At 47.4% G+C, this 70,900-nt stretch overlaps 4 protein-coding genes, 1 long non-coding RNA gene and 1 other non-coding gene across 7 annotated transcripts; 4 read left to right on the forward strand and 2 right to left on the reverse strand.

Annotated features, from left to right (window-relative positions):
* The first annotated feature begins 13,937 nt into the window (after positions 1-13,937).
* On the forward strand, positions 13,938-22,476 carry LOC120968410 (uncharacterized). Of its 2 annotated transcripts, XR_005762878.3 has the most exons (4): positions 13,938-14,368; positions 19,285-19,390; positions 21,941-22,045; positions 22,140-22,476. It is a non-coding gene; the product is annotated as an uncharacterized lncRNA (long non-coding RNA). The 2 variants fall into 2 exon arrangements; XR_005762879.3 differs by lacking the exons at positions 13,938-14,368; positions 19,285-19,390 and adding an exon at positions 19,401-20,386.
* Positions 14,670-17,510, reverse strand: LOC109735242 (E3 ubiquitin-protein ligase RGLG5). Its single transcript, XM_040395813.2, has 11 exons — positions 17,314-17,510; positions 16,777-16,861; positions 16,530-16,670; positions 16,338-16,451; positions 16,160-16,257; positions 15,948-16,027; positions 15,730-15,835; positions 15,515-15,642; positions 15,244-15,415; positions 15,092-15,148; positions 14,670-14,986 (listed from the first exon to the last, which is right to left on the reverse strand). Exons 5-11 carry the CDS (start codon positions 16,235-16,237, stop codon positions 14,906-14,908), a joined length of 702 nt encoding a protein of 233 aa, XP_040251747.2. The 5' UTR covers positions 16,238-16,257; positions 16,338-16,451; positions 16,530-16,670; positions 16,777-16,861; positions 17,314-17,510; the 3' UTR covers positions 14,670-14,905.
* A 340-nt stretch (positions 22,477-22,816) lies between the features above and the next one.
* LOC109735241 (serine/threonine-protein phosphatase 7 long form homolog) lies at positions 22,817-25,046 on the forward strand. The gene is made up of 3 exons (XM_040396972.3): positions 22,817-23,302; positions 23,791-23,877; positions 23,958-25,046. The coding sequence occupies exons 2-3, from the start codon at positions 23,836-23,838 to the stop codon at positions 24,840-24,842; spliced, it is 927 nt and encodes a 308-aa protein (XP_040252906.1). The 5' UTR covers positions 22,817-23,302; positions 23,791-23,835; the 3' UTR covers positions 24,843-25,046.
* Positions 25,047-46,394: 21,348 nt separating this feature from the next.
* On the reverse strand, positions 46,395-55,814 carry LOC109735239 (uncharacterized). The gene is made up of 4 exons (XM_073503958.1): positions 55,698-55,814; positions 47,213-48,182; positions 46,959-47,059; positions 46,395-46,517 (listed from the first exon to the last, which is right to left on the reverse strand). Exons 1-4 carry the CDS (start codon positions 55,812-55,814, stop codon positions 46,395-46,397), a joined length of 1,311 nt encoding a protein of 436 aa, XP_073360059.1.
* On the forward strand, positions 55,329-58,616 carry LOC109735232 (BTB/POZ domain-containing protein At1g55760). Its single transcript, XM_020294438.4, has 4 exons — positions 55,329-55,931; positions 56,624-56,781; positions 57,132-57,247; positions 57,819-58,616. The coding sequence occupies exons 1-4, from the start codon at positions 55,813-55,815 to the stop codon at positions 58,419-58,421; spliced, it is 996 nt and encodes a 331-aa protein (XP_020150027.1). The 5' UTR covers positions 55,329-55,812; the 3' UTR covers positions 58,422-58,616.
* Positions 58,617-58,952: 336 nt separating this feature from the next.
* TRNAI-AAU (transfer RNA isoleucine (anticodon AAU)) lies at positions 58,953-59,026 on the forward strand. The gene has a single exon. It is a non-coding gene; the product is annotated as a tRNA-Ile (tRNA).
* The last annotated feature ends 11,874 nt before the right edge of the window (positions 59,027-70,900 follow it).

Raw genomic sequence — 70,900 nt, forward strand, 5'->3', positions numbered from 1 at the left:
CTTCTTCTCTCTTTTTGGATCTCAATACAATCTTCTCCCCCTCTCTTGTGGAGATCTATTCAATGTAATCTTCTTTTGCGGTGTGTTTGTCGAGACCGATGAATTGTGGGTTTATGATCAAGTTTATCTATGAACAATATTTGAATCTTCTGAATTCTTTTATGTATGATTGGTTATCTTTGCAAGTCTCTTCGAATTATCAGTTTGGTTTGGCCTACTAGATTGATCTTTCTTGCAATGGGAGAAGTGCTTAGCTTTGGGTTCAATCTTGCGGTGTCCTTTCCCAGTGACAGTAGGGGCAGCAAGGCACGTATTGTATTGTTGCCATCGAGGATAACAAGATGGGGTTTATATCATATTGCATGAATTTATCCCTCTACATCATGTCATCTTGCTTAAAGCGTTACTCTGTTCTTGTGAACTTAGTACTCTAGATGCATGCTGGATAGCGGTCGATGTGTGGAGTAATAGTAGTAGATGCAGACAGGAGTCGGTCTACTTGTCTCGGACGTGATGCCTATATACATGATCATACCTAGATATTCTCATAACTATGCTCAATTCTGTCAATTGCTCAACAGTAATTTGTTCACCCACCGTAAAACTTATGCTCTTGAGAGAAGCCACTAGTGAAACCTATGGCCCCCGGGTCTATTTTCCATCATATTAATCTTCCAACAACAAGCTATTTCCATTGCTTTTTATTTTGCTTTTATTTTACTTTGCATCTTTATCATAAAAATACCAAAAATATTATCCTATCATATCTATCAGATCTCACTCTCGTAAGTGACCGTGAAGGGATTGGCAACCCCTTTATTGCGTTGGTTGCGAGGATTTATTTGTTTGTGTAGGTGCGAGGGACTCGTGCGTGGCCTCCTACTGGATTGATACCTTGGTTCTCAAAAACTGAGGGAAATACTTACGCTACTTTGCTGCATCACCCTTTCCTCTTCAAGGGAAAACCAACGCAGTGCTCAAGAGGTAGCAAGCAACAAAGTGCTTCTTGGACTTACCCTTGAGCTTACTCATAAAGGAATCAAACTCGTTTTCTTCCTCATTAGGCCCCACATTTTCATCAATGCAATCCGTCAAGGAAGGATTAGTAATGATTGTAGTTTTGATGTTGGGGGTTACCTTGTTGGTTGCTTTAGCCATGAGGCACTTGGCGATGATGTTCTCATTGGGTGAGTCGAAGAGGGATACCCGAGGAGTTGTTGCAATGGCCATGGAGGCCATAGCAACCGATTCACCGCCTTCATCGTCATCATCATCCTCATTGTACTCTTCTTGTGCAACCAACCCCTTGGGAGGAGTCCTCTTGGTGAAGTTGCTCTGGTTGGGGAAAGACTTGGCTTTGTCCTTTCGAATGAGCTTGCCACCATTGTCTTCTCTCTTCTCATAAGGGCATTCCGCAACGAAATGGCTCACATTGCCACAATTATAGCAAGTCCTCACGCGTTGCTTGACCTTGTTGCCACTTGAGTTGTTCTTGTTGAAGTTGGGCCTTGAGTTCTTCTTACTCCAAAATTGCCGTGAAGCGAGAGCCATATGCTCATGATAATCATACTTTGTATCTTCGGGGTTGCTCTCCTCTTCTTCTTCTTCTTCCACACTAACCTTGGCCTTTAATGCAAGGTTGGGCTTCTTTGCCCTTTGAGAACGTAGCACTGCATTGTCGGCGGTCTTGTCCAGGATGCTCATAGCCACAAACTCATCCAACACTTCACTTGAGGACAAAGTGTGGAAGTCCGGCCTTTGACGAATGACGGAGGACATGGCCTTGTGGTAAGGCATCATTGCCTTGAGGAATTTGCGCTTGATCCAATTGTCATCTGTGTCCTTGCTCCCATGATCTCGGAGTGAGACCGCGAGTTTGGTTACTCTCCGATAAAGCTCACGAGGTTCTTCATCTTGTTTCATTGCAAACTCATCGGGTTCATCTTGCACCACTTCATAGTTGGAGCGTTGAATGCTTGCGCTACCCCGGTAGAGGGAGACAACACAAAGCCATGCATCTTTGGCCAAGGCGAAGGGCCGAAGATGAGGGAGATATTCGGGTGGAATTGCATCTTGGATGATGAAGAGAGCATTGATTATCCGCGGCGGGGTGAAGTTGCTTGGGTCATGCGGATAGAAACCTTCTTCAATGATTCTCCAAAGATTAGTATTCACATGATTTAAATGACGCTTAAAGCGATAAACCCAAGAATCAAAGTCCTCATTTTTTACAATCTTAGGGGGAGGACCGGCATGATTCAAATGAGTAGAAGGAATCGGTCCACCATAAACAAGTGGAGGTTCCACATGGGCAAAGATGCCGGTGCCATTCTTACCACTAGAAGAAGGACCTTTTTCACTAGTAGCTTCCCCCTTATCGGAGTTAGCATCCGACATCTTGTTAGTGGGATCACCCACTTTCAACGGTGTGGTGGATAGTTTAAGCCCTTCAATGAATTTATTAAACATGCTTTCAACCTCGGTCGTCACGGAGGTCTTCAATGTGTCCAAAGCCACATTGAATTCCTCACGAGAGACCGCGGTTCCCCCATCGGCCGTAGACGAGATTGGATTCACACCGGAGTGCTCCTCCGCACCGTCTACGGTGTCAACCATACTCTTCGGATGGCAAAGTCCTTAATAAAGAGACGAGGCTCTGATACCAATTGAAAGGATCGATATAGTTGACAGGAGGGGGGTGAATAGGCAACTAACAATTTTTAGCTTATCTTTGCCAAATTAAACTTTGCATCAAAGTAGGTTGTCTAGATATGCAACTAGGTGAGCAACCTATATGATGCAACAACAACAAGCACACAAGCAAGCAAGGAATAAATCACAAATAAGCTTGCACAAGTAAAGGCACGAGATAACCAAGAGTGGAGCCGGTGAACACGAGGATGTGTTACCGAAGTTCCTTCCTTTTGAGGGGAAGTACGTCTCCGTTGGAGCGGTGTGGAGGCACAATGCTCCCCAAGAAGCCACTAGGGCCACCGTATTCTCCTCACGCCCTCACACAATGCGAGATGTCGTGATTCCACTATTGGTGCCCTTGAAGGCGGCAACCAGACCTTTACAAACAAGGTTGAGGCTCTCTCCACAACTTAATTGGAGGCTCCCAACGAAACCTCGGAGCTTCACCACAATGGAATGTGGCTCCGAAGTGACCCCTTCCGTCTAGGGTGCCCAAGCTGAAGGAAATATGCCCTAGAGGCAATAATAAAGTTATTATTTATTTCCTTATATCATGATAAATGTTTATTATTCATGCTAGAATTGTATTAACCGGAAACATAATACATGTGTGAATACATAGACAAACTGAGTGTCACTAGTATGCGTCTACTTGACTAGCTCATTGATCAAAGATGGTTATGTTTCCTAGCCATGGACAAAGAGTTGTCATTTGATTAACGGGATCACATCATTAGGAGAATGATGTGATTGACTTGGCCCATTCCGTTAGCTTAGCACTTGATCGTTTAGTATGTTGCTATTGCTTTCTTCATGACTTATACATGTTCCTATCACTATGAGATTATGCAACTCCCGTTTACCGGAGGAACACTTTGTGTGCTACCAAACGTCACAACGTAAATGGGTGATTATAAAGGTGCTCTACAGGTGTCTCCAAAGGTACTTGTTGGGTTGGCGTATTTCGAGATTAGGATTTGTCACTCCGATTGTCGGAGAGGTATCTCTGGGCCCACTCGGTAATGCACATCACTATAAGCCTTGCAAGCATTGCAACTCATGAGTTAGTTGCGGGATGATGTATTACAGAACGAGTAAAGAGACTTGCCGGTAACGAGATTGAACTAGGTATTGAGATACCGACGATCGAATCTCGGGCAAGTAACATACCGATGACAAAGGGAACAACGTATGTTGTTATGCGGTTTGACCGATAAAGATCTTCATAGAATATGTGGGAGCCAATATGAGCATCCAGGTTCCGCTATTGGTTATTGACCGGGGACGTGTCTCGGTCATGTCTACATAGTTCTCGAACCCGTAGGGTCCGCACGCTTAAAGTTCAATGACGGTTATATTATGAGTTTATGTATTTTGATGTACCAAAGGTAGTTCGGAGTCCCGGTTGTGATCACGGACATGACGAGGAGTCTCGAAATGGTCGAGACATGAAGATTGATATATTGGACGACTATATTCGGACACCGGAATGCTTCCGGGGGTTATCGGATATATACCGGAGTACCGGGGGGTTACCGGAACCCCCTCCCCCCCCCCCCCCCCCGAGGTTATTGGGCCTCATGGGCCCAATTGGTGGAAGAGGAGAGGCGACCAAGGGGCAGCCGCGCGCCCCTCCCCCCCCCCCAAGTCCGAATTGGACAAGGAGGGGGGCGGCGCCCCCCTTTCCTTCCCCCCTCTCTCTCCTTCCCTCTCCTCTCCTAATCCAACAAGGAAAGGGAGGGAATCCTACTCCCGGTGGGAGTAGGACTCCTCCTGGCGCGCCCCTCCTGGCTGGCCGCCTCTCCCCCCTTGCTCCTTCATAAACGGGGGCAGGGGGCACCCTAGAGACACAACAATTGATCATTGATCTCTTAGCCGTGTGCGGTGCCCCCCTCCACCATAGTCCACCTCGATAATATCGTAGCGGTGCATAGGCGAAGCCCTGCATCGGTAGAACATCATCATCGTCACCACGCCGTCGTGCTGACGAAACTCTCCCTCAACACTCGGCTGGATCGAAGTTCAAGGGACGTCATCGGGCTGAACGTGTGCTGAACTCGTAGGTGCCGTGCGTTCGGTACTTGATCGGTCGGATCGTGAAGACGTATGACTACATCAACCGCGTTGTGCTAATGCTTCCACTTTCGGTCTACGAGGGTACGTGGACAACACTCTCGCCTCTCGTTTCTATGCATCACCATGATCTTGCGTGTGCGTAGGAATTTTTTTGAAATTACTACGTTCCCCAACAGTGGCATCCGAGCCAGGTTTTATGAGTTGATGTTATATGAACGAGTAGAACACAAGTGAGTTGTGGGTGATACAAGTCATACTGCTTACCAGCATGTCACACTTTGGTTCGGCGGTATTGTTGGATGAAGCGGCCCCGACCGACATTACGCGTACGCTTAGGCGAGACTGGTTTTACCGCCGTGCTATGCACACAGGTGACTAGCGGGTGTTAGTTTCTCCAACTTTAGTTGAACTGAGTGTGGCTACGCCCGGTCCTTGAGAAGGTTAAAACAGCACTAACTTGACGAACTATCATTGTGGTTTCGATGCGTAGGTAAGAACGGTTCTTGCTCAGCCCGTAGCAGCCACGTAAAACTTGCAACAACAAAGTAGAGGACGTCTAACTTGTTTTTGCAGGGCATGTTGTGATGTGATATGGTCAAGGCATGATGCTATATTTTATTGTATGAGATGATCATGTTTTGTAACCGAGTTATCGACAACTGGCAGGAGCCATATGGTTGTCGCTTTATTGTATGCAATGCAATCGCCCTGTAATTGCTTTACTTTATCACTAAGCGGTAGCGATAGTCGTAGAAGCAATAGTTGGCGAGACGACAACGATGCTATGATGGAGATCAAGGTGTCGCGCCGGTGACGATGGTGATCATGACGGTGCTTCGGAGATGGAGATCACAAGCACAAGATGATATTGGCCATATCATATCACTTATATTGATTGCATGTGATGTTTATCTTTTATGCATCTTATCTTGCTTTGATTGACGGTAGCATTATAAGATGATCTCTCACTAAATTTCAAGATAAAAGTCCCTGAGTATGCACCGTTGCCAAAGTTCGTCGTGCCCAGACACCACGTGATGATCGGGTGTGATAAGCTCTATGTCCATCTACAACGGGTGCAAGCCAGTTTTGCACACGCAGAATACTCAGGTTAAACTTGACGAGCCTAGCATATGTAGATATGGCCTCGGAACACTGAGACCGAAAGGTCGAGCGTGAATCATATAGTAGATATGATCAACATAGTGATGTTCACCATTGAAAACTACTCCATTTCACGTGATGATCGGTTATGGTTTAGTTGATTTGGATCACGTGATCACTTAGATGATTAGAGGGATGTCTATCTAAGTGGGAGTTCTTAAGTAATATGATTAACTGAACTTAAATTTATCATGAACTTAGTACCTGATAGTTTTTTGCATGTCTATGTTTGTTGTAGATAGATGGCTCGTGCTGTTGTTCCGTTGAATTTTAATGCGTTCCTTGAGAAAGCAAAGTTGAAAGATGATGGTAGCAATTACACGGACTGGGTCTGTAACTTGAGGATTATCCTCATTGCTGCACAGAAGAATTACGTCCTAGAAGCACCGCTAGGTGCCAAACCTGCTGCAGGAGCAACACCAGATGTTATGAACGTCTGGCAGAGCAAAGCTGATGACTACTCGATAGTTCAGTGTGCCATGCTTTACGGCTTAGAACCGGGACTTCAACGACATTTTGAACGTCATGGAGCATAGGAGAGGTTCCAGGAGTTGAAGTTAATATTTCAAGCAAATGCCCGGATTGAGAGATATGAAGTCTCCAATAAGTTCTACAGCTGCAAGATGGAGGAGAATAGTTCTGTCAGTGAGCATATACTCAGAATGTCTGGGTATAACAATCACTTGATTCAACTGGGAGTTAATCTTCCGGATGATAGCGTCATTGACAGAATTCTTCAATCACTGCCACCAAGCTACAAGAGCTTCGTGATGAACTATAACGTGCAAGGGATGGATAAGACGGTTCCCGAGCTCTTCACAATGCTAAAGGGTGCGGAGGTAGAAATCAAGAAGGAGCATCAAGTGTTGATGGTTAATAAGACCACTAGTTTCAAGAAAAAGGGCAAAGGGAAGAAGGGGAACTTCAAGAAGAACAGCAAACAAGTTGCTGCTCAAGAGAAGAAACCCAAGTCTGGACCTAAGCCTGAGACTGAGTGCTTCTACTGCAAGCAGACTGGTCACTGGAAGCGGAACTGCCCCAAGTATTTGGCGGATAAGAAGGATGGCAAGGTGAACAAAGGTATATGTGATATACATGTTATTGATGTGTACCTTACCAGAGCTTGCAGTAGCACCTGGGTATTTGATACTGGTTCTGTTGCTAATATTTGCAACTCGAAATAGGGACTACGGATTAAGCGGACACTGGCTAAGGACGAGGTGACGATGCGCGTGGGAAATGGTTCCAAAGTTGATGTGATCGCCGTTGGCACGCTACCTCTACATCTACCTTCGGGATTAGTATTAGACCTAAATAATTGTTATTTGGTGCCAGCGTTGAGCATGAACATTATATCTGGATCTTGTTTGATGCGAGACGGTTATTCAATTAAATCTGAGAATAATGGTTGTTCTATTTATATGAGTAGTATCTTTTATGGTCATGCACCCTTGAAAAGTGGTCTATTTTTGATGAATCTCGATATTAGTGATAGAGATATTCATAATGTTGAAACCAAAAGATGCAGAGTTGATAATGATAGTGCAACTTATTTATGGCACTGCCGTTTGGGTCATATTGGTGTAAAGCGCATGAAGAAACTCCATACTGATGGACTTTTGGAATCACTTTATTATGAATCACTTGGTACTTGCGAACCATGGCTCATGGGCAAGATGACTAAAACACCGTTCTCCGGAACTATGGAGCGAGCAACTGATTTGTTGGAGATCATACATACTGATGTATGTGGTCCAATGAATGTTGAGGCTCGCGGCGGGTATCGTTATCTTCTCACCTTCACAGATGATTTAAGCAGATATGGGTATATCTACTTAATGAAACATAAGTCTGAAACATTTGAAAAGTTCAAAGAATTTCAGAGTGAAGTTGAAAATCATCGTATCAAGAAAATAAAGTTTCTACGATCTGATCGTGGAGGAGAATATTTGAGTTACGAGTTTGGTCTACATTTGAAGCAATGCGGAATAGTTTCTCAACTCACGCCACCCGGAACACCACAGCGTAATGGTGTGTCTGAACGTCGTAATCGTACTTTACTAGATATGGTGCGATCTATGATGTCTCTTACTGATTTACCGCTATCGTTTTGGGGTTATGCTTTAGAGACGGCCGCATTCACGTTAAATAGGGCACCATCAAAATCCGTTGAGACGACGCCTTATGAACTGTGGTTTGGCAAGAAACCAAAGTTGTCGTTTCTTAAAGTGTGGGGCTGCGATGCTTATGTGAAAAAGCTTCAACCTGATAAGCTCGAACCCAAATCGGAGAAATGTGTCTTCATAGGATACCCAAAGGAAACTGTTGAGTACACCTTCTATCACAGATCCGAAGGCGAGACATTCGTTGCCAAGAATGGATCCTTTCTAGAGAAGGAATTTCTCTCGAAAGAAGTGAGTGGGAGGAAAGTAGAACTTGATGAGGTAACTGTACCTGCTCCCTTATTGGAAAGTAGTTCATCACAGAAACCGGTTCCTGTGACACCTACACCAATTAGTGAGGAAGTTAATGATGATGATCATGAAACTTCAGATCAAGTTGTTACTGAACCTCGTAGGTCAACCAGAGTAAGATCCGCACGAGAGTGGTACGGTAATCCTGTTCTGGAGGTTATGTTACTAGACCATGACGAACCTACGAACTATGAAGAAGCGATGGTGAGCCCAGATTCCGCAAAATGGCTTGAAGCCAAGAAATCTGAGATGGGATCCATGTATGAGAACAAAGTATGGACTTTGGTTGACTTGCCCGATGATCGGCAGGCCATCGAGAATAAATGGATTTTCAAGAAGAAGACTGACGCTGACGGTAATGTTACTGTCTATAAAGCTCGACTTGTTGCAAAAGGTTTTTGACAAGTTCAAGGGGTTGACTACGATGAGACTTTCTCACCCGTAGCGATGCTTAAGTCTGTCCGAATCATGTTAGCAATTGCCGCATTTTATGATTATGAAATTTGGCAAATGGATGTCAAAACTGCATTCCTGAATGGATTTCTGGAAGAAGAGTTGTATATGATGCAACCGGAAGGTTTTGTCGATCCAAAGGGAGCTAACAAAGTGTGCAAGCTCCAGCGATCCATTTATGGACTGGTGCAAGCCTCTCGGAGTTGGAATAAACGTTTTGATAGTGTGATCAAAGCATATGGTTTTATACAGACTTTTGGAGAAGCCTGTATTTACAAGAAAGTGAGTGGGAGCTCTGTAGCATTTCTGATATTATATGTGGATGACATATTGTTGATCGGAAATGATATAGAATTTTTGGATAGCATAAAGGGATATTTGAACAAGAGTTTTTCAATGAAAGACCTCGGTGAAGCTGCTTATATATTGGGCAGTAAGATCTATAGAGATAGATCAAGACGCTTAATTGGACTTTCACAAAGCACATACCTTGACAAAGTTTTGAAGAAGTTCAAAATGGATCAAGCAAAGAAAGGGTTCTTGCCTGTGTTACAAGGTGTGAAGTTGAGTAAGACTCAATGCCCGACCACTGCAGAAGATAGAGAGAAAATGAAAGATGTTCCCTATGCTTCAGCCATAGGCTCTATCATGTATGCAATGTTGTGTACCAGACCTGATGTGTGCCTTGCTATTAGCTTAGCAGGGAGGTACCAAAGTAATCCAGGAGTGGATCACTGGACAGCGGTCAAGAACATCCTGAAATACTTAAGAAGGACTAAGGATATGTTTCTCGTTTATGGCGGTGACAAAGAGCTTGTCGTAAATGGTTACGTCGATGCAAGCTTTGACACTGATCCGGACGATTCTAAATCGCAAACCGGATACGTGTTTATATTGAACGGTGGAGCTGTCAGTTGGTGCGGTTCTAAACAAAGTATCGTAGCAGGATTTACATGTGAAGCGGAGTACATAGCTACTTCGGAAGCAGCAAATGAAGGAGTCTGGATGAAGGAGTTCATATCCGATCTAGGTGTCATACCTAGTGCATCGGTCCAATGAAAATCTTTTGTGACAATACTGGTGCAATTGCTTTAGCAAAGGAATCAAGATTTCACAAGAGAACCAAGCACATCAAGAGACGCTTCAACTCCATCCGGGATCAAGTCCAGGTGGGAGACATAGAGATTTGCAAAATACATACGGATCTGAATGTTGCAGACCCGTTGACTAAGCCTCTTCCACGAGCACAACATGATCAGCACCAAGGCTCCATGGGTGTTAGAATCATTACTGTGTAATCTAGATTATTGACTCTAGTGCAAGTGGGAGAGTGAAGGAAATATGCCCTAGAGGCAATAATAAAGTTATTATTTATTTCCTTATATCATGATAAATGTTTATTATTCATGCTAGAATTGTATTAACCGGAAACATAATACATGTGTGAATACATAGACAAACTGAGTGTCACTAGTATGCCTCTACTTGACTAGCTCATTGATCAAAGATGGTTATGTTTCCTAGCCATGGACAAAGAGTTGTCATTTGATTAACGGGATCACATCATTAGGAGAATGATGTGATTGACTTGACCCATTCCGTTAGCTTAGCACTTGATCGTTTAGTATGTTGCTATTGCTTTCTTCATGACTTATACATGTTCCTATGACTATGAGATTATGCAACTCCCGTTTACCAGAGGAACACTTTGTGTGCTACCAAACGTCACAACGTAAATGGGTGATTATAAAGGTGCTCTACAGGTGTCTCCAAAGGTACTTGTTGGGTTGGCGTATTTCGAGATTAGGGTTTGTCACTTCGACTGTCGGAGAGGTATCTCTGGGCCCACTCGGTAATGCACATCACTATAAGCCTTGCAAGCATTGCAACTAATGAGTTAGTTGCGGGATGATTTATTATGGAACGAGTAAAGAGACTTGCCGGTAACGAGATTGAACTAGGTATTGAGATACCGACGATCGAATCTCGGGAAAGTAACATACCGATGACAAAGGGAACAACGTATGTTGTTATGCGGTTTGACCGATAAAGATCTTCATAGAATATGTGGGAGCCAATATGAGCATCCAGGTTCCGCTATTGGTTATTGACCGGAGACGTGTCTCGGTCATGTCTACATAGTTCTCGAACCCTAGGGTCCGCACGCTTAAAGTTCGATGACGGTTATATTATGAGTTTATGTATTTTGATGTACCGAAGGTAGTTCGGAGTCCCGAATGTGATCACGGACATGACGTGGAGTCTCGAAATGGTCGAGACATGAAGATTGATATATTGGACGACTATATTCGGACACTGGAATGGTTCCGGGGATTATCGGATATATACCGGAGTACCGGGGGGTTACCGGAACCCCCCCGGAGGTTATTGGGCCTCATGGGCCCAATTGGTGGAAGAGGAGAGGCGGCCAAGGGGCAGCCGTGCGCCCCTCCCCCCCCCCAAGTCCGAATTGGACAAGGAGGGGGGGCGGCGCCCCCCCCCCTTTCCTTTCCCCCTCTCTCTCCTTCCCTCTCCTCTCCTAATCCAACAAGGAAAGGAAGGGAGTCCTACTCCCGGTGGGAGTAGGACCCCTCCTGGCCGGTCGCCTCTCCCCCCCTTGCTCCTTTATATACGGGGGCAGGGGGCATCCTAGAGACACAACAATTGATCATTGATCTCTTAGCCATGTGCGGTGCCCCCCTCCACCATAGTCCACCTCGATAATATCGTATCGGTGCTTAGGCGAAGCCCTGCGTCGGTAGAACATCATCATCGTCACCACGCCGTCGTGCTGACGAAACTCTCCCTCAATACTCGGATGGATCGGAGTTCGAGGGACGTCATCGGGCTGAACGTGTGCTGAACTCGGAGGTGTCGTGCGTTCGGTACTTGATCGGTCGGATCGTGAAGACGTACGACTACATCAACCGCGTTGTGCTAACGCTTCCACTTTCGGTCTACGAGGGTACGTGGACAACACTCTCCCCTCTCGTTGCTATGCATCACCATGATCTTGCGTGTGCGAAGGAAATTTTTGAAATTACTACGTTCCCCAACACAAGCACCCAAGAGTAACAAAATCCACACTAGAAAGTATGGGGGAATCAAATATCCTTTGGTGGAAGTGTAGATCTAGGTCTCCTCCTTCAATCCCTAGCAAATCAACAAGTTTGGGTGGCTAGGGAGAGAGATCGGGCAAGAAAGCTATAATGGCAATAATGGAGGAGAGAGAGGCAAGAGGTAGGTGGGAGGTAGGAGAAGCACCTCCTTAAATAGGCCCCCCAAGATCCAACCGTTAAGTGCAGAAATGCATGGGACCGGTACTTCCGCACAAGACACCGGTACAACCGGTGAATGCGGGGAACCCCTCCTAGGGCACCAGGGCGGTACTTCCGATGGCGCACCCGGTAGTACCGGTTTGTCGGAACAAACTGGAACTACCGCACAGCCACCGCTCAACTACCAGGCCACAACAGAAAGAAAAACCCTCAGGCCGGTAGTTGGAGCGGAGGTTGGACCGGAACTACCGCCCTGAACACCGGTAGTACCGGTTTATTGAGAAAAACCGGAACTACCGTTCCACCACCGGTCTACTACCGCACCCGGTACAGAAGGGAGTCACCCCTGACCGGTACTAGGGGCGGTGGTAGGACCGGAACTATCGGCCAGCGGTACAACCGCTCAATGAAGCGGTACAACCGCCAAGAGCAGGACTGCACAGAACAGATGATGGGAAACCTCTCTCTCCTGAACGGAGGGTATATCGTGGGTGCAGAGAATGTGTACGTGAATGATTCACCCAATACCTTCCGATGGATTCCCTCTTAATAGTATGGATGCCCTACGACCAAAGGAAATAAAACGTCGGAAACTCCATCTTCGATCTTTTCTGCATAGAGGGAAAACCTAACCGTCTTGCCCCACACCATGAGTACCTGAGAAAACTATGGCGCACGATTAGTCCACGTGTGTTGTCATCATCACCAAAACCCTAAGGCAAAGGATGCCCTTACAATGTGCATGTCGTAGAGTGCAATGTGCTTCGTGCGTGAAACGATTCCTACACTTGCTGCCAGAAGGCCCCTCCTCTGCTCGTGCCTATGAAATCCGCTAATATGGCCAATCGCACATCGCACAACAGCTCATCCTCCATGGTCGAGTACCCCGCCATCCTTCGTACTCTGAAAAACTACATGACGTCCGAAATTAAGCTAAATGGCATTTGACCGAACACCTGCCGGGCGTGGTGTCCGCCATGGAGGGCGTCGACGAGGGGGGGGAGTGTACCTGGTTACATACGGCTCCATGGTGGACATCGCCATCATAAAAGGCGAGTGGGCGCGTCAATGCTGGCGGCGGACGTCTGGCAATGCCTCTGTGGCGGCCGGAGAGGTACAACGACGGTGACGGAGGTGGAGGGTGCTGATGCAAAGTAAGAGGGGGAGGGGCGGGTGGGAGGAAATGGGACCGGGAAGGGGATTTAGTGGGCCTTGGGTGTCGGAGTCCTACAGGGCTACTGTCCGGACTTCCACCCCTCCCCCGATCTTCACTTTACGGGAGAAAATGCGTACGGACCGCCGAGCAAAACGATACAGGCCTGCCTTGGATGACACAACACGTTTGGATCGCGCTATTCGGACGATTGCGGGCGGTTTGACGGTCCGCATTAGAGATGACCTTAGCCCTAACAGAAAAGGGGAAGCTTCATGTACTGTTCTAAGCCTCTTTGACATGATTTTGAAAATCTTTCTCAAGAAGCCGCAAATTTTCAAACTTAAACGAGTGCTTGGGCCTACGAAATTGGCCATCGGTAGAGATGAGTATGGACACATGATCACTCAAAACAGTGGGCAGATTAATCACTTTGGTATTGGGGTAAAAACAGCACACCACCAATCCGGATTTCCTAGCCTCTCTCACCTTGTGATTTGTGAATGGCGATAAGAAATCCGTGGCATGCACCAACCAGTAACCGCAGGGATCTGGCAGCGCGCGCGAGACGAGACAAGCACTGAGCTGTCGAGCTCCCCACCCTCAGCGCCTAGCGCATTTGTCTTGCTCCACCGCCACCGGGCCAGCGAGCGACAGTGCCACCGGCCGCCACTCTGGAGCGTCAGGGGTGACTGGCAGGCGAGCTAGCCTCTAGCGATTAGACAGGCAAGCCAAGCTTTCCCTGACTGCTACAGCGCACTGCGCTCCCGCTCTGGCCCTCCCGACTTGGCCTTCTCTAGCAATGGGGTAGCATGGACGGACGTATATGCACCGATGGCACAGTGCACCCAAATCCTTCCTCGTGTCCGTGGTGCAGCCTCTGCCTCTCCTTCCTCCTTCCATCCTTTCCTTCCTAGGAGTGCTATATATGGCGTGTGTCGCCGTGCCTTCCTCATCCTCACACCTCACTCTCAGTTTTCTTGAATTGTGGAGCTGTTTCGTCGGCATTGTATTGCCGGGGTGCAGCTTAGCCGTGTATGGATGAATCGACGGTGCAGTCCAGCCTGATGCAAAAGGTTAGTTAGTGCATGTATGGCTGGCTGGTGCCGCTTGCCTGGCTCCCTGAATGCCATCCGAGAAGCGCGCCACTGTGTGAGGCGTCCCTCCTGGTTGGCATTGAGGGAGTCATGCAGGCCTCGGCTCCTCCTTCCTTCCTTCCTTCCTTCCTTTACTATGCCTTTCTTCAGGTCTTGCTGCCACTTTGTTAACTGTCTGCGACGGCTTATCCTTATCCGTGTGTTTTTCATAAATCAATACAAGTCGTTCTACCATGCATTGTGGGATGCCCATTTGTATTCATTCATTTACTAGGAAGTATACCAAAATGCACGGCGTTTTCGGGTTTTGCGTAGGGCATAAAAGGTCACATAGGTTGACAGCCAAATGCATTCGGTACCAGCCAAGTAACACTAGCATTAGGTTTGAACGATGAACTACATCAATACTAAGGCCATGTATATATTTACACTTTCCTTCGTAGCAAGATCGACGTTCTTTTCCCGATATCCTAAGTGCGCACAAAGTATATATAGCTTGCTTCTCGCTCAAGAGCTTCAGTAGAGCCTAATCCTTGTGGAGATCGCCCTCTGGCAAAGGGGGCAAACCTTCAGATCTTTCCCGCAGTCGGCGCATGTCTGCATTATTCCGACACATCATCGCTTTATCAGTTCAAAAACTTGGTGATTTAACATCAGAACCCAAAAAACATTTTAAGATGCATTTTCAGGACGTTTGAATACCTGGTGCCCACATCCAAAAGCCAGGTTCTTTGCTTCAGACCAGCAGATTGGACAAGTCTGCACAACACAAGTTCAGCATTGGACACAAGTGTCAAGCACAGCCACATCACTGAGCATACAAAAATCGCTGCTTACAAGACACTGAAACGTACCTGCTGATCACCCACATCACTGTCCTGTCGAGGTGCTGATGCATTCTTCTGTGGCGACACATAGCCGGTGCCAGTCGATTGAGTCTGCTTGACTGCTGAGTATCCAGAGGGTTGTTGATATACCCTCACAGGTGGAGGTAACACTGATCGGTGCGGAAATCCTCTTCGTTTGCTACCCAAGAAAAATACAAAGAAGTTGGGATTACTGCTGCAGAAGACCAGGGCTGTGGATTTTCAGCAACTATTTGAGTTTGGTTAGATAGTAAAATACCCAAGAAGCTGGAGGTTCATTGTTGCCTTGAACTGGGCTGGGATCTCCATAAGTGCTGAAAGAGCAAATTCTGCCTCCTTTTTGCTAGTAGGAATAGGCCTTGACATGATCTCTGTGAAGTTCACAAACTGCAGTGAACCAACATTATTATTTCTCATGATTAGTCCAGTCCAAATATAGAGGGTCGATCAACAAATATTAACAAAAGGATTTACCTGAAAATTATCAAATGCACGAGAAGGAATGTTGTTATCAAATTGCCTCATCATATCCCAGGGCCCATCACCAACTCCAACAAGCACAATTGACAAAGGGTAGTCACTGGACAAAGAAATCGCAATTGTGTTGAAATGTAAGAGTTCAGTAAGACAATTTGTAAGTAAATACAATTTAAAAATTATCTTAATTGTGGAAACATCAGGCCTATTATTACCTTGCTTTCACAATGGCATCTATAGTTTCTCTTTCCTGTGGGCTCAACTGGCCATTACCAGTGTCAACACTGCGTGTAACCTGTGCACATTTTCAAGGAAAGCATAACAAGAATAATAAATTATAAACTCATTAACTCAGGTAATATTTTACAAAAGAATCAGCACAGTACTAGGCTACTAGCAGAGTTACAGTACTGGTACGAGATTAAACCTGTCCATCTGCTATTATGAGCAGAACATGGTACTGGCCACCACTACTATCAACAATACCAATAGCAGTCTCAATCATAGGTGCAAATGAAGTGGGACCTGTTGGTAACAATAAATATAAGAGAAATTATTATTGGCATGCTTTATTGAAGAAGGCTACAAAATATTGATACACTAACCAGCCAAACGAAGCTGTGGAACAATTTCTCTGTATCGCCCAAGTGCTTGTTCAAAGCCATCACACGGTTCGTTCTCAGGATAGAAGCTAAATACCTTTTGATCATGAGTAGTAGCTGTAGTTTGAAAACAGGATTGTCATGTATTCATTTTTTTACAAGAAAAAAGAGCCTCGAGGCATGCTATGTACTGACCATCAACGAATCCAAAGCATGGTATCAGATTGTCCTCATCAAATCGTGCGAGGGTTCTCCCGATAATGGATATAGCCTGCTCATAAGGGTTTGGAGTATTCCCTATTGCATGCAAGCTCCGGTTGTTGAAGGACAATTTACCTAATTATAGCAATCATAACTCACCAGTTATTTTTTAGAAGAAAGTACAAAAAGGAAAATAAGGAGTGAAATTATCGCGATGTGATGTTTTCATCATTGAACAAACCTGTCCATTCGTTGCTCTTGGTGAAATCAATCCCAACGATTAGATTTGAGGACTCCAGTCCATTATGTGAAAGAGCATCAGTCACCTAGATTAAGAAGGGAAATAAGTTGCTGCCATACTTTCTGACAGACTAAATTGAACTAGCGTGGTATGTGAAAGATGTGCTATGTCACATGTACTGCTAGACTACAGTCAGTGGTTAGCAACTAAGAACATCAAGAGTTCCACAGTTTACTTCAAGAATCAGTGCACGATGCAAAATACTGTATCGCATTGGGGAATTTTATGGTATCCAAAAAAACAGAGAAGAACAGAACAACCTACAGAGGATGAATATTAGTCTGTTAATTCGTAAGACATTAGCACACCATCAGATGCACTTCTCTCCAAGACGGCTAGAAGGGATCACAGCACACAATTCACGCACCGCGGAACAATTTCCAGCCGATCGAAACGGCCCACGAGGCCCGCGTGTACCACCGTACTAGGAAACAATGAACCTCGGAGCAAGCATTAACAGGAAGAAATCTGGCTGACCTGCTCCAGGGTGTGGTAATCGTCGCCGAACTTGGCGAAGGGGTCTTTCCCTCCCGGCGCGGCGTTCTTGCTGTGGTGTGGCGTTGCAGGCAAGCAGAGCCAGCCCCCAAATCGAGCGGCGGGCGGAGACGAAACGGGCAACCGGAACGAGATAGGCACGGAGAGAGCTTGGAGGAGTCCGTTCGTTCTACTCTACTTCGGGAATCCGTGGGCTCGATCTGGGCCGCAGTAAGTTGCGGGGACGGGCCCTCGCGCCCTCAAGTTCACTGGGACGGACCCAGCTGCCAGGGACCCTTGTCTAAAAAAAAAGCTGCCAGGGACCCATGTGCTCAAAAAGGTAGGATGGTCTGATGATGCGTCACGGAACAGACGATGATGCTCGAACGGAAATGCGGCCGAAATTTTTATTAATAGTAAGTAAAATGCCCGTGCGTTGCCACGGGCAATAATACATGTACAAATTTTAGACGTGTCCATAATTGAATGACAAAGTTTAGTTGAGGATTATCTAACTCAATGTTGAGATGAAGTAGCGTACATCTGTACTGAGTTGAATTTAAGAAGAGCACACACATTTCTTTTCATTTAGCATATAACTATCCACTTCACATGAAATATTTGAAGTAAGCTTGCAAAAAATAGCATTGTTCATATTTAGATTAAAAGAATAAAAACTGTAATAACGTATTGATATAGAGTAAACAAAGCTATTTCACAATGTTGTAATAAAATTACACATATGCTTCTCCGATTAAAAAAAGTTTATCCCAATTCTTTTCACCAAATCACGCACGACTTGTGGAATATTTTCTATGCATTCATTGTCCTTGTACGACAGCAAGTGTACCAACACCTGATTCTGTAGGTCATAATCGTCCTGCACGTGCATTATGCTGTCATGCAAGGCTCACATCTAAAAGGACACATGAATGATGAATGTAGAGTACTCACCAGGACAACTGGTAATCCATGTTCATGATCATGCCACGCGCGCATAAACTTTAAAACTAAAAACCCAGACAGATTGCTGGATAGGAGTAAATGTTTTTAGCAATATGATAGATGAAAATGGGGTAGTGCGAGCAGCCTAGCTTTATTATTTCCTTCCCTTCCGCTGAATTTGGGATTTTCTTGCTGCATGTGACGCGCCGCCTTAACTGCCCTGCAATCTCGGCGATTATCTTCCCTACATAGGGCAATCTCCGCGATTATCTTCCCTACATAAACGTGATTGCTTCCCTCTGATTTATTTACCGATTGGCTAGCGCCATTATCGCATGCAAAAATATCGGGAGCAAGAAAATGGCCAGAGATGTCGCTCCGTTTTATTGTATCGTATACTTTTACTCTGAGTGGAAACATCCCATCCAGCGACAAATTTGGCGGGTCTACGGCGGATAAGACGGAATCACCAAGCAGTCCACTTTTTGAGTCTTTTGATATTCGTTTTGCTAGAAGGACAGCAAATGTTGATACTCATGACTGTGCGTGAGTGGCGCAGAAGCACGTTGGCTGGACCATAGCCCTCATTATCTTCAAGAGGAACCATATTTTCCTTGTTGCAAGAAGTGTCTTCTTGTTCTAACCATGGTACGTGAGGTATAGTTGCTTAGAAACATGGAACAACGAAATTGCTATATTTGCAAGTAATAATATGCCTACCATTAAGCACCTTTAACAACTTACGTATCTTGACTTGATTCTGTCTCTTGGGAATGAACCAATAGTCGAGCTTTCTTTTGTTGATAGGCTTCACGACGCTTTTTAAGTAGCTCATCTTTTTTATCTGCATCCATCTGCGCATATCGTTCCCTAGCACGTTGCCGCTTGCGCTCTTTCACATCTATAGGTTCCCCTCCATTATTAATATCGATGACACCTAAAAAATAGAATAATAATTTAGTTATTTCTTGTGCATCAGATTGTACAAATTCACAGCATTAAATCATTAAATATTACTTTGGTTCGTAGAGTTCGACATGTCTTTGAAGGGAGTACGATCACTCGATCGCGTCGGAGACTTCATCTGCAAGGAAGATAGTATCAAAAAAAAAGTTTCTGTTACGTGGCCACCGTGGTAAGATTGTAGAGTGCACACTTATTCTACCTCATTCCAATTCATATTCGACTTATGCACTCATGTTTATTATACCACGAATTAAAATCACTAATGATGATGATTTAAAAATTATTCATGCAAGTATGCTAGTTGTCCAATGTCTACAGTGAAATTCAGTTGACATTACCTCAAGAGCATAAATGATCGTGTTGTTGATGCAAATTAAAATGATATATATTTTATATCCATAAAATTAATAGCACGTGGTACCACAAGTATCTTGCATTCTCTTGAGTCACAACATTTCATCAGACTATTTTTTTAGGACCGTTTACCATACATTAGATATTGTCCACATGAGAAAATATAAGAAATGAAGGCATCGTTGTACAAGAGAAAAACACAGCGTAGTATAACATTTGGCCCACCCACGAGAACTAATCTGGTCAACGGCCTATTACATCAAGTGCCACCATCCATCCATTCTAAATTGGCCCAACTTGGGCCTGCCAGCACCGCTGTGCCACTATGCGCACCGTCCGATCCCCTAGACGGCACAGATCAACAACACGATCGCAAAATCAGCACCGGTGGAAACCCTACCCAAAATATCCTCCAATTTTCGCCGTCATTCACGGAAAGGAAGGAGATAGCGGCTGCGTCGGCGCCGAATTCCTTGCCGGCGTAACCGCGCCGGCAATTCGCGATGCTCAACGGCGATGTCGCGTCCGGCGTCGATCTATCCCGCTGTGCTCGTTGAGGATGTGGTGCCGCCGTCCTTGAAGGCGGACGTCCTGGCCATGGTGATGGGGGCTGCGTGGGCCGTCGCCATTGATGGCAGGCTGCGCGCGCTACGGTGACGGCGGGCCGGGAGACGACGTTCGCGCGGAAGACGGAGGCTGAGCGGTTTCTGTGTGCTGGAGTTTGCTCCGGCGGCGTGGAGAGGAGCTGCAGCCGGCGCATCGCAAAGGGATGGAGGCCCCCTTCTCCCAGCCAGTCACCGATTATATGTGGGTACGTGTATTTCTGCAACCTCATCTGAAACATACTATTCTATTATGCTCGAAGCCCAAATAGTAAACAGGATGCGCTTTGCATAGAGTCGATGCTCACAAACATGGGGCTAATTATACATGGTAAACATGAATAAACTATAGGTCTTACCGAACCAAATTAGATAGGAGTCTGCGTGCGTTTATCTTAGCGGCGTGGCACCCGGGTTGATAGTCGAGCTGATTGAATTGGAGGCGGGGACAGATCAGCAGGAAACCAATGCCACGAAGAGTGCGTGAGGTTCGTATGCCAAGCAGACTTATATGCAACCATGGATAGGAAAGTGATCCCGTATTAATTAATTAGAGTTAATGCGCATTATTACACAAGGAATTAGTGGGGAAACAAAAAAAATGGAAAGAACATAGATATAGCAGTTGATCCCGGACAGAATCTCATCTGTCATTGATTTCTTCATCTAGCTGGATTTATAATGATGACAACACGTACTATAAAAATAGATCCTTGTGAAGCTGTTTTAGAGGCGATGAACACTAAGTGGCTGTGCGAACATAATAACATTTGAACATCATTATAGAGCATCGAAGTGAATTTTGCATCAGACTTGAACCCTCCTCATTCATTGAACGTGAACATGGCTCGTTCGTTGAACAATCAAGCTGGCCCGGTTGAGCATCTCCTAGTGCCGCACGGCAGGCTGCCAGCTCGTAGGACTGCTGGTTGTCTGGTTGGAAGACAAGCTGGCTCATGTATGTCGTTTTCAAGAACCGTACAAAATAGGTTTAATAAAACAACATACAATCCATATTTTTATATAAGATGGTCATGTTAAACATTCTTCGATTACACAAGCACTCACGTTGTGCTCTGTTGACCTCAAGCAGTGTGGCACCTAAAGTCCAGAGCCCCTTCTTTGCTAGTCCCCACCGCATCAAGTGGCGTGACACATGCTGGTCCCAGACACGTAGGTAGATAAACTCCCTCCTGGTTGAGCAATAAAATGTTAGCCCACTGCCATGCATCACATGTCGGTATGGTGTGGTACGGTCGTCTGACCTGTGTAACATTATTTTGCTGACATGCATCACTATGCCAATGACATCTGGGAAAAATGATGTGAATTTGTTAAGAAAGTCTGGCTCAACTACATGTCAGCAAAATTCATTGTGAGATGATACAATGCACCTGCAAGCATCCTGTTTCTGAGGCTGTAGGCATCTATAAAATCAATGAATCGTGGCGGCAACGAAGGGATGTTAATGCTGGCCCTGGCAAGAAGTACTTCAGTGCGCGAGTGGAGGACGATGTAAAAGTCACATGGCACCGGCAATGCAACTGGCAGATGCATAGCTGTTGGTTCAAAACCAACTTTTTTGAATAAGTGTACTGAGCCGGCACGTAGGTTTTCACTGAAGCGGTATGCGATCGGTTGAAATGGATCAAATGCAATTGCATCCATTTTGACCCGCTGGAAATCTATTGCATACATTAGCAGCATGTTGAATATATTATCAGCAGATCACTTGATAGCATATCTTCTTTGAATACTTACAGTTTGGTCGATGAGGATGGCGTGAAAGATGGCTGCTCCACTCCGGGTATGTTTGATGCGAGCATACAAAACCTTTGCCATTGCGTCCCAACCTCTACTGTATATATGTAGGTTTTCTATTTCGCTGAACCTTACATGTCTGCAATTGGTTGACAAAGAGCACAATTCTGTATATTTCCTAATGCAAATAACTAAAAGCAGGAATGGATAAAATGTTGCCTAGCGATCGGCGGTGGAGGGCCAACGGGAGCGGGAACGAAGTTCACAGGCGGTGGTGCCATGACCCTCTTCGAGCCAGGACGGCCCATCCTGGGTCCCATCGGCATGAGTGCTAAGACCCGATTTCTCTTCTAACACGACTCATGGTTCAGAACGCAAGGACGTATATTGACTGATCTGACTATTTTCATTTTCATTGGCGCCAAGTAAACCATGGTGATAGGAAAAAGGAAGTGATTGAAAGAAGGAGATTGATCAACGTTTGATTGAAAGAAGGAAGGAGATTTATCACCGTCATGAATGAATTGATTGCCATGCATGAATTGATTGCGTTTCGATTGATTGTTGATTGATTCCGCTTGGTTGCCTTATGTGAATTATTTCTTTACCAAAGATAGAGTCGATTGGAGGGAGAAAAGAAAATCGGCATAGGGAGAAAATCGGTGGGGAGAAAACCGGTGTCGGGAGAAAAAAAATCGCTGGAGGGGAGGGGGGATCGTACGAAGGGGTTGGACGAAGAGGGGGAACGTAAGAGGGGAAACGGAACCTTACGTTTCTTTTAGGTAGTAGAGATTAATAATCCAGTAATTAGGAAAGTAATAAAGTATGAATGGAAATTTTAATTATAGTAAGGACGCGGTCAACAACAGCGTCCCTGTATGGACGCACATGCTAATGACGTCCATCCCTGGACGCTATTTTGGATAGCATCCATCCACCATCTGGTTGGGTCGAGCCTGCTCGCGGTCGCTGCATCCATCTCGTGCCTGTTGCCCACCTTCATCTCCTCTCCTACCACGGCCGCCCTTTGACCTCCGGCAAATCCCCGCCGCCCACCTTGCTCAGACCGCCTCCGCCTCGTCCCCCACCTCCTCACGACCGCCTCGGCCTCCGCCTTGTCCCCCACCTCGTCACGACCGCCCCGACCTCTGGCTCATCCCTGAGGCCCACATCCTCACGGCTGGCCCCGACCTCCTCTGGGCCAAAGGGGGTGGGCGGAGGACGCCGTTGTGGCGGCATCAGCAAGTTGGCCAGAGGTGTTCGTCCCTCGCCCTTATCTCCATTGCTTCTTTGTACCCGTCCCTACCATTGGTAGCAGTGTGGATCTTCCCAGGGTGCTACACTGTAATTTGTCGCCATAGAAGGTACGCATTGTGCTATTCCCCAGTTAAACAACAGTACTCCGACCATGCATTCTACTAGCCCCTAATTAGTGATTACAGTGTCGATGCTTTCAAATTAATCTGTACAAGGAGCAGATGCTTTCAAATTACTTCTGACTAAGGATTTACTATTTGTCTCTTATTCTGTCTAATAGATTCATATGAAAGTAACATTTTTGAAATAATATAAATTAGTTCCTTGTCTTTCATAAAAGGTATTGCGCATCGAACCAAAATATTATAAATTTCGGAACTTTTATGAAATAACATAGTACTTGAGCAGCTGAGCATAATTGATTCCTATGTTGTTTTCTTGTACCTTTATTGATTACGCTAACTGTGTAGGCATAGCTGAAAACATTGGATTGTTTGAGTTTTATTTATCAGTGTAGTATTGTGAAGAATAAATTCAATTGATTGCTTTGATCTTTCACGTCAACATCTTACTCATTCCTTTTATGCCGTAACAGGGTCTTGAAATGGATACAAATGGATGTTTCAGTGATTTGTTATAGATGCCTCACAGCCAACACAAAATATCCAAAACTTGGGAAAATGTGAGTATCCTTTAAATTTGCATGTCATCTGTTAGACTTAGCGATTAACTAAAGAGTAATTGTTGTGTGTATTGATGCAGCCTAACATTTGCTTGAATGTACGGTGTCACCATGTTGGCATCCCATTTGACCCCCTATGTACATCAGCTTTAGAGAACCTTGGTTTTTATCAGATTGCTAAGATGAGGAAAATCAATGTCGACAAATATTTGATACCGGCATTGGTGGAGCGTTGGCGGCCCGAGACAAACAGTTTTCACCTACCTGTAGGAGAAATGACTATTACGTTGCAAGATGTCAGTTGTTTGCGGGGGTTACCTATCCATGGTAAACCACTTGTTGGAAAAGTTGATACACATTGGTCAGAAATAGTTGAGAGGTTGCTTGGGATTCCTGTGGATGAACAACACATGAAACAAAAGAAAAGGCGAAAAGGTGATGATAATACTGTTGTGAGGAATTCACAATACTCTCTAAATCTGGGTAAACCGCGGGAACGCTTTCATGTGTTGCCGGATAATCCAATGGACCGGGAGATTAATTGGCATGCTCGAGCACTTGTTCTAGAAATCCTTGGCTCCGTAGTCTTTACTGATACATCTGAAGATGGAGTGCCAGCTACGTATCTCCAATTTATGCAGGATTTAGGACAACCAACAGAGTATAATTGGGGAGCAGCTGCTCTTGCTCTATTGTATAGAGAATTGAGCATAGGTGCTGAGAAAGAGAGACTAGAAATTTCAGGTCCTTTATTGCTGCTACAGTTATGGTCTTGGTCCCGTTTGCACTTGGTCGCCCTAAAGTTATTTTTGAGAAGCCCAAAGAAGGAGAGGAGCTTGATGAAGACGAAGAAGAACAAGAAGTACACTTGGATTATAACCTTGTTTTTGGAGCAAAGTGGTGTGCTGCACATGCGTTTGATGTCCCTCATAATGCTGGCATTGTATTCTCCTCGCCAAACTTAGTCCGATCTAAGGGGTAGGCCAACCTCTTAATTGGACGTTGCTTGCCTTAGCGTCCAGGCCTGGACGCTGTCTACAATAGCATATCACGTGAAAATGGGCACCAAACTGACGGTTTGGCATTAATTATTTTCCTAGCCGTACGTCGTCGTGTGCCGACGGCCATTTCGAGCCACCATCACCAAAAGGACCCTTTGTAGCTATGGCCTGACACATTCTAGATGGGTAGAGATTAAGCAATGGATCGTTCTAACAAAAAAAAGTTTTTTTTAACATAGTACAGACGCAAGCGCTCATGTACACGCGCATACACTCACCTCTATGAACGCACACACGCACACTCTACCCCTATGAGCACCTCCGAAAGACTGAGCCGGCATATCATCTTGAAATTTACGAAGTCACCGTAGGCACCTCGTCGTCGACGGGAACGTCTGCTCTCATAGAATGTGCATCGCTAAAAATCCTGAAATAAATCCAGAAAAAATTCAAGCACCAGGAGTTGAACTATGGTGGGTTGGGGATAGCACAGTCTCTTTGACCATCCAACCACAGGTTAAGCAATGGATCTTGAAGAATAGGTGTTGGCACGGGAGTGTTGGATTCTTTTTTTGCAAAATCTCTTTTTAACCCATCCACAAAAAAATATATCTTTTTAACCCAAGTCTAAAAACCCACCCCCATTAATAAAGAAGAGCGGTCTTTTTGATAAAATAACTAGGTAAAACCCAAGAAACTACTACGTGGGCGCATAAAAATCTCTGCTTAAACATGAATATGCGTGATATCATCGGCCGACCTAGCTACTAACCCACATTCCAACAAGCAGCGGCGACACCACAACTCCAAGCATGTGGGGTCAGCCTTTGAAATGTGTGGGGTCAGAGGAGCTACTAATAACCAGGGGTCGAAGGATGACCAAAATGGGATCGGCTGACCCCACAGCCATAACGTGGCTTCACCACTGCCAACAAGCAACCCAGATGATGGCCACCATCAAGGATGCATGCACATGTCATTTCCAGCGGGCCTCTTGTCGGGGTACACAAATAGGGGTGTATGTTTCCCCTAACTTGTGCACGGACAGCGGGCCTCCGGCACGACAGCAAAAGAAGCAAACTTCACCATGTATCCAAGACGAAACCAGGCAAGAGAGATACAACTCTTTGAGAGATCAAGGGGCGGATCAAGAAGATCAAGGCTAGCCAAGACAACAAGATATCACTGGGGAAAGGCCTCCCTTGCCGGGCAGGCGAGCTCGGTCAGGTCGTGGCCATCCCGAAGACAAGTCCAAGATCTCCATGGCAGGCCTTGCCGGGACCGCTGGCGGTCCACTTCCCCGCCAAGGCTCCACCGCTCCATCTCACCACACGCAAGTCATCCATCAGTGCGGTGTCGAGCCCTCAGATGCCTAAGTGGCTGCCATTTGGCATGTGGCAGCCGTTTAGGAGGGAAATTACCTCCATGTGACACCCGTCCAGAGACGTGTTAAGCAGACAGATGAAAGATGCATACGCGGCGCGGCAGGCCTACTGGGCCACATCCATAGCTTGACACTTAGCAGTGCATTTAATGCACTTGTCCTATCTGCCAGAGTTAGGTATGATAGCACTGTTAGCTATCCAAATCATTGGATAATGACTGTTTTGCCATTGTGGTAACCCCTTAACCTATAAAAGGAGGGCCATGACAACCTTAGAAAGGATTCAGACCCTCGTGTACCATACGCGCGTAGCTGCTCCCCTGAAGCAACCCTGCCGGGCTAGAGCGCCGCGTCTCCACCACGGTCTTTCGATCAATCCATCAAAGCAGGAGTAGGGTTTTACGCCTCGCGCCCTCGCGGCGGCCCGAACCTGGATAAAAACCGCCTGTGTCACCATTGTCGTGCTGCTACACAACCTCTGCTCTTTGTGCAACGTGACCTCCCCTGCCGAACCACGAAGGGGCCAGTGGCCTCATAGGTGATCGTGTTACACCACGACATCTTTAACGCGCCAGATAGGGAGAGCGGAACCTGAGACCGAGGACCGCGTCCTCAACGGCGTCGACGCTCATATCCTCGACGGCTTTTAAGAAGGAAGGCGACGTCGCTCCTTCGCTCCTGGTGGAGGCTAGGGTCATACCAACATTCACCTTTTTTTCAGTTATAAAAAGGAAAAACATTGACCTTTTCGCCGTTCGGATCAGATCCACCGGCAGGAAACAACATGCGTATATGATTCACGACTCCACTGTTTGGATTTACGCACGACACGTTCCCATGATCCGTAGTGCCCATCTTCTAATCAATCTCGCGTGAAGAACAATATCTTCAAGCCTATCCGGCGATCGATCGATCGATCGATGCCCCCCTCGTGTCAGCATGCCGCGCCCATACGCTCGCGTCATGGCGTCGGAAACACCTCTCTATGCATACAGCTACAGTATGCACCAATTAACATGAACGTGTTCCGTACCCGAACTAAACGTCTCCGACCACCGATATTATCACCTTCATTCAGGCAAGCAGCACAGGCGTTTCCGCGACCGATCCCCATCCCCATCACGGCATCAGCAGCAGCAGCAATCAGCCGCCGCTTGGACGACACGACACAAGGCTCCAAAGACCAAACCATAGCCCACAGGCAACCAACCCATCGTCGAGGCAGCCCGCACGCCACACACATGGCACACGCCGCGGCCGTGACCGAGCGGGCACGAGAGTGCATCGACAGGTGTGGCGCCCGGGCGAACGAACCGCACGGCCGGCAACGACCCTTGGACGACTGAAGCGCTCCCGCTGCTGCCATTGCATCGCACCGGCGATGTGGACCTCAGGGCGAGCCGTCGGGCAGAGAAAAGGGTTCCAGGGGCGGGTGTGCGGGTGCAATTTATGCCCGACGTGCGCACCGCCGCGTCGTTTTCGCGGGGCTCCCGCTGTAACCGGCCGGGTTGGCCATCTGTCCTCCGCCATTAAGGGCCGGTGACTACGTGCGTACGGCCGGCGACACGAAGCACAGGTAGTTAATCTGCGCGGCATCTCTGCTGACCTTGTTTGGTTAGTATAAAAACTGTGTGTAGAGAATGGTTTGGTGCATCGATAATAATTGATCGTGCACTAGGCACATAGGTATAAGGGGTGCGACCGGTGTCTTGTCTCACAAGATACAAGTACATACAGGAGGAGAGAGACACTACAAGTGCGGCATACAAAACCCAGACCTACGTACATGTACACATGTTCAACCCCGCTGTCGAAGCGTCGCCGGTGACGCAGAGACTGGACCGAAAGCCCTCAAACGTCGAGGTGGGTAGTCCCTTCGTCATGACATCGGCGAACTGCTGATCGGTGGACACATGGAGAACTCGAACACGACCAAGTGCGACGTGCTCCCTGACGAAGTGAATGTCGAGCTCAATATGCTTCGTCCGTCGGTGATGGACAGGGTTGGCAGCGAGATACACCGCGGAGACGTTGTCACAGTAAACAAGCGTCGCCTTGCTAACCTCGCATAGCAACTCCTGAAGTAGCTGTTGTAGCCAAGAGCATTCCGCGACGGCGTTGGCCATAGCCCTGTACTCGGCCTCGACGCTCGATCGTGAGACCGTGGGTTGTCGTTTAGACGACCACGAAATCAGAGAGAGCCCGAGGTAGACACAGTAGCCGGAAGTGGAGCGGCGAGTGTCGGGACACCCATCTCAGTCGGCGTCGGAGTAGGCGACAAGGCTGGTGTCAGGTGATGCCGTCAGGGTGAGACCCATAGCTGTGGTGCCACGTATGTACCGAAGAATACGTTTCATCAGAGCCCAATTAGTATCACGAGGAGCATGCATATGAAGGCACTGAATGTCCGGACGCGTCAGTGTGAGGTATTGAAGCGCATCGACGATGGAGCGGTAGAAGGGAGCGTCGGACGTCGGAGAACCCTCAACGGCGGACACCTTAGCCTTCGTGTCGATAGGCGTAGGAGCAGGCTTGCAGTTAAGCATGCCCGCTCTCTCCAGAAGCTCGTAGGCGTACTTCTGCTGGTGCAGGAAGAAGCCAGTGGCCTGCTACCTCTTGAGCACTGCGTTGGTTTTTCCCTTAAAGAGGAAAGGGTGATGCAGCAAAGTAGCGTAAGTATTTCCCTCAGTTTTTGAGAACCAAGGTATCAATTCAGTAGGAGGCCACACGCAAGTCCCTCGTACCTACACAAACAAATAAGAACCTTGCAACCAACGCGATAAAGGGGTTGTCAATCCCTTCACGGCCACTTGCAAAAGTGAGATCTGATAGAGATGATAAGATAATATTTTTGGTATTTTAATGATAAAGATTAAAAGTAAAGAACGTAAAATAAAATAGATGTAAACTTATATGATGGAGAATAGACCCGGGGGCCATAGGTTTCACTAGTGGCTTCTCTCAAGATAGCATAAGTATTACGGTGGGTGAACAAATTACTGTCGAGCAATTGATAGAATTGAGCATAGTTATGAGAATATCTAGGCATGATCATGTATATAGGCATCACGTCCGTGAGAAGTACACCGACTCCTGCCTGCATCTACTACTATTACTCCACACATCGACCGCTATCCAGCATGCATCTAGAGTATTAAGTTCATAAGAACAGAGTAACGCATTACGCAAGATGACATGATGTAGAGGGATAAACTCAAGCAATATGATACAAACCACATCTTTTTATCCTCGATGGCAACAATACAATACGTGTCGTTTCCCCTTCTGTCACTGGGGTCGAGCACCGCAAGATTGAACTCAAAGCTAAGCACTTCTCCCATTGCAAGAAAGATCAATTTAGGAGGCCAAACCAAACTGATAATTCGAAAAGATTTGCAAAGATAACCAATCATACATAAAAGAATTCAGAGGAGATTCAAATATTGTTCATAGATAATCTTGATCATAAACCCACAATTCATCGGATCTCGACAAACACACCGCAAAAAGAGTTACATCAAATAGATCTCCAAGAAGATCGAGGAGGACTTTGTATTGAGATCCAAAGAGAGAGAAGAAACCATCTAGCTAATAACTATGGACCCGAAGGTCTGTGGTAAACTACTCACACATCATCGGAGAGGCTATGGTGTTGATGTAGAAGCCCTCCGTGATCGATGCCTCCTCCGGCGGAGCGCCGGAAAAGGCCCCAAGATGGGATCTCACGGGTACAGAAGGTTGCGGTGGTGGAAATAGCTTTTCGTGGTGCTCCTGGATGGTTTCGGGGTACGTAAGTATATATAGGAGGAAGAAGTAGGTCAGCGGAGCCACGAAGGGCCCACGAGGGTGGAGGGCGCACCTAGGGGGTAGGCGCGCCCCCTGCCTTGTGGCCTCCTTGTTGATTGCTTGACGTCCACTCCAAGTCCTCTGGATCACGTTTGTTCCAAAAATCACGCCCCCAAAGGTTTCATTCCGTTTGGACTCCGTTTGATATTCTTTTTCTGCGAAACACTGAAATAGGCAAAAAAAACAACAATTTGCACTGGGCCTTGGGTTAATAGGTTAGTCCCAAAAATAATATAAAAGTGTCCCATTAAACATCCAAAACAGAATATATAATAGCATGGAGCAATCAAAAATTATAGATACGTTGGAGACGTATCAAGCATCCCCAAGCTTAATTCCTGCTCGTCCTCGAGTAGGTAAATGATAAAAACAGAATTTTTGATGTGGAATGCTACCTAGAATATTCTTCAATGTAATTTTTTATTGTGACATGAATGTTCAGATCCAAAAGATTTAAGATAAAAATTTAATATTGACATAAAAATAATAATACTTCAAGCATACTAACTAAGCAATTATGTCTTCTCAAAATAACATGGCCAAAGAAAGTTCATCCCTACAAAATCATATAGTTTGGTCATGCTTCATTTTCGTCACACAAGAATGCTCTCATCTTGCACAACCCCGATGACAAGCCAAATAATTGTTTCATACTTTAGTAATCTCAAACTTTTTTCAACTTTCACGCAATACATGACGTGAGCCATGGATATAGCACTATGGGTGGAATAGAATATAATGATGGGGGTTGTGTGGAGCAGACAAAAAAGGAGAAAGTCTCACATTGACGCGGCTAATCAATAGGCTAGGGAGATGCCCATCAATTGATATCAATGCAAGGAGTAGGGATTTCCATGCAACGGATGCACTAGAGCTATAAATATATGAAAGCTCAATAAAAGAAACTAAGTGGGTGTGCATCTAACATGCTTGCTCACGAAGACGTAGGGCATTTGAGGAAGCCCATTGTTGGAATATACAAGCCAAGTTCTATAATGAAAATTTTCCACTAGTATATGAAAGAGACAAAACAAGAGACTCTCTATCATAAAGATCATGGTGCTACTTTGAAGCACAAGTGTGGAAATAAAGGATAGTAGCATTGCCCCCTTTTTTATATATTTTTTTATCCTTTCTTTTTTTATTTGGCCTTTTTTTCTTTTTTTTGGGACAATGCTCTACTAATGATGATCATCACACTTCTATTCATTTACAACTCAATGATTACAACTCGATACTAGAACAAAATACGACTCTATATGAATGCCTCCGGCGGTGTACCGGGATGGACAATGATTCATGAGTTGTCGGATGTGGGGTTCCGGCAACCCTTAAGGTTCGAACACTGGGGTGCGCGCGAAGTCTTTCCCTCCTACCGATCTACGCCCTAACTCGCTAAGATCTCGCGGACGAACTCGACGAACTCGCAAGACAGAAAGACACGAGGTTTATACTGGTTCGGGCCACCGTTGTGGTGTAATACCCTACTCCAGTGTGGTGGTGGTGGATTGCCTTTAGGGCTGATGATGAACAGTACAAGGGAAGAACAACCTCCTGAGGTTGAGGTGTTCTTGTGGCTAGGGTAGGCTCTTGATCGGGTTGGATCAAGCTAAGATGAGATGCCCCTATGGTGGCTAGCTCTACTTATATAGGCCCTGGTCCTCTTCCCAAATATCGAGCGGGAAGGGAGCCAACAACGGCGGGCAAATTTGAAGAGGGACAGCTAGTACAAGCTATCCTGACAAAAGCGGTCTTCGCCTGCGAAAAGCTCTGGTGGTGACGCCATCTTGGGCTCCACGATGACCTCCGTCTTGCTGTCCTCCTGGTCTTGGTCTCGTTGCACCAATATAGCGACCTTTGCCTGATGCCTCGGTACTTCTTCGCCTGCGCTGGCCTCCTTAGCACCAAAGAGGAAATAAGGACGCTGCGCGCGCTGGCGCCCGCCTGGTGTCGTTCTTCATGGCTCACGTCATGAGAGCCTCGTGAGGTTTGCCCCGCCTTGATATCTTCGCTCCTCGTGAGCCTGCCTGGCTAGGCCACCCCAGAGGAGGCCTTGCGTCGTCCCCCTCGCGAGGCTTGGACCCTCGCGAGGGTCTTGGATGCCTTGTTGATGAAGATAGGCCGTACGGCCTGCTTGCTTAGCCACGTCGTGGACCGTAGGCAGGTAAGTCTGGGGACCCCCATTCCCAGAACGCCGACAGTAGCCCTCGGGCCCAAGGTGCGCTCGGGCTTGGCTTCGCGGCGAAGCCAAGGGTCAAGTTTGGAGCACCGCGGGCCCCAAAAGCCTGCGGCCTCGGTTGACGCGTGGCGGTCGATTGGACATGGGCGTCTCCGCTTCCCCACGCTGCCTCGGCAACTGCACGACTTGACAAGTCCCTACGACATGCAAGGAAAACCATCATTACCTGCGATCGTGGGAGACGCCGGTTGGCCTTCTTCCGCTATAAATGGGGAGGGGGCGGAGCCCCCATCGCCCATCTCTTCCTCGCTTGCTCCATTGCTTGTGGTGCCACCGATGGCGCCGCGAAGGAAGTTCTCTGCCGTCGAGAAGGGAAAGGCTCCTCGCGAGGGACCCGGCTCTCCGGCGCCCAAGCGCGGTCGCGGCCGCCCGCGCAAGCATGCCGCGACCCCCGCCGTGGCCCACCATCGAGGCGGCGCCGCGGCACGCGGAGGGGGTCGTCCCAACCATGGCGGTCCCGCTGGCGAGGGTAGGCGTGCAATGGTGGCGCGGCCTCCCCGTCCGCGCTTCCATTCAGTGGAAGTGTCGCCGGAGTTCGTCGTCTGGTCGGAGAAACTGGCCGGCAACTGGCTCCAGCTTCCGCGCTTTTTCGTCGACGAACTGCCGGCCCCTGGTCCAGGCGGGCTCTGGTTGCAGGCGGATGGTTGCTGCAGCAAGGCCTCTTGGGTCGCGGTCGAGACTTCCGCCGCGGGCAACATAGCCCTGGCCCGCGGCTAGCAGACGTTCGCCCGTGCGCGCGGTCTGGGCAGGCGGTGCACGCTCCACTTCAGGTATGACGGTGGATCGACCCTCTATGTGAGGGTGTTTGGGGAAGACGGTCTCCGCGCCGGGTGCTGCCCCAAGACGAACGACGGTGAGGAGGTGTTCGGCCTTGGTGACGATCGTGACGAAGATGAAGGCGAGCCTGCCCTCAGCGACGATCGTGTCTCTTCCAGCTTCGGCGGCTCTTCCTTTGGCGACAGCTCCAGCAGCGGTGGCTACAACCAGCCGCCGCGCCACCGCGCCCGCTTCGAAGGAGGCAGCGGGTCATCTCGTCGCCGCGCCTCCGTGAAGCGCGAAGAAGGGTCTGGCTAGGCTTGGGGAGTCGCTGAGGGCCTGCCTCCGCGGACTGCTGCAACGCCGCTTCGTTTTAGTTCTTTTTTCCTGCATCAAAGATGAAACCAGCATGGGCCCAGAGGGGCGTGTATCGAATTGTGGTTCTTTGGTTATTGTTGCGCGTGTTATTCCCATGCCGTGTTGTTATTTTGCGCAAAGAGAACTTGACCTGGTGCGTCCAGGACGTCCTCTTCCTCACGAGGCGTTTGTTTCCTCGCGTCCATCTTAACCCGGTGGTCTGTGCTTGCTCGGAAATTGCAAAAATTCATTAGGGGGTGCGCTACAGGATTTGCCGTCCACCCAAGCCTCGACTTGGCGCTTTGTATCGCGGTACCCGTGGGGCACGGATTAGGAGAGATGCGCCAGCTTTCAGGCTCGAACGAGGGTGGCTCGCGAGAAGGCAGAGAGAAGAAAAATGCTCGCGAGGGCACCTGCCTAGCCCCCTCGCGAGGTATGCGAGAGAGAGAACACGAGCAAACCAGAGCCGAAAAATGCGGTAAGAGGCTAGAGAGTCAAATCAGCAATGAACACCAAGAGCAACTTCGATTAAGGAAAAGCGAGCCAACTACGGAAAGCAAATGAAAAGCTGCGTCCGGCACCTAATCTAGTCTTCAAGTCTTCTCACCAGCGTGGAGCTAAGTGCTGCCACTAGGCGTGGGTGGGAGCCCCAGGTCCTGAGGCCGGCGCTCCTGAGACTCCGGGGCGTGTACAGCCCCAACTCATTATTACGTGAGAGTGTCACGGGCGGTGATTCTTCACAGGCACCGGGCCTTCTTCATAGCCTCTGGGCCTTTCTTCACAGGCTCTGGGCCTTGCTTCATGGGTAGAACTTCCGGAGGTGCTGGATGTTCCAGGAGTTTTGGATAGGTGTCCCTTCTTGCGTCTCCAGGCGCACGGCGCCAGGCCTGGAGATGTGGACGACCCTGAACAGGCCCTCCCACATGGGTGAAAGCTTATGCAACCCTTCCCTGGAGGGGACCCGCCTCAGGACCAGGTCACCCGTCTTGAGCATCCTGGAGCGAACGTTGCGGCAGTGGTATCGCCGCAGTGCTTGCTGGTACCTTGCCGCCCTTAATGCAGCTTCGCGACGACGTTCCTCCCCCAGCACGAGATCCATCCCCCGTGGCGTCCTGCTGCATTTCGTCGAACGCCAGGACCCGTGCGGAGCGATGCTTGACCTCATGAGGAAGGATTGCTTCGGCTCCGTAGACGAGGAAGAATGGAGTCTCGCCCGTTGGCTTGGTAGCGGTGGTGCGGATAGACCACAGCACGGACTGGAGCTCGTCGTGCCAGCCCCTGCCGCAGGCCTCCAGCTTCTTCTTGAAGATCCTGGTCTTGAGGCCTCTCAGGACCTCTGCGTTGGCGCGCTCAGCCTGACCATTGCTCCTGGGGTGGGCCACACCGAAGCGTAGCAGATCTGCGTTCCAAGGTTAGCACAATAGGTTTTGAAGAGGTTACTAGTAAACTGCGAGCCGTTATCTGTGATGATGCGGTTGGGGACCCCGAAGTGGCTCACGAGGCCCTTGATGAACTTGACAGCAGAGCCGGGCGGGATGGTACGGACGGCTTCCACTTCCGCCCACTTGGTGAACTTGTCGATGGCGACGTAGAGATAGCGATAGCCCCCTGGCGCCCGTGGGAACGGGCCTAAGATGTCCAGCCCAGACCGCGAACGGCCATGTGAGAGGTATGGTTTGGAGGCCCTGAGCAGGCTGATGGATTTGCTTGGCGTGGAATTGGCAAGCTTCGCAAGACTTCACCAGCTCGACTGCGTCGTTGACTGCTGTAGGCCAGTAGAATCCGTTGCGGAACACCTTGCCGACGAGGGTCCGTGATGACGAGTGGTGCCCGCAGTCCCCGCCGTGTATGTCCATCAGCAGCTCCCTTCCTTGATCGTTGGAGATGCAGCGCAGCGTGACATCGTTCGGCCGCTTCCTGTATAACTCGTCGTCTTGGATGAAGTATGTCGTGGCTTGCCGGGCCACGCGCTCCGCGTCCTCTTCCTTCTCCGGTAGCGCCCCGTGTGTCAGGTGCTCCTTGAATTCCTTGGTCCAGCATTCCTCCTGGGGCTCGAGCGCCAATAGCAGTCGAGCTCCTGAGGTCGGTCCACGGGCCGGGGCTCCCGTGACCGGAGGCTGTGGGAGCTCCTCCCGAGGCTGAGTAGTGCTTGAAAGAGGTGGCGTAGCTGATGGCTTGAAGAGCCGCTCCTCAAAGACACCCGGCTCTTGTGGTTGCCGTTTGGATGCTCTCCTAGCGATGTCGTCGGCTTCTTTGTTGGTGCCCCGGGGCACGTGCTGCAGCTCGAGACCTGAGAACTGCTTTTCCATCTTGCGTACCTCCGCGAGGTAGGCCTCCATGTGCTCGTCCTTCGGCTCGTACACCTTGTTGGAGAAGTTGACGAGGAGTTGCGAGTTGCCTCTAACGGTAAGGTGCTTCACCCCTAGAGCTGCCACAGCCTTCAGACCAGCTATGAGGCCTTCGTATTCTGCGATATTGTTGGAGACCTTCTTGCCGTGCTGAAGTAGAGTTGCACGGCGTAGTAGAGCTTGTCCTGGGTGGGCGAGATGAGCACTGCTCCAACTCCCGCGCCCTGGTGCGCGAAAGCGCCATCGAAATACATGACCCAGCCATCCGGAGCCTCGCTCCCTAGGGAGGTGGACCGGTCTTCCCCTTCCTCAAGTGTCAGGGCATCCGTCCATTCTGCCACAAAGTCAGCGAGCGCAGCCCCCTTGATGACCCTGGTAGTGCTGAACTCTAACTGGAATGCTTGCATCTTGATATTCCACTCAGCGACCCTTCCAGCTGAATTTGGGCTCGTGAGTACCCTCTCCAATGGGTAAGCTGAGACGACCTTGATCGGGTGCCCCTGGAAGTAGTGTCGCAGCTTGCGTGAGGCCACCAAGAGTGCGAGCAGGAGCTTCTGAGGCATGGGGTAGCGTGCCCTCGCGTCTCTCAGTACGGTGCTGACGAAGTACACCGGGTGTTCGACGAGGGCTAATGCACTATCGAGGCTGGGGTCCTGTGGAGATTGGTGCATCTCCTGAGGTGGAGGGTTTCCTGAGACTTGGCTGTCCTCAGGAGCTTCTGCGACGTTGTCCTGCCGAGCTTTATCTTCCCCAGCTGATGCCCTTGCCGCGTCCTCCTGACCCTGCGCCACTTCAGCTCCGGCTTGGCGCGGCACGCCCTTGGCTTGGCGTTCCTCCCTGACCGCCACCAGCGCCGCCCTGGCGGAGTACGGGGTGGCGGCAAGGTAGAGTACGAGAGGTTCGAGAGGCCATGGTGCCACCATCACCGGGGGGCTGGTATGGTATTTCTTGAGGTCTTGGAAGGCCTGATCAGCCTCCGGGGTCCACTCGAACGGGCCTTTCTTCTTCATGAGCTTGAAGAAGGGTAAGGCGCGCTCTCCTAGCTTGGAGATGAAACGCCCTAACGCGGTCACCCGCCCCGCTAGCTTTTGCATCTCTTTGAGGGTCTGTGGCGGGCTCATGTCCTCGATGGCCTTGATCTTCTTCGGGTTCGCCTCGATCCCTCTGTGGGACACGAGGAATCCCAGCAGCTTGCCGGAGGGGACACCGAACACGCACTTCTCCGGGTTAAGCCTCAAGTTCACTCGGCGCAGGCTCTCGAAGGTTTCCTCCAAATCTTGAATCAATGTCCTTGCCTCGCGAGACTTTACCACTATGTCGTCGACGTAGGCCTCTGTGTTCCTCCCGAGCTGTCGCCCCAGGGCGATGTGCATCAACCGCTGGAAGGTGGCGCCTGCGTTGCGCAGCCCGAAGGGCATGAAGGTGTAGCAGTACACCCCACATGGTGTTAGGAAAGTTGTCTTCTCCACATCCTCCACCGCCATCTTGATCTGATGATACCCTAAGAATGCATCCAGGAAGCACAGCAAGTCGCACTCGGCGGTGGAGTCGACTATGTGGTCGATGCGTGGGAGAGGGAACGGATCCCAGGGGCAGGCTTTGTTAAGGTTGGTGAAGTCGACGCACATCCGCTCCTTCCCGCCTTTCTTTGGCACTAAGACAGGGTTTGCCAGCCATTCGGGATATCAAACTTCCCGGATGGCGCCTGCCGCCTCCAGCTTGCGTGTCTCTTGGACGATGAAGGCCTGCTTTTCAGTGGACTGCCGTCTGGCTCACTGTTTCACGGGGCGTATGTTGGGGCATGCCCTTAGATGATGCTGGATCACCTCTCTCGGGACCCCTACCAGCTGATTGGGCTCCCACGTGAATATCTCCTTGTTCGCGCGCAAGAACCTCACCAAGGCTTCTTCTTGTCCCGGGTCAAGGCCGGCTCCTATGGTGAAGGTGGCCCCCGAAAACCCGTCCTTGTTGACCGGCACCTGCTTGGTTTCCGCCTTGTCTTGGGTGAACAGCTGCTTCTTCTTGATAGGCGCGGCCTCCTTGGCCTCGTGGGTACCGGCGCCGGCCAGTTGTGCTGCTGCCGCGGTCTTGAAGGCGAGCCTGAGCGCTGTCACGGCCTCCTTAGTGTCCCCCTTGATGGTGAGGACGCCCTTGCTTCCTGGCATCTTCATGAGGTTGTAGGCCGGATGGGTCGCAGCCATGAATTGAGCGAGAGCTGGGTACCCGAGGATGGCGTTGTATGGGAGACCGATGCGGGCGATGTCGAAGTCCACCAGCTCGGTGCGGTAGTTGTCACGTGTGCCGAAGGTGACAGGGAGGCGGATCTGCCCTAGAGAGTGGGCAGCTCCACCACCCACTCCCGAAAAGGGCTTGCTGAGGTTGAGCCGGTCGAGCGGCACGTGAAGAGGGCTGAAGGCTTCTACGGAGAGCAAGTTGAGGCCGGCACCGCCGTCGATGAGGGTCTTGGTGACGGCCACGTTGCAGATGGTGGGCGTGCAGAGCATTGGGAGCATGCTGGAGCCGGCGGTGGAGCCGGGGTGGTCTTCTGAGCCGAAGGTGAGGTGGCCACTGGGGCAGCCCAACCTGGCGGAGCCCCCGGGCGCTTGGAGGCGGCCCCGATCTGATGGAGGAATGGTTTGACGTGGCGATAAGGCGGTGCTTGAGAGCCGCCCAGCAGGGCCGTGACCGCATGGTGCGCTGGCACCGCATAGCGATCGGTGAAGAGGTCACGAAGCTCCCCCCCAGGAAGCCACTGTGGATCCCGGGAGGTTGAGCAGCCAGGCGCGCGGCTCGCCGGCAAGGGCCATGGGGAACCAGTTGGCCATGATCTTGTCGTTGCCTCCGGCTTTGAGGACAGCCTCCTCGTACGCCAGCAGGAACGACGTCGGGTCTGCCGCGCCGTCGTAACGCGGCGGCATCTCTGGCTTGAACTTGGTCGGCCACCGCACTCGGCGCAGGGCGGGGGCCAGGGCTCGGTACCCAGATGCCCCGCTGCCGACGTCGGTCGCAGAGGTGGATGGCGTGGCATCCGCCATGGGAGCGAAGTGCGGCGGCGCGGGACGCAGGTTGGTGGAGAGGAGCTCCGGCGCACCCCTACCTGGCGCGCCAAATGTCGGATGTGGGGTTCCGGCAAACCCTTAAGGTTTGAACACTGGGGTGCGCGAAGTCTTTCCCTCCTACCGATCTACGCCCTAGCTCGCTAAGATCTCGCGGACGAACTCGACGAACTCGCAACACAGAAAGACACGAGGTTTATACTGGTTCGGGCCACCGTTGTGGTGTAATACCCTACTCCAGTGTGGTGGTGGTGGATTGCCTTTAGGTCTGATGATGAACAGTACAAGGGAAGAACAACCTCCTGAGGTTGTGGTGTTCTTGTGGCTAGGGTAGGCTCTCGATCGGGTTGGATCAAGCTAAGATGAGATGCCCCTACTATGGTGGCTAGCTCTACTTATATAGGCCCTGGTCCTCTTCCCAAATATCGAGCGGGAAGGAAGCCAACAATGGCGGGCAAATTTGAAGGGGGACAACTAGTACAAGCTATCCTGACAAAAGCGGTCTTCGCCTGTGAAAAGCTCTGGTGGTGACGTCGTCTTGGGCTCCACGATGACCTCCGTCTTGCCGTCCTCCTGGTCTTGGTCTCGTTGCACCAATATAGCAACATTTGCCTGATGCCTCGGTACTTCTTCGCCTGCGCTGGCCTCCTTAGCACCAAAGAGGAAATAAGGACGCTGCGCGCGCTGGCGCCCGCCTGGTGTCGTTCGTCATGGCTCACGTCACGAGAGCCTCGTGAGGTTTGCCCTGCCTTGATATCTCTGCTCCTCATGAGCCTGCCTGGCTAGGCCACTCCAGAGGAGGCCTTGCGTCGTCCGCCTCGCGAGGCTTGGACCCTCGCGAGGGTCTTGGATGCCTTGTTGATGAAGATAGGCCGTACGGCCTGCTTGCTTAGCCACGCCGTGGGCCGCAGGCAGGCAAGTCTGGGGACTCCCGTTCCCAGAACGCCGACATGAGTGACATGTATAAAAATATGCATGGTGGCTTTGCCACAAATACGATGTCAACTACATGATCATGCAAGGCAATATGACAATGATGATGTGTGTCATAATAAACGGAACGGTGGAAAGTTGCATGCCAATATATCTCGGAATGGCTATGAAAATGCCATAATAGGTAGGTATGGTGGCTGTTTTGAGGAAGATATAAGGAGGTATGTGTGATAGAGCGTATCGTATCACGGGGTTTGGATGCACCGGCGAAGTTTGCACCAACTCTCAAGGTGAGAAAGGGCAATGCACGATACCGAAGAGGCTAGCAATGATGGAAGGTTGAGAGTGCGTATAATCCATGGACTCAACATTAGTCATAAAGAACTCACATACTTATTGCAAAAATCTACAAGTCATCAAAAGCCAAGCACTATGCGCATGCTCCTAGGGGGATAGATTGGTAGGAAAAGACCATCACTCGTCCCCGACCGCCACTCATAAGGATGACAATCAAAGAACACCTCATGTTTCAAATTTGTTACACAACGTTTACCATACGTGCATGCTACGGGACTTGCAAACTTCAACACAAGTATTTCTTAAATTCACAACTACTCAACTAGCACAACTTTAATATCACTATATCCATATCTCAAAACAATCATCAAGTATCAAACTTCTCTTAGTATTCAACGCACTTATATGAAAGTTTTTATTATACTAATCTTGGATGCTTATCATATTTGGACTAATTTTATAACCAAAGCAAACTACCATGCTGTTCTAAAGGACTCTCAAAATAATATAAGTGAAGCATGAGAGAACAAATATTTCTATAAAAATAGAACCACCGCCGTGCTCTAAAAGATATAAGTGAAGCACTAGAGCAAAAGCTATATAGCTCAAAAGATATAAGTGAAGCACAAAGAGTATTTTAATAAATTCCGACTAATGTGTGTCTCTCCCAAAAGGTGTGTACAGCAAGGATGATTGTGGTGAACTAAAAAAACAAAGACTCAAATCATACAAGACACTCCAAGCAAAACACATATCACGTGGTGAATAAAAATATAGCTCCAAGTAAAGTTACCGATGGACGAAGACAAAAGAGGGGATGCCTTCCGGGGCATCCCCAAGCTTTGGCTTTTTGGTGTCCTTGGATTTACCTCGGGGTGCCTTGGGCATCCCCAAGCTTAGGCTCTTTCCACTCCTTGTTCCATGATCCATCAAATCTTTACTCAAAACTTGAAAACTTCACAACACAAAACTCAACAGAAAATCTCATGAGCTCCGTTAGCGAAATAAAACAAAACACCACTTCAAGGTACTGTAATGAAATCATTCTTTATTTATATTGGTGCTAAACCTACTGTATTCCAACTTTTCTATGGTTCATAAACTCCATTACTAGCCATAGATTCATCAAAATAAGCAAACAACACACGAAAAACAGAATCTGTCAGAAACAGAACAGTCTGTAGTAATCTGTAACTAACGCAAACTTCTAAAACTCCAAAAATTATAAAATAAATTTATGGAAGTGAGGAATTTATCTATTAATCATCTGCAAAAATAATCAACTAAATATCACTCTCCAGTAAAAAGTTGAAGATAATCTCGTGAGCGCTAAAGTTTCTGTTATTTACAGCAAGATCGCGAAGACTTTCCCCAAGTCTTCCCAAAGGTTCTACTTGGCACAAACACTAATTAAAACACAAAACCACATATAAGCAGAATCTAGATGGATTATTTATTCCTAAACAGAACCAAAAATCAAAAAACTAAAATAAAATTGGGTTGCCTCCCAACAAGCGCTATCGTTTAACGCCCCTAGCTAGGCATAAAATTTCAACGATGCTCACACGAAAGATAATAATTGAAACACAAAGAGAGCATCATGGAATATGTGACAAACACATTTAAGTCTAACATACTTACTATGTATAGGCATTTTATAAGCAAACAAATTATCAAGGCAAGCAAAAACTAGCATATGCAAGGAAGCGAAAAGAAACAATAGCAATCTCAACATAACAAGAGGTAATTTAGTAACATGAAAATTTCTACAACCATATTTTCCTCTCTCATAATAATTACATGTAATATCATAAGCAAATTCAACAATATAGCTATCACAAAACATATTCTTAACACGATCCACATGTATGCAAAGTTGACACTCTTCCAAAATAGTGGGAATATCATTAACTAAAGTCATGACCTCTCCAAACCCACTTTTATCAAAAATACCAAAAGATTGAATATTCTCCAAATATGTGGGATCTAAAGTTGACAATCTTCCAAACCCACTTTCAATATTATTGCAAACACTATTATCAATCTCATATTCATCATGGGGCTTAAATAAATTTTCAAGATCATAAGAAGAATCACCCCAATCATGATCATTGCAACAAGTAGTAGACATAGCAAAACTAGCACCCCCAAGCTTAGGGTTTTGCATATTATTAGCACAATTGACATCAAGAGAATTTATAATAACATCATTGCAATCATGCTTTTCATCGAAGGAATTACCAAGAATGGGTGCAATAGCAACAATATCATGTTTAACATAAGGAACTATAGCAAATTCATCTTCATAAATATTGGCATCATGGCCACAAAAATAGCAAGCATCATGTTCATCAAGGGATATCTCAATCAAATCATTGGAATCATCATTATCTATAGATTCATGCATATCATTATTTTCTTCTGAAGCAACGGTCATTCTTTCAATAAATTCTTTGACATAGACATTATGAGCATAGTTTTCATAGCAATATTTAAGTATGTCAAAATTTTCAGATTCGTAGAGAGTAATATCATACTTTTCAATCAAAGAAGCAACTTCATAAGCACCCTTAAAAGCAACAAATTCTTCAATTTGTTCGCTATCATAGTAACTATAAACAGCCTTTGCATAAGAAGATAAGATTTCATTATCATTAAACTCACATAGGTAGGGAAGGTGTTTTTTAGGGTTCTTAGAGCAACAAGTAAAATCACAAATTTCACAAAGATTCCAAGCACAACATAGCAATCTGTTCATTTGATCCCATAAGAGTTTCCCTTTTTCAGACAAACGGTGACGCACAAAATGAGCATGCTCATCTAAAGATTTCCCATCAACTAGGCTAGTTGGGGTTTCAGCACGAGCGCATAAGGATCGAAGATGATCCAAGTAGAACACTTTAAGTGGATCCATATCAATAGATTTTTAGCAAGCGAAGATGCAAGCAAATAGAAGGCACATGGTAACACGAGCAAACAGAAGGACAAATAGAAGAGGGGCGAAGAAAACGGCAAGGGTGAAGTGGGGGAGAGGAAAACGAGAGGAAAATGGCAAATAATGTAATGCGAGGGATAAGAGTTTGTGATGGGTACTTGGTATGTCTTGACTTGTGCGTAGACTCCTCGGCAACGGCGCCAGAAATCCTTCTTGCTACCTCTTGAGCACTGCGTTGGTTTTTCCCCTGAAGAGGAAAGGGTGATGCAGCAAAGTACCGTAAGTATTTCCCTCAGTTTTTGAGAACCAAGGTATCAATCCAGTAGGAGGCCACACGCAAGTCCCTCGTACCTACACAAACAAATAAGAACCTTGCAACCAACGTGATAAAGGGGTTGTAAATCCCTTCACGGCCACTTGCAAAAGTGAGATCTGATAGAGATGATAAGATAATATTTTTGGTATTTTAATGATAAAGATTAAAAGTAAAGAACGTAAAATAAAATAGATGTAAACTTATATGATGGAGAATAGACCCGGGGGCCATAGGTTTCACTAGTGGCTTCTCTCAAGATAGCATAAGTATTACGGTGGGTGAACAAATTACTGTCGAGCAATTGATAGAATTGAGCATAGTTATGAGAATATCTAGGCAGGATCATGTATATAGGCATCACGTCCGTGACAAGTAGACCGACTCTTGCCTGCATCTACTACTATTACTCCACACATCGACCGCTATCCAGCATGCATCTAGAGTATTAAGTTCATAAGAACAGAGTAACGCATTAGGCAAGATGACATGATGTAGAGGGATAAACTCAAGCAATATGATATAAACCCCATCTTTTTATCCTCGATGGCAACAATACAATACGTGTCGTTTCCCCTTCTGTCACTGGGATCGTGCACCGCAAGATTGAACCCAAAGCTAAGCACTTCTCCCGTTGCAAGAAAGATCAATCTAGTAGGCCAAACCAAACTGATAATTCGAAGAGACTTGCAAAGATAACCAATCATACATAAAAGAATTCAGAGGAGATTCAAATATTGTTCATAGATAATCTTGATCATAAACCCACAATTCATCGGATCTCGACAAACACACCGCAAACAGAGTTACATCAAATAGATCTCCAAGAAGATCGAGGAGAACTTTGTATTGAGATCCAATGAGAGAGAAGAAGCCATCTAGCTAATAACTATGGACCCGAAGGTCTGTGGTAAACTACTCACACATCATCGGAGAGGCTACGGTGTTGATGTAGAAGCCCTCCATGATCGATGCCCCCTCCGGCGGAGCGCCGGAAAAGGCCCCAAGATGGGATCTCACGGGTATAGAAGGTTGCGGCGGTGGAAATAGGTTTTTGTGGTGCTCCTGGATGGTTTGGGGTACGTAGGTATATATAGGAGGAAGAAGTAGGTCGGCGGAGCCACAAGGGGCCCACGAGGGTGGAGGGCGCACCCAGGGGGTAGGCGCGCCCCCTGCCTCGTGGCCTCCTCGTTGATTGCTTGACGTCCACTCCAAGTCCTCTGGATCACGTTTGTTCCAAAAATCACGCTCCCGAAGGTTTCATTCCGTTTGGACTCCGTTTGATATTCTTTTTCTGCGAAACACTGAAATAGGCAAAAAAAACAGCAATTTGCACTGGGCCTTGGGTTAATAGGTTAGTCCCAAAAATAATATAAAAGTGTATAATAAAGCCCATTAAACATCCAAAACAGAATATATAATAGCATGGAGCAATCAAAAATTATAGATACGTTGGAGACGTATCATGGCCCGGCGCACAACTTCGATGCCGAGGAAGTAGTGGAGAGCCCCCAAGTCCTTGAGGGCGAACTCGGTGCCGAGGCGAGCTGTGATCTACTGAAGGAGCGCTAGCGAGGAGGCAGTCAGGATGATGTCATCGACGTACAGGAGGAGGTACGCGATGGCGGGACCCTGGTGATAAACAAACAGGGAGGCATCGGACCGTTTGGACCGGAACCCCTGCTGCTGAAGGAAGGTCGTGATCCGCTGGTACCAGGCCCGAGGCGCCTGCTTCAACCCGTAAAGAGAACGGGAGAGCAAGCACACATGGTCCGGATAGTCGGTGTCGACGAAACCAGTAGGCTGCTGACAGAACACCTGCTCGTCGAGATGGCCATGCAAGAAAGCATTAGACACATCGAGCTGGTGGACTGGCCAGGCGCGAGAAACAGCGAGCTGGAGAACAGCGCAAATCGTGCCCGGTTTGACAACCGGGGTGAAGGTGTCGGTGAAGTCCACGCCGGCACGCTAGCGAAAGCCGTGCACGACCCAACGCGCCTTGTAGCGCTCAAGGGAAACGTCGGGGCGAGTCTTGTGGCGGAAAACCCACTTGCCAGTAATGACGTTGGCTCGGGGAGGCCGCGGGACAAGCTACCACGTACGGTTGCGCTGCAGGGCGTCGAACTCCTCACGCATCGCAGCAAGCCAGTTCGGATCCCGAAGGGCTGCGCGAACAGAGGTGGGGAGTGGGGACGGGGCCAAGGTGGACGCAACACACACATACTCGTCGGAGGTGTAGCACGTGCTAGGACGAAACGTTCCAGTCCGAGCCCGAGTGATCACACCGGTGAGAGGTGCGGCGGCAGCCGGCGGAGCCGAGAGGGGGACCGGCGAGGATGAACTCGAGCCAGTCTCTGGATCGGCCGAAGGGGCCGGGGCGTCGGGGGCGGCCGGCGGGGCCGCGGCGCCAGGGGCAGCCGAGGGGGCGTCAGGGGCCGCGGCGACAAGGGCGGCCGAGGGGGCCGCCGAGGGGGCCTGGCGACGGGGGCGGCCGAGGGGCCGCGGCGACGGGGGCCGCCGAGGGGGCTGCGACGACGGGGGCCGCTAGCGCCGGGAGCGCGGGCAGGGCCAAGCCCGGTGCACGGCGGGGCGGTTCGCGAGAGGTGGGGGCAGGGGCGAACCGCGCCACGGGGGACGCCGGGGGCGACAGTACCTGCTGAAACGGGAACACCAACTCATCAAAGTACACGTGCCACGAGGTGAAAATGCGGTGGGACACTGTATCATAGCACCGGTAACCTTTGGTGTTGGGAGGATAACCAAGGAAGATGCAAGGAAGCGACCGGGGAGCGAGTTTGTGAGGTGCAGTGGATGCGGTGCTAGGATAACAGAGACACCCGAAAATGCGAAGGCCATCATAAGATGGAACCGCACCGAAGAGGAGTTGGTGAGGAGTGTAGTTCCAGCGTGGACGACACGGGCGAATGTTGATGAGGAGGCTGGCGGTCGCGAGCGCGTCCAGCCAGAACCGAGGAGGCACATAGGAGTGGAAGAGCAACATGCGGACACAGTCATTAAGAGTGTGAATGACGCACTCGGCGCGACCATTCTACTAGGACGTGTAGGGGCAAGTGAGGCGAAAGATGGTGCCGTGCGACGCAAGAAGATTGCGGACGGCGACATTGTCAAACTTCTTTCCGTTGTCAGTTTGCAAGGCAAGAATAGGACGACCGAACTGTGTGGTGACATATGAATAAAAAGCTGTGAGTGTGGCAAGGGCGTCAGACTTGCGACGGAGAGGAAATGTCCACACATAATGAGAGAAATCGTCCAATATCACCAAATAGTATAAGTAACCCGTGTTGCTCGCAACCGGGGACGTCCAAACATCACTATGCAATAACTGAAATGGAAAAGTGGAAACGTTTGTAAACTCGCTAAAGGGAAGGCGAACGTGCTTGCCAAGACGGCAAGCCTCACAAGAGTGGTCATCAACCTTATTACATGAGAAAGAAAAACTCCGAAGAATCTGACGCATAACAGTGGAGTTGGGATGGCCGAGGTGGGCGTGCTAAAGATCGACACTAGCAGCGAAGGCGGCGGGACGACGAGTGGTGGTGGCGCCGGAGGGATGCACCGGGTAAAGCTCGTCCGGGCTGTCACATCGGTGGAGTACCATCCGTGTACGGGCGTCCTTCACAGAAAAGCCGATATCGTCAAATTCAACAGTGATAGGGTTATCACGAGCAAGGCGACGAACAAAAACAAGATTGGTAACTAAGTTAGGAGACACAAGAACATTAGACATGTTAACGGGAGTAGAAGTAGAAGGAAAAGACATATGACCGACATGTGTAATGGGAATGGAGAAACCGTTACCAAGGGTGATGCGAGTGGGAGTATGAACAGGAGTGGCGGATGTGAGGTTACCGGGATGAGTAGTCATGTGAGCGGTGGCGCCCGAGTCCATGTACCAGTCACCGCCGCCACCGTAAGAGCTCGGTGACGGGGCGGAGTGCAGAGCAGCGAGAAGGGCCGGGTCCCACAGCGGTGGCACCTGGGGAGGGAGAAACCCTCCGTAGGCCGGCGCGGGAGCGGTGTCGTAGCCGCTGTAGGGGGCGGCGTTCCGCACGGTGAAGAGCGCCTGGTGGCTTGCCGGCCGAGGCCCAAGGATGCTCGGAGCGGGAGCCCGAGGAACCGGCATCGAGTACGCGTGTACGACGCCCGTCCACGGGTTGGTGCCATAAGTCCAGGGCGGGGTGGCCTGCTGCTGCTGCTGACGAGGCCCCCCTTGCGCTTGTTTGCGGCCGCCCCCGCAGCGGTTGCCGCGGCGCCCGCCACCCTGCTGCGGCTGCTGGGGGACAGCGGGTGGTGCGGGGGGCGCGGGCGGGAGGGGGTAAAACCCCGGAGGCACGGGGGGCGCCGGCTGGTGACGGGGCGCAGGCGCGGGCGGGGCGGCCGGTGGAGGGGAACCACGCGAGGTGCCGGCGGCGAGGGCGTGGTGCTGCGCGCGCTTCTTGACCCCCTTCATCTGGCGCTCCTCCAACCGCAAGTATGCCACGAAATTGGGGAAGGAGGGCTCCGGTATGAGGGAGAGGTTGGAGGCGGCGTTGCCGAAGTCCTCGTTGAGGCCGGCGGTGAGCATGCTGAGGAGGAGGTCGTCATCAACCTTGGCGCCAATGTCACGGAGCTCATCCGCCAACGTCTTCAGGCGGCGGCAGTAGTCATCGATAGACTGATCATCCTGATGATAGTCAAAAAATTCCTGCTGCAAAAAAACACGGCGCTGAAGTTTGTTGTCGGTGAAGAGGTCGTTGAGCTTAACCCACACGGCGCGGGCGTCATCACCATCGCTCACGACCGTGTGAAACAGGTCCTTCGAGATGGTGGTGAAGAACAACTGGATGAGTGTGGCGTCGATCGCGGTCCATCTTGCTACCTCTTGAGCACTGCGTTGGTTTTTTCCTTGAAGAGGAAAGGGTGATGCAGCAAAGTAGCGTAAGTATTTCCCTCAGTTTTTGAACCAAGGTATCAATCCAGTAGGAGGCCACACGCAAGTCCCTCGTACCTACACAAACAAATAAGAATCTTGCAACCAACGCGATAAAGGGGTTGTCAATCCCTTCACGGCCACTTGCAAAAGTGAGATCTGATAGAGATGATAAGATAATATTTTTGGTATTTGTATGATAAAGATTAAAAGTAAAGAACGTAAAATAAAATAGATGTAAACTTATATGATGGACAATAGACCCGGGGGCCATAGGTTTCACTAGTGGCTTCTCTCAAGATAGCATAAGTATTACGGTGGGTGAACAAATTACTATCGAGCAATTGATAGAATTGAGCATAGTTATGAGAATATCTAGGCATGATCATGTATATAGGCATCACATCCGTGACAAGTAGACCGACTCTTGCCTGCATCTACTACTATTACTCCACACATCGACCACTATCCAGCATGCATCTAGAGTATTATGTTCATAAGAACAGAGTAACGCATTAGGCAAGATGACATGATGTAGAGGGATAAACTCAAGCAATATGATATAAACCCCATCTTTTTATCCTCGATGGCAACAATACAATACGTGTCGTTTCCCCTTCTATCACTGGGATCGAGCACCGCAAGATTGAACCCAAAGCTAAGCACTTCTCCCATTGCAAGAAAGATCAATCTAGTAGGCCAAACCAAACTGATAATTCGAAGAGACTTGCAAAGATAACCAATCATACATAAAAGAATTCAGAGAAGATTCAAATATTGTTCATAGATAATCTTGATCATAAACCCACAATTCATCGGATCTCGACAAACACACTACAAAAAGAGTTACATCAAATAGATCTCCAAGAAGATCGAGGAGAACTTTGTATTGAGATCCAAAGAGAGAGAAGAAGCCATCTAGCTAATAACTATGGACCCGAAGGTCTGTGGTAAACTACTCACACATCATCGGAGAGGCTATGGTGTTTATGTAGAAGCCCTCCGTGATTGATGCCCCCTCTGGCGGAGCACCGGAAAAGGCCCCGAGATGGGATCTCACGGGTGCAGAAGGTTGCGGCGGTGGAAATAGCTTTTCGTGGTGCTCCTGGATGGTTTTGGGGTACGTAGGTATATATAGGAGGAAGAAGTAGGTCGGCAGAGCCACGAGGGGTCCACGAGGGTGGAGGGCGCGCACAGGGGGGATGTTGGAAATATGTCCTAGAGGCAATAATAAAATGGTTATTATTATATTTCCTTGTTCATGATAATTGTCTATTGTTAATGCTATAATTGTGTTATCCGGAAATAGTAATACATGTGTGAATACATAGATCACAACATGTCCCTAGTGAGCCTCTAGTTGACTAGCTCGTTGATCAATAGATGGTTACGGTTTCCTGACCATGGACATTGGATGTCGTTGATAACGGGATCACATCATTAGGAGAATGATGTGATGGACAAGACCCAATCCTAAGCATAGCACAAGATCGTGTAGTTCGTCTGCTAAAGCTTTTCTAATGTCAAGTATCATTTCCTTAGACCATGAGATTGTGCAACTCCCGGATACCGTAGGAATGCTTTGGGTGTGCCAAATGTCACAACGTAACTGGGTGGCTATAAAGGTGCACTACGGGTATCTCCGAAAGTGTCTGTTGGGATGGCACGAATCGAGACTGGGATTTGTCACTCCGTGTGACGGAGAGGTATCTCTGGGCCCACTCGATAGGACATCATCATAATGAGCTCAATGTGATCAAGGAGTTGATCACGGGATGATGTGTTACGAACGAGTAAAGAGACTTGCCGGTAACGAGATTGAACAAGGTATAGGGATACCGACGATCGAATCTCGGGCAAGTATCATACCGGTAGACAAAGGGAATTGTGTACGGGATTGATTGAATCCTCGACATCGTGGTTCATCCGTTGAGATCATCGTGGAGCATGTGGGAGCCAACATGGGTATCCAGATCCCGCTGTTGGTTATTGGCCGGAGAGATGTCTCGGTCATGTCTACATGCCTCCCGAACCCATAGGGTCTACACACTTAAGGTTCGATGACGCTAGGGTTATAGGGAAAGTTTGTACGTGGTTACCAAATGTTGTTCGGAGTCCCGGATAAGATCCCGGACGTCAAGAGGAGTTTCGAAATTGTCCGGAGGTGAAGATTTATATATGGGAAGTCATCGTACGGTCACCGGAAGTGTTCGGGGGTTTGCCGGTATTGTACCGGGACCACCGAAGGGGTTCCGGGGGTCCACCGGGAGGGTCCACCTGCCCCGGAGGGCCCTATGGGCTGTATGTGGAAGGGAACCAGCCCCTAAGTGGGCTGGGCGCCATCCCCCCTAGGGCCCATGCGCCTAGGGTTGGGGGGAACCCTAAAGGGGGCGCCCCCCTTGGCTTGGGGGGCAAGCCCCCTCCCCTTGGCCGCCGCCCTCCTCTAGATCTCATCTAGAGGGGCCGGCCCCCTTCCCCCTTCGCCCTATAAATAGAGGGGTGGAGGGAGGGCAGCAGCACCACATCCAAGGCGTAGCCCTCCCCCTCTCCAACACCTCCTCCTCCTTCCGCGGTGCTTGGCGAAGCCCTGCCGGAGTACCACGCTGCTCCAACACCACCACGCCGTCGTGCTGCTGCTGGAGTTGTCTTCCCCAACCTCTCCCTCTCTCCTTGCCGGATCAAGGCATGGGAGACGTCACCGGGCTGCACGTGTGTTGAACGCGGAGGCGCCGTTGTTCGGCGTTTAGATCGGAATCAACCGCGATCTGAATCGCTACGAGTACGACTCCTTCATCCGCGTTCTTGTAACGCTTCCGCATCACGATCTTCAAGGGTATGAAGATGCACTCCCCTCTCTCTCGTTGCTAGTCTCTCCATAGATTGATCTTGGTGATGCGTAGAATTTTTTTAATTTCTGCAACGATCCCCAACAGGGTAGGCGTGCCCCCTGCCTCGTGGCCTCCTCGTTGATTGCTTGACATCCACTCCAACTCCTCTGGATCACGTTTGTTCCAAAAATCACGCTCCCGAAGGTTTCAATCCGTTTGGACTCCGTTTGATATTCTTTTTCTACGAAACACTGAAATAGGCAAAAAAAACAGCAATTTGCACTGGGCCTTGGGTTAATAGGTTAGTTCCAAAAATAATATAAAAGTGTATAATAAAGCCCATTAAACATCCAAAACAGAATATATAATAGTATAGAGCAATAAAAAATTATAGATACGTTGGAGACGTATCAGTCCACTCGGAGTTGCCCACCATGGCACGGGAGTCGACAGAGCCGTCAACGTGATCCGCGAGGTTGTTCTCGCGGAAGAGCAGCGAGAAGTACGTCTTCCACGCGAAGTACGTGGCGTCGGTGGCATCGAGGACGACGGGGACGCGATCGTGGATGTTGATGTCGCGGATGTCAGCGTGTCTGGCCCTACGAAGGGGTTGGAGTAGGAAGAGGCGGAGGAAGACATGGCGGCTCGGCGGTGGTGCGGCGCGGCGATGCAGCAGCAGGCAGCGAGCGGCACGAGGGATCGAGCAGCGTGGCTGGGGGCGCGCGAGCGAGCGAGCGGCGCGAGGGATCGAGCCGGCTGGCTGGGGCGCGCGCGAGTGAGCGAAGGGGGCGGCTGGCAAGACGAGCGCTGGCGGGTTGTGGGTCGGGCGAGCGTAGCGAGCGGGCTGTGGGTTGCGGGCGGGTCAGGCGAGTGTAGCGAGATCGGGATCGCTAGCGGGATCGGGAACGGGATCGCTAGCGGGTCGCGCGCGGGAAGGGAAGCGCGGTGGCGGCTAGCGGGGCACGGCGCGCGCGGGAAGGGAGGCGCAGCGCAGGGAGGTGGCGGCGGCGGCTAGGGTTAGGCGGAAGCGGGAGAAGATCGACTTGCGATAGATACCATGTAGAGAATGGTTTGGTGCATCAATAATAATTGATCGTGCACTAGGCACATATATATAGGTACAAAGGGTGCGACCAGTGTCTTGTGTCCCAAGATATAAGTACATACAGGAGGAGAGAAATTCTACAGGTGCGACATACAAAATCCAGACCTACGTACATGTACACATATTCAACACTGTGTGAGAGCAAACTCTGCATCTTTTGGCACTTGACCACATGACATTTCGGATGAAATGTTCAGATCAGGCGAGGAACTAGAACAAGTGTCGTAACACGCAAGCGACCTGAAGCTCGTCCAATCGACCCAACGGCCGCCGGCAGTCGCAGAGCACATACGTACGTGTGGAACCTTCTGCACACGACAACGCAGTCAAGTAGTAGTACAAGCGTGTACTGTGAACAAGGCAAAATAGACGCAGATTAATTGGCGAGCCGGTCACTGCCATGGCAAATATTAGTTGCAACCTCTGACCCGTATCTGCGGCGGCACTCACCAACTTGCCCGTATTTTAACGCAACAATCTTACGCACCAGCAGCCGAGCAAACAATGATAGGTAATTCGGCCACTAACCCCCGATGATTTTTTCGATCAAGGCTAGCTCCCAAGCATAACCGGTCAAATTGCGTGCAGGTAGCTTGGATACTCTTTTTTTCGATCCTAGGTTATGGGGCTTTAATGGTTTTATTGAAAAAAACAAAATGTAATCTAGAATTCCAGATACACCACATCAAGAACTTGTCAGAGAGTTTTATGCGTAGCAGTCACTTGTTCGTCATTGAATACTGAGAAGTGTCACTTGCTGGATCACATCATAAGGCTAGAGTGTTGGAGGGAGCAAATGAAAGGTATCTGTGGTTTAATCGAAGGGAATGTGGAAGTCATACCACTGTGCCTCCGTGTGTTTGATTCCAGGAATGCAACGTGCAGAAGTGAAGCACCTATGTTGGTCACGTTCCATGTGGTGGAAACCATCACAAGAGGGTTTAAGTACTAGCCTTGGCGCTGGTGCTTGCATCTTTTGAATTTATTTTAGACTTTTCGGAGATGTTCGTTCGGTGGGAGAAGACGTTTCCGTCGACTACGAGGCGTCTGGTGATGACTTCGTCAATCTTAAAATGTTGTGACGGCTCAGTATCACGAAGATACTCATAGGCGTAGGATGTGCGTGCATGTGCTCATAGGGGTGAGTGTATGTATACGTTTTGTGTTGTACCGTGTCAAGAAAAATGTGAAGCAGCTCTGTTGGATGATTTTGTGCTTTTTGTTTTTAGACAGAAGGCAGGTTTTGTGCCTCTAACTTGTCTGATTGAGGTTAATTACAAATTCGGCTTGCTAGACGTCTGGCGACTAAAAAAATTATAGTGTCAGTCGATTTTGGACGTGGCCGAAGGCAGGGACGGTTTGAGTAGCGACATCGACAAGCGTCGACCTCAATGAGGACAAGTCAATATCTTGCTGGACATGGGAACGACGGTATGACCTACAATGTTTCAGACAGAGGCGAGAAAGTAGGTTGACAAATGCGGATGCGGAGGCTGTCGACGCTAGAACAGGAGGTCGGGGGAGGGAGGGCTTAGAGGGATGGTTACAACGATGGCAAGCATGAGGGTGGCGCGAGGTTAGGAGAAGGGTGGGTGGCGAGGCTCGGCCTGAAATGTGCATCCTAGATTGTACCTGGGGTAGGTGGCGAGGCTCTGTCCTTCTTTCCCAAACAAAAGTGAACAGTGCAATATCAGGTGGTTTAAGGAATAACACTACTTTAGTGACTTAAAATGTCTTGCATTTGTTTACAGAGGTAATATTAAACAGCCACTGTGTTGGATGCATTTCTCATTGGGTCTTTATGAAGATGGCCATCCATCCAAATGCACAGCCTGATGAAGTTTTTGCGGCATTCCGTTGGGTCTTTATGCGTGCGCGCGTCTCTCTCCGTTGAGGGGGCTTCCACTATTTCTCTCGTGCCTTATTGTTAACCTTCGTTCTCATCGTTGCATCATTGTTTAGTTGTAGCAGTAAACTATCCGACGCCCACAACGATCACATCATCACTCATTAAATCAGATAAACACAACGTCATATACATGTTGCTTCACACGCGTGCAAGGGATCTTTTGATCAACCCTACTCTAAGTTCACTTTATGGTGCGCGTTGTTATCCTCTCCTACTACTATTAGTTTTGTGGTTGATTTTACCAAACCAATTTCTCTACTCGAGTAAGAATGGAACAGTAAGAAAGAAAAGTAAAATTGTACGTACTCCTACAGGCCACATAAGCTGCCACATTATTTTTCAAGCAAAAGAATCTGCCACACTGGGAGCAGGCAGAGAGAATCAAAGATTCCCAACAACCAGGTTGCTTGTGTGTGAGAGAGAAAGAATCCAGGGGGCAACCGGCGCGGGCCCACGCCGAATCACGCAGATACTTTCCTTGTCCACTCGGGATCTCCAAACAACACTCCACCCCAAACTTCTCCTCCCTCTCTCTCTGAAAAAAAAAATTATTTTACTCACGCACCGAGATTCTTTGCGTGCATGCGTATCTCGGCGACAATAATTACGGCCCTGATTCGTTGCCCCCCTTGTTTAATCCCCACTTGTCGCAGCGAATTCGGCGAGTGTTCTTCCGATTTGACGAGTTGTTTAGTTTAGATAGAGTAGTCAAAAGAAAGCACTCGCTGCCGTAAAAGCCAAAATGTTTGCTAGCTAGCGACGAGAGGAGGAGCGGAGCGGAGATATGGAGCGCAAAATCCCTGGGTCCATGCCTGGACAAGGACAGTAGCCAGTCGGCAGAAACGATATGAACCATCTATGATATGGCCAATAATCCCCACTGATTAACCGCACATTTGCGGCCAGTAATTGAAGCCCCGTGAAGAACTCATGCCATCCATGAATCATCTGGGATATGGCTAATGATCCACACTGATTAACCCCACATTTGCGGCCAGTAATTGAAACTCCATGAAGAACCCATGCATGCCATGGGATGAATTCGTCGTCGAAAATGTTTTTCTCTGGAAAATGGAGTTGCCAAGTGGGGGGGGGGGGGGGGGGGGGTGCAACGAAGGGAACTGAGCGGTGGTTGAGGTGGAGTGGAAGCAGGAGTAATCTAATTCTAATCGGCTGCACAAAAGTAATTAAGCCGGAGCATTCACCATCCGTCCGTCTTCCACTGGCGTGGAAGAAAGTCTCCCATTTGCGTGCCAAACTAATCCTCCTCCTGCTGCTGCTCTTCCTCCACCGCAACAGCAACAGCAACGGCGCCCTCCCACAGTCCCACTCCCATGTCCTCTGCCATCCCATCCCACCACCATATAGCCGCCACCCCCACCCCACCCCACCCCACCATCCTCTCGCGCGCCCCACTCCCCAAGAACCGGGACGGAGAGCCCTCCGCGACTCCTTGACCGCGCGCACGCCTCCTGCATGCCGCTGTGACCGTGAGTCGTCGTGGTGATCTATCCATGTCGTGCTGAGTGGTTTGTGTTTGGGACTTCGGGTTTGGCCGTGCGCGCGTGGGTTGGCGGCAGTACATGAGGAGGAGGGGCCGCGGGGCAGCCGGGAGGAGGGAGCCTGGGGAAGGGGGCGCTGGGGCTGCTGGGCTGCGTCGATGAGGTGGTGGCGGCGGTGGCGTCGTCGTGGGGGGCCATGAGCGCCGCGGGGTCCCGGGTCGAGGCGGCGCCGCGGCTCGCGCAATGGCGCGTTGACGCGCTCCCCTGCTACACCTACCGCAAGTCCGACTCCTTCCGCGTCGGCCTCTGGAACTGGTCCGTGCCCGTGCCCGTACCCACCCAGCCCCTCCTCCCCTCTCCTCCGCCCCCCTATGCAAATTTGTTGCTCGCTACCTGTTTGGTTTCTTGTTTGACATACGTGTCCGGCAAAGCAGAGTGTGTCCTGCTCTGCGATCATTGTTGCGACCGTGGTTCTTAGTGCTGGTTTATGAGTTCAGTCGGGTTTTCTTGCGATCAACATGAGGTTTTCAGTGGTGGCTTGATTCTGTCCACCAGTGCAAAGGGGATCAATAGGCTGTTTCTGTTAAAATATCTTGCTTGTTTGATTCTGAGAAAAGGTTCAGAATTTGGTAGCAGGAATGGATTTCTTCCGTAAAGTATTATTGAACTGGATTTAAGTTGGATTTGGAATCTTTGGTCAGCGATAATATCTTGTCGACATGTTTTCTTAACCATATTTGTTGTACTATTAAGAGAGACGTGGAACCAAAGATATTTCAGACAAAAGTTTCACTTTCTCCAACACTCACTTTCAGCTCTTTCTTTTCTACTATTGCCAAGAAAAATCTTGAATTGAATTGTACGTTTACTTCTTCAAATCTCATCACGATAATTTTTTAGGTTTTAACACAAGTAAAATCATAAAGGATGGGTACAAGATAATTATGAGGGTCCACCACATGATTCATCATAAACTAACTTAAGTATCTGATTCTGCAATTGTGAAGGTACCTGTCTGTGGAAAGAAACAACAAGCAAACTTGCGTTAAGCTCTTTGCAGAGTTGTCAAATTCCGCCAAGAACACAGCCCCAGCACCGATAGCCTCCTTTGTCACGAAACTTCTGATATCCTTTCCTCCAAATCAGAAGATCATAGAGCATCCAGGTAATTGTCTTTTACTCCTTACTATATAAATGAAAGATGAAGATATATTTTCATATTTAATATGCAAGTGGTAATTTTTCAATATCTAGTATGTAAGTGATAAGTTATCAAAATAAATTGCTTGTTCTTAGTTCATACGGATATGAGTTAATTTGTGTAGAGATCAAGTGTCATGCAAAAGCAGTGTACATATTTAAGTTACTGTACATTACACGTGATCGGGCACACATGCCGGTCTGAAATTCTAGGCTTTATTGTTATTCCAAAATACCATGTTGAGTTCTCCACGCATATCATCAAGTGCACAAAGCATGGGTTATCTAACCGTCAGCTAATTTGCATGAACACAGGTATCTTGGACAAGCCTCTGAAACACGAAGGATTTGTGTGGACGATTGATAGTAGTTTTACAGGAAGATTTGTGATTGAGATAGAGTTTCTGGACCTGAAAGTTGCAGATTCATCTGTAAGCACTGTTTCACCATCTACTTCTGTTTTGTCAATGTTTGGTAGAACAATTAGGAGTGACATTCTTGACTCACCTGGAATCCTATCTGATTTTAGACAGCTGCACACTATATTAACATGACATCTGGACTGATGCACACCAATATAGAAACATCTACAGTTTGTTTTGTGTGAGGTGTCTATAGTTGCTTTCTACCATTGAATTGAAAACCCCCTGATTGTGTGACGTCACATATACATGTTCTTTGATCAGAGACGTGCAAAGCTCGCAAGCACAACAGAAACCTAAATCAGACACCTGTTGCCACTTGTCAGTAATTGCTCGATCCGGATTAAAAACAACAATATAAGAACAACGTCTTTGAGAACAAATAAAATCTAATGACTGTAAATTCCGAACGGTTAGTGCTAATACTTTCCATGAGAGCAAAACAACACATGAAGCCCTTCAATAATCACTTCCTGCACATGTTCAGGACCGTTTCAAACTTACAGTTAATTCTCTCTTTTTTTGGCTTTTGGAAGGAAGGCCTACAGTTAACTTATTGCTGTGTAATTCTGCATTCCAGGGTGGTGAACCTGCCTCGATCTGGGCCTCGCACCAAATCAAGCAGTCTTCAGACAACACCGCGCTGTCATCCCTCGCAAGGATGCTGCAAGAGGGCATCCTCTGCGACATCACGATCAACGCCGACGACGGCAGCATCAGGGCGCACCGAGCGATCCTGGCCGCCCGCTCGCCCGTCTTCAGGAGCATGTTCTCGCACGACCTCAGGGAGAAGGAGCTCTCCACGGTCGACATCTCCGACATGTCCCTCGACGCGTGCCGAGGCTTCCTCAACTACATCTACGGCGACCTGCGCAGCGAGGAGTTCCTCGCGCACCGGCTGGCCCTCCTCGGCGCCGCCGACAAGTACGACATCGCCGACCTCAAGGAGGCGTGCGTCGAGAGCCTGCTGGAGGACATCGACGCCCGGAACGTGATCGAACGGCTACAGACGGGCCACCTGTACCGGCTGCAGAGGCTCAAGGACAGCTGCCTCAGGTTCCTGGTCGACTTCAGGAAGGTGTACGAGATGCAGGACGAGTTCAGCGCGTTCCTTCAGACGGCGGACAGGGACCTGGTGGCAGAGGTGTTTCAGGGTGTTCTTGCGGCGTGGAGTGGCCGGTGAGCGTGGGTCACTTGTTGTCTCTGCGTCTGGGTGGTGGTGTTCACTGGTGGTGCATTTGTTTGCTGGATTCTTGCTGGCGCAGCTTGTAAATAGCGCGTGCAAGCCATTGTTTGTTGGCGATATAAAAATTTAACGTGTATACCTCGATTGGATTTTGTTCATATATCATATGGTAATCCAATTCATGTTGATGTAGTGCGTCTTGGTGATCCTGTACACTCACTGTAAGTCTGCAAAATGACAGTTATTTTGTGAAGCAAGTGTGAGCTGCCTCCCTCTTCGTGCGTCTTTGGTTCAGTTTTTTTTTTTTTTTTGCGCATTGGTTCAGTTGAGACTTTTTTTTTTTTGCGATGAGCTAGCACGTAGATCTTTGGATTTGATATTGGTGATAAGTGGTAATAACGATCCAGCATGGCATCATAACTCACAACAGTTCTGTACCTGATTCGAAGTGTTGTGAAGACTCATTTTTCGAAACGGGTGTTGTGGAAACTTGAATATGTAAACCCTAAATAGTAAACGTACGTCAAAGGCCTATTAGCTCAGCTGGTTAGAGCGTCGTGCTAATAACGCGAAGGTCACAGGTTCGAGACCTGTATGGGCCAGTACTTTTTTCCCCACAGCTTCAAATCTTTTCGGGTGTTCTAGTCCTTTTTTAAAAGCAATCTTTTCAGGGAATAGGTGCATATTGTTCTTCAGCATGGCCAGTATTTTTCGGGGAGTTTCTAGTCGTTTTTTAAAAGCAATCTTTTCAGGGAAAGGTGCATGATTGTTCTTCAGCATGGCCAGTATTTTTCGGGGAGTTTCTAGCCGTTTTTTAAAAGCAATTTAGGGGAATAGGTGCATGATTCTTCCTGGAGCAATATTTTCTTATTGACACATCCTTTTTGGGGAGTTTCTAGTGCTTTTCTGCATAAACAAAACCACAAAGTGCCACGAGGTGTCTGTAAGGTAAATATGTAGAATCTGTTTTTTCAGAACGAATATGTAGAATCTTTCCATAACTCTAGCATTGTTCAGGAGAAAACATGCATATGCATGGTTCAGTTTCTCTTTTTTGGCATGTCAATAGAATGGCATAGATAATTGCCCAACACAAAAACAAAATGGCTACCCACCTGGAAACACAACAAAAAATTTAAAAACATATGCATTAGCGCATTTATTTATTTTCATATTTTGGCATGTATGCTACTGCCTTTCCCATTTACAAGAATGAGGCAAAAACTTCTTGGTAAAATTTTTTTACACATGTATTTTTGTCGACGGCAAGAAAACAGGAGACTAAGACTTAATGGTTTGGCACGCTAGTAGAATGACCAGATGAATCCCCAACACGAAACAAAATGACTAGCCACCCAAAAACCCATCAAAATTTAAAACATATACATTACCACATAGGTGTTTCTGTACTACTACGTAAACACATTTTACTGACCTTTCCCCAATTTTACAGGACAAATTTAAAACAAACACTATCCAGCCAGTGAAAATTTTGTGAAAGGACCATATACTCATGGAAATCGGGCTACATATCATTTTCATTGCCCCCTCCGCCCACCCCCACCCCAACCCACAGGCAAAGGCATGGGTGGGCCAAGCTAAAGAGAGGCCAAAGGACATTACTGGTTTCATCAAGATTAACTTGAATCTCTCAAGCTAGGTCGAATACACTTTTGTTCTTAGGGGAGTTTGGCTATATATCGGAGTCTGGTGGGGTGTCGATGGGAATTTGGTCGCCGGCGCGAGCGAGCCATATGTGGTGGCCACTGGAAGGGATCCTCGGGGCAGTGGTAGTGTGGTCCTTGTTGTTGCTGCTGGGTTATACTCCAGTATCCCGGTAATAAGCTCGGTGGCCCTGATCTGACGGAGGACCTCATTGTCGTCTACTGCTTTGGAGGCCATCAAGGCAATGGCGACGAGGCGATCAACGCTTGGAGTTCTTCATGATATTGGCGGGGATGGAGTTCATCAACAACGGTGGTCTTGGAAAAGATACAAGCCCATCTCAGTGGTTGAAGGGCGTTCTTATCCGGGAGCTATGCCGTCCACTATGGTGGTCAAGGGGTTGTCTTCTGCAACATGAAATTGTTTCTTCTGGACACATGGGGCCGTCTTCTTCCTCACAGCCATGGAACCTCATGGGAAGCAGCTCTGTTTCTGTGTGGGGATCTCGCCGGACAGACTGTAATTCTCTTTTACCCATTGGGGTCCTTGCTTATTTCAGGGATTAGACTGTATTTATGTTTTCCTTTGGATCTAGTTGTATGGAGGCATGTACCTCGTCATTTTGTATAATATAAACCTTTCGGGTCCTTCGTGACCCTTCCCGTGTGTTAAACAAAATTCTCGCAAGCCAATATTGACTCTCAACTATGGCCTAAGCCATACTAGATTTCTTGGATGTCGAGACTTGGGCTTTCCGAGAGATATAGGCCTCCCCCCTTCTTGTTTCTAGTTCAATACAAAGAAAACCCTTACGAGAGCGGGTAGCGCTATGTCTCACTTATAGTGAGACCTAGTGTGCTCTCGCATCAGGTGCCTCCCTAAATGGGTCGGCATAGGCGCGCGGGAGGCCACGGCCTCATTTTTGTTTCTTTTTTTTACTTTTTTTTGTTTCTTTTTCCCTTTCGTTTATACTACCTTATATTCTAAATAAGCACTCCCTTCATCCTATATTATAAGAGCATTTTTGACACTACTAGTGAGAAAAACACTCTTATATTATGAGATGGAGGGAGTATATTGCAAAAAACACTTTACATAAAACCTTTGAAAAAATGTTAACCAGACATTTAAAAAATGTTAAATGTGTATAAAAAATATTTCTCATGTATACAAAATAGATACACTCTGTGAAAAATAAGTTGATCATGTATTTAAAAAATGTTAATCATGCATTTAGAAAAATGTTAATCAAGAATTTGATTTTTTTTAAATATGCATAGAAAAAATGTTGACTTTGCATTGTAAAAAAATGTCAAACTTGTATCTAAAAAATGTTACTGAAGCATTTGAAAATGTTAAAATGTGCATAAAAAATGTTGACCATGAATTAAAAAATGTTAGTCATTTATTTGTTACACAAGCATTTGAAAAATGATAAAAATGTGCATAGAAAAAATGTTGATCATCTATTTAAAAAATGCTAACCAAGCATTAAAAAAATATTAAATGTATTTAAAAAATGCTAACCAAAATGTGCATAGACGTGGAACCAAAAAGTTAGTCATTTATAAACACGCACAGTGTATATATGTATTTCAAATTCTTTTAAATCAAGAATTTGAAAATGTTAAAATGCATATAGAAACATGTTGAGCATGTATTTAAAAAAAATTAATGTTGTATCTGAAATTTTTAGTTAAGAATTTGAATTTTTTTTAAAATGTGTAAAGATAAAACTTTGACCAATTCTTATAAAAATATTAAACTTGTATTGAAAAGAACTTAAACTTCTGTTAGAAAATGTTCTTGACATAGAAAAAAATGTACAAGGCAAACCAAAAGAAACAAAGCAACGTGAAGAAAACAATGAAAACCTGAAAAGAAATAAAATAAACAAAAGAAAAAAGAAAACCAAAAAAAAGTTCAAAAAAGAATGCAAAACAGTAAAAACCGATAAAGAGACAAATAATACGGAAATAAAAACCCATTGAAAACCAAGAAAGGAATGAACAATCGAAGAAAAATTAAAAAAACCAATGATAACCATGAAAGAAACTAAAAAGAAACCAAAAAATTGAAACATAAAACAAAAAACGCCATATAGCAATGAAGAAAGAAGGAAAACCAATGAAATCTGGAGAAGAAATGAGAAAACCAAACAAAAAAGGAAATGAAAAAAGAAAAAAGATAAAGCAAGAAATGAACGAACACATCAGAGAACGACCGGCGAACGAAAGAAACAAGTAACACGCTATTTGGCCGACCTATGCACTCTGCAGGAAAGCTTCAGCGACACGGAGGGATACCCCTTGTGGGAGCCCCTAAAGGGTCACTTTCGGTGAGCTAAGAGTGCGCCACAGTCGTCGCCACGTGTCGTGTGCCAGGCGCTCCCTTGGGGTTTCATTTTTTATTTTTCGATACATGTTTTCTGAATTTCAGATGATTTTTCAGTTTTTCTGCCTTTTCAGTTTTGCTAGGTTTTCACTAGGTTTCAGGCCCAAAAAAAGTTTTGTGCAAGAAAACACATTTCTTTTTTCTTCCGCGAGAAGCACAGATTTACTGCTCGTGAAGGCTTAGATTTGGGTTGTGCCTCTCGGAAATAAAAAATAGATTTTTCTTTTCTTTTTTGATTCCGCGAGAGGCACAAATTTACTTCTTGTGCCGGCACAGGTTTGCTTTCGCCAGAGGCACAAGTGTGCCTCCCGAAAAAGAAATGTGTTTTCTTTCTTCTTTTTTGCTTCCGCGAGAGGCACAAATTTACTCGTGGAGGCACAGATTTTCTTCCACAAGCTGTGCGTCTCAGAAGGAATAAGAAATGCATTTTTCTCTGTTTTCGTGAGAGGCACACATTTACTTCTCGTGGAGGGCGCAGATTTGTCTCTCATGATAGGAAAGAAACATGTTTTTTACTTCCGTGAGAGGATTTACTTTGGGAGGCACATATTTGCTTTCACAAGAGGCACAGTTGTGTCTCTTCGAAAAAGAAAAAAATACTTTTGGCTAGTTTTTTTTCGTTTCTTTGGGGAAAAAGTTCATCAAAATACATGAACATGATATCTTGTTTCAAAGATCTTAACCGAGAAATCCAATGGTGAATACGGTTCAAGATTTGGACGCACGGTTTAGGAGATAAAACGTTTTAAATAAACGAATCTACGAAAAAGGGAAAACTCACATATTGTAATAAGTGGCGCACATGCAGTGCACCACTTGTGGCAACCTGGGCGAATGACCTTTGCAAAGGGTACCCCTTAACGGGTAATTTCAGCGAGACATAGCATTCGCACGCCTCAGCTGTGACATCCGCAGGTATGGGCTGGCCCATTAGCGCGGTTAGCTCTCTCGGTCGCTCAGTAGGTCGCTGCGCTCATTCGCTCGCTCGGTCGTTACTGTAGGTTGGTTTTTTCTTCTTCTCTGTTGTACACTGTTGAACTAGTCTGGTTTTATTGTTTCTTTTGTGTGTTATTTTTTAATGATTTTTCATTGGGTTTTTTTTTTTTTTCTGTGTACCTTCTTTCCTTTTCTCGTCGGATTTCTTTCTCTTTGGTTTTTTTTGTTTTCGGTTTTTATTTTTCAATTTCAATTTTCCTTTTCCCTATCATTTATTTTAATTTTTTCAAATGTATGTTTTGATGTTTACTTTTTCCTACATATTGTATAACTTTTGTATACATAAAAACATTTTTTGTTAGAGCATAATATTTTTCGAACACAGTATTACATTATTTCCAAATATATGTTTTGATGTCTATATTTTTTATACATATTGTACATTTTTTATACACATTAATATACTTTAATATATGTTTAACCTATTCTTCAAATATATGATTAAGATTTTTTAATTATATATTTTATGTCAATTTTTTACATACACATAGTACATTTTGTGTATACACCTGAACTTTTTGCGCATTAAACATTTTTCAAACATATGTTTTTGAATATATTTTTAATACGTGTAAAAAATTTAAAAATAAAAGTTGAAACATTTATTTTGGACCAGAAAACGCCTTTTATTTTCTCCATTTCAGCAGCCCCCTGTTTTAAAATACGGTAACTATTTATTTACACTATGTTAAATACTACCTCTGTCCGGGTTTGGTAGGCCCCACTTGTATTTCGGGCTAAAGTTCATCCAATATCTAGCTAATAAAATATAATGTATATGTCACAAAATATATACTATGCAAAAACTCTTTCAAACACAAATTCAAGAATAAACTTTTTGTGTCGTATATTTATATTTTGTTACTTTATAGCTGGTCAAAGATTGACCTAAAATATGTGAGGGCTGAATAGACCCGAATGAAGATAGTACATGATTAATATTTCTTTTCAAATCTATGTTTTCTTGTCTCATTTTTTCATATGCGTCAAGAATATGTATTCATACACATTTAACAATTTTTAAATATATGTATAACTTTTTCAAATACTATGATTAACTTTGTTCAAATACATTTTTTGATATCTATTTTTTCCTTACGCACTGTAAAAAATGGTATACATATGAAACATTTCTTTTATATATGTTTAACATTTTAAAATTATGATGAACACTTCCTTTTTGGAACACAGTACAGACGCAAACGCTCACACACACACACTCATCCCTATGAACGCTCGCACACACACTCTATCTCTATGAGCACCTCCGAGAGACTGAGCTGACACATCATGTTGAGATTGACGAAGTCGCCACAGACACTTTCGTAATCGACGGGAACGTCTCCTCCCACTAAATGCACATCGTCGAAAGCACTCTGGTGGGCAGGGTATACCACTGTCCTTCTAATCATCCAACTACAAGTTGGTTCTCGATTAACACTTCTTTAAACACATGTTTTTGAACCTTTTTTCGAATATGTGTTATACATTTTTCAAATACGTGTTGAAACTTTTTTTCCAAATGCTATCAACATTTTTTAAACACGGCACAAACATTTTTCCAAAACTCAAGTCAATCTTTTGAAATATATGTATTTCAGATCATTATTTTGAAAATATGACAAAAAGTAAAATGGAGAAACAAAACAAATGTACAGACGAAAAACAAATCGAACGAATAGCACTACTGGGCCGGCCCATTAGCCATTACCATGTCGCTACAGGCGAGGCAACAGTGTGCCTCACTAGAATCTAGACATAGCCTCGCCCGGAAACCCCTATGTGTTGGACAATTAGGAGGGGTGTATGAGTAACATTTGAGCCATTGGTCATGATGAAATAGCCCACTCGACTGTTCACCTTTTCTTCTCACATTCTTGCCTTTTGACCACCACGTGTGTTGCTGGGAGAATTGGTTGATGAAAATTTAGGTTTATAGCATGAGAACCGAAATTAAACATATATATGACTTATTATATTTGATTTGTATAGTTGTAAATTTTTTATTGAATATAAGTAGAGTAATCGGATAACTCCGCCTATGTTGTCTCAACATAGCCGGTCCCAAGCCCGGGTAAAGGAGGAGGGTTGTGATAGGCTTGGCGAGCCAACGTAAAAACTTAGCCACTCTTATGGAGATGAAACCCAAAAGATTTTCGTTGGGGTGTAACCCTCTCAGCGAAGCGCCACATTGGAACCCGGGTGTGGTGGAAAATGAGCAAGGGCCGGGCCGTCACCCCCCAGGTGGCGCGCCGTATCTTGATCCGGATACGGTGGCAAGTGAGCGAGGATCGGGTCGTCGCATCCTTAGTGGCGCGCTACATCGGCGTCAGGATGTAGTGGAAAATGAGCAAGGGTCTTCGCATTTGACTCGATGAGTGCGAAGGGTAAGGAAGCTAGCCGAGCCTAGGAGGATTCACTTAGGTAGCTGGAACGTAGGGTCTCTGACAGGGAAGCTTCGGGAGCTAGTTGATGCAGCGGTGAGGAGAGGTGTTGATATCCTTTGCGTCCGAGAAACCAAATTTAGAGGACATAAGGCGAAGGAGGTGGAGGATACCGGCTTCAAGCTGTGGTACACGGGGACGGCTGCAAACAGAAATGGCATAGGCATCTTGATCAACAAGAGCCTCAAGTATGGAGTGGTAGACGTCAAGAGACGTGGGGACCGGATTATCCTGGTCAAGCTGGTAGTTGAGGACTTGGTTCTCAATGTTATCAGCGTGTATGCCCCGCAAGTAGGCCACAATGAGAACACCAAGAGGGAGTTCTGGGAAGGCCTGGAAGACATGGTTAGGAGTGTACCGATTGGTGAGAAGCTCTTCATAGGAGGAGACCTCAATGGCCACGTGGGTACATCTAACACAGGTTTTGAAGGGGCGCATGGGGGCTTTGGCTATGGCATCAGGAATCAAGAAGGAGAAGATGTCTTAAGCTTTGCTCTAGCCTACAACATGATTGTAGCTAACACCCTCTTTAGAAAGAGAGAATCACATCTGGTGACTTTTAGTAGTGGCCAACACTCTAGCCAGATTGATTTCATCCTCTCGAGAAGAGAAGATAGGCGTGCGTGCCTAGACTGTAAGGTGATACCTTGAGAGAGTGTTGTACCCCAGCATAAGCTGGTGGTTGCTGAATTTTGCTTTCAGATTCGTGTCCACCGGGATAAGCGTGCCAAAGTCGCTAGAACGAAGTGGTGGAAGCTCAAGGGGGAGGTAGCGCAGGCATTGAAGGAGAGGGTCATTAAGGAGGGCCCTTGGGAGGAAGGAGGGGATGCGGACAATGTGTGGATGAAGATGGCGACTTGCATTCGTAAGCTGGCCTCGGAGGAGTTTGGAGTGTCCAGGGGAAGGAGAAGCGAAGATAAGGATACCTGGTGGTGGAATGATGTGTAGGAGAACGTAGTAATTTCAAAAAAATCCTACGCACACGCAAGATCATGGTGATGCATAGCAACGAGAGGGGAGAGTGTTGTCCATGTACCCTCGTAGACAGTAAGCGGAAGCATTATGACAACGCGGTTGATGTAGTCGTACGTCTTCACGATCGACCGATCCTAGTACCGAACGTACGACACCTCCGCGATCTGCACACGTTCAGCTCGGTGACGTCCCACGAACTCACGATCCAGCAGAGTGTCGAGGGAGAGCTTCGTCAGCACGACGGCGTGATGACGGTGATGATGAAGCTACCGGCGCAGGGCTTCGCCTAAGCACTGCAACGATATGACCGAGGTGGAATATGATGGAGGGGAACCACACACGGCTTGGAACAATCAACTTGTGTGTTCTAGGGTGCCCCTGCCCCGGTATATAAAGGAGCAAGGGGGGAGGCCGGCCGGCCTTGGGGCGCGGCAAGGAGAGGGGGGGTTCTCCTCCTAGTGGGAGTAGGACTCCCCTTTCCTAGTCCAACTAGGAAGGAGGAAGGGGAAAGGAAGGAGAGGGAGAGAGGGAGGAAAGAGGGGGCGCCGCCCCCCTCCTTGTCCAATTCGGACTCCCAAGGGGGGGGCGGCCAGCCCTAGGCCCTCTCCTCTCTCTCCCACAATGCCCGTGTTGGCCCATTAGTTCCCCCGGGGGTTCCGATAACCCCCCGGCACTCCGATAAATATCCGGTGACCCTCGGAACTCATCCGGTGTCCGAATATAGTCGTCAAATATATCAATCTTTATGTCTCGACCATTTCGAGACTCCTTGTCATGTCCGTGAGCACATCCGGGACTCCGAACTATCTTTGGTACATCAAAACACATAAACTCATAATACCGATCGTCACCGAACGTTAAGCGTGCGGACCCTACGGGTTCGAGAACTATGTAGACATGACCGAGACATGTCTCCGGTCAATAACCAATAGCGGAACCTGGATGCTCATATTGGCTCCTACATATTATACAAAGATCTTTATCGGTCAAACCGCATAACAACATACGTTGTTCCCTTTGTCATCGGTATGTTACTTGCCCGAGATTCGATCGTCGGTTGCTACCTCTTGAGCACTGCGTTGGTTTTTCCCTTGAAGAGGAAATGGTGATGCAGCAAAGTAGCGTAAGTATTTCCCTCAGTTTTTGAGAACCAAGGTATCAATTCAGTAGGAGGCCACACGCAAGTCCCTCGTACCTACACAAACAAATAAGAACCTTGCAACCAACGCGATAAAGGGGTTGTTAATCCCTTCACGGCCACTTGCAAAAGTGAGATCTGATAGAGATGATAAGATAATATTTTTGGTATTTTTATGATAAAGATTAAAAATAAAGAACGTAAAATAAAATAGATGTAAACTTATATGATGGAGAATAGACCCGGGGGCCATAGGTTTCACTAGTGGCTTCTCTCAAGATAGCATAAGTATTACGGTGGGTGAACAAATTACTGTAGAGCAATTGATAGAATTGAGCATAGTTGTGAGAATATCTAGGCATGATCATGTATATAGGCATCACGTCCGTGACAAGTAGACCGACTCCTGCCTGCATCTACTACTATTACTCCACACATCGACCGCTATCCAGCATGCATCTAGAGTATTAAGTTCATAAGAACAGAGTAACGCATTAGGCAAGATGACATGATGTAGAGGGATAAACTCAAGCAATATGATATAAACCCCATCTTTTTATCCTCGATGGCAACAATACAGTACGTGTCGTTTCCCCTTCTGTCACTGGGATCGAGCACCGCAAGATTGAACCCAAAGCTAAGCACTTCTCCCATTGCAAGAAAGATCAATCTAGTAGGCCAAACCAAACTGATAATTCGAAGAGACTTGCAAAGATAACCAATCATGCATAAAAGAATTGAGAGGAGATTCAAATATTGTTCATAGATAATCTTGATCATAAACCCACAATTCATCGGATCACGACAAACACACCACAAAAAGAGTTACATCAAATAAATCTCCAAGAAGATCGAGGAGAACTTTGTATTGAGATCCAAAGAGAGAGAAGAAGCCATCTAGCTAATAACTATGGACCCGAAGGTCTGTGGTAAACTACTCACACATCATCGGAGAGGCTATGGTGTTGATGTAGAAGCCCTCCGTGATCGATGCCCCCTCCGACTGAGCGCCGGAAAAGGCCCCAAGATGGGATCTCACGGGTACAGAAGGTTGCGGCGGTGGAAATAGGTTTTCATGGTGCTCCTGGATGGTTTCGGGGTACGTAGGTATATATAGGAGGAAGAAGTAGGTCGGCGGAGCCACGAGGGGCCCACGAGGGTGGAGGGCGCGCCCCTGCCTCGTGGCCTCCTCGTTGATTGCTTGACGTCCACTCCAAGTCCTCTGGATCACGTTTGTTCCAAAAATCACGCTCCCGAAGGTTTCATTCCGTTTGATATTCTTTTTCTGCGAAACACTGAAATAGGCAAAAAAAACAGCAATATGCACTGGGCCTTGGGTTAATAGGTTAGTACCAAATATAAAAGTGTATAATAAAGCCCATTAAACATCCAAAACAGAATATATAACAACATGGAGCAATAAAAAAATTATAGATACGTTGGAGACGTATCAAGCATCCCCAAGCTTAATTCCTGCTCGTCCTTGAGTAGGTAAATGATAAAAACAGAATTTTTGATGTGGAATGCTACCTAGCATATTTTTCAATGTAATTTTATTTATTGTGGCATGAATGTTCAGATCCGAAAGATTCAAGATAAAAGTTTAATATTGACATAAAAATAATAATACTTCAAGCATACTAACTAAGCAATTGTGTCTTCTCAAAATAACATGGCCAAAGAAAGTTCATCCCTACAAAATCATATAGTTTGGTCATGCTTCATTTTCGTCACAAAAGAATGCTCTCATCTTGCACAACCCCGATGACAAGCCAAGCAATCCTTTCATAGTTTAGTAATCTCAAAAAAAATTCAACTTTCACGCAATACATGAGCGTGAGCCATGGATATAGCACTATGGGTGGAATAGAATATAATGATGGGGGTTGTGTGGAGAATACAAAAAAAGGAGAAAGTCTCGCATTAACGCGGCTAATCAACGGGCTAGGGAGATGCCCATCAATTGATGTCAATGCAAGGAGTAGGGATTGCCATGCAACGGATGCACTAGAGCTATAAATATATGAAAGCTCAACAAAAGAAACTAAGTGGGTGTGCATCCAACTTGCTTGCTCATGAAGACCTAGGACATTTGAGGAAGCCCATTGTTGGAATATACGAGCCAAGTTCTATAATGAAAAATTCCCACTAGTATATGATAGTGACAAAACAAGAGACTCTCTATCATAAAGATCATGGTGCTACTTTGAAGCACAAGTGTGGAAATAAAGGATAGTAGCATTGCCCCTTTTTATATATATATTTTTGGGCCTTCCTTTTTTTTGATTTGGCCTTTCTCTTTTTTTGGGGGGGGGGGGGACAATGCTTTACTAATAATGATCATCACACTTCTATTCATTTACAACTCAATGATTACAACTCGATACTAGAACAAAATACGACTCTATATGAATGCCTCCGGCGGTGTACCGGGATGGACAATGACTCATGAGTGACATGTATAAAAATATGCATGGTGGCTTTGCCACAAATACAATGTCAACTACATGATCATGCAAGGCAATATGACAATGATGATGCGTGTCATAATAAACGGAACGGTGGAAAGTTGCATGGCAATATATCTCGGAATGGCTATGGAAATGCCATAATAGGTAGGTATGGTGGCTGTTTTGAGGAAGATATAAGGAGGTTTATGTGTGATAGAGCGTATCGTATCACGGGGTTTGGATGCACCGGCGAAGTTTGCACCAACTCTCAAGGTGAGAAAGGGCAATGCACGGTACCGAAGAGGCTAGCAATGATGGAAGGTTGAGAGTGCGTATAATCCATGGACTCAACATTAGTCATAAAGAACTCACATACTTAATGCAAAAATCTACAAGTCATCAAAAACCAAGCAC

This window comes from Aegilops tauschii, chromosome 7 (assembly GCF_002575655.3).
Source record: "Aegilops tauschii subsp. strangulata cultivar AL8/78 chromosome 7, Aet v6.0, whole genome shotgun sequence".
NCBI classification, from domain to species: Eukaryota; Viridiplantae; Streptophyta; class Magnoliopsida; order Poales; family Poaceae; genus Aegilops; species Aegilops tauschii.

Coding starts and splice junctions, on each gene's coding strand:
- LOC109735242 (XM_040395813.2), bottom strand. CDS start 16,237: ATGATTGAGACTGCTATTGGTATTGTTGATAGTAGTGGTGGCCAGTAC. Junction 16,028..16,159: donor TCATAATAGCAGATGGACAG/GTTTAATCTCGT, acceptor AAATGTGCACAG/GTTACACGCAGTGTTGACAC. Junction 15,416..15,514: donor ATGAACCTCCAGCTTCTTGG/GTATTTTACTAT, acceptor TTTCTTGGGTAG/CAAACGAAGAGGATTTCCGC.
- LOC109735241 (XM_040396972.3), top strand. CDS start 23,836: ATGCCTCACAGCCAACACAAAATATCCAAAACTTGGGAAAAT. Junction 23,878..23,957: donor TATCCAAAACTTGGGAAAAT/GTGAGTATCCTT, acceptor GTATTGATGCAG/CCTAACATTTGCTTGAATGT.
- LOC109735232 (XM_020294438.4), top strand. CDS start 55,813: ATGAGCGCCGCGGGGTCCCGGGTCGAGGCGGCGCCGCGGCTCGCGCAA. Junction 55,932..56,623: donor CGCGTCGGCCTCTGGAACTG/GTCCGTGCCCGT, acceptor GCAATTGTGAAG/GTACCTGTCTGTGGAAAGAA. Junction 56,782..57,131: donor GAAGATCATAGAGCATCCAG/GTAATTGTCTTT, acceptor GCATGAACACAG/GTATCTTGGACAAGCCTCTG.
- LOC109735239 (XM_073503958.1), bottom strand. CDS start 55,814: ATGGCCCCCCACGACGACGCCACCGCCGCCACCACCTCATCGACGCAG. Junction 48,183..55,697: donor CCGCGGCCCCTCCTCCTCAT/GTACTGCCGCCA, acceptor ACACTCATCCAG/TTGTTCTTCACCACCATCTC. Junction 47,060..47,212: donor TCACATGACTACTCATCCCG/GTAACCTCACAT, acceptor CTCCTAACTTAG/TTACCAATCTTGTTTTTGTT.